At 42.3% G+C, this 72,089-nt stretch overlaps 1 protein-coding gene across 1 annotated transcript; it reads right to left on the minus strand.

Annotated features, from left to right (window-relative positions):
- Positions 1 to 15,462: 15,462 nt before the first annotated feature.
- Positions 15,463 to 17,914, minus strand: LOC147423535 (L-gulonolactone oxidase 3-like). Its single transcript, XM_086501727.1, has 2 exons — positions 16,916 to 17,914; positions 15,463 to 16,652 (listed from the first exon to the last, which is right to left on the minus strand). Exons 1-2 carry the CDS (start codon positions 17,832 to 17,834, stop codon positions 15,739 to 15,741), a joined length of 1,833 nt encoding a protein of 610 aa, XP_086357853.1. The 5' UTR covers positions 17,835 to 17,914; the 3' UTR covers positions 15,463 to 15,738.
- Positions 17,915 to 72,089: the final 54,175 nt, after the last annotated feature.

A 72,089-nucleotide genomic window follows, 5' to 3' on the forward strand; every position in this document is an offset into this window, starting at 1 on the left:
TGCATTCCTCGACACTCTTTGGATGCCAAAAAGGTGTGATGACCTAGAGCGGTGAGACTTGACATAGGTAGATTTTTGGATTAGAGAGTGATAGATCTTCTAAGGTAGTCGATTGCGTAGTTCTACAGGTTCACTTCTTGATAATGACAATCTCAAAGAGTCTCCATGCCCCATCTCGAGTCTCTTCCCTGAGTATTGACATATGTTAGTACCATATAGCTATGCTGCAAACATCCATCGCAGCGACCTGCTAACATTGGCACCGTTGTCGGGGATTACGATCCTTAGGTGGTGAGTGACCTAGTCATACGAAAAAGCCTCCTTTTCAAAAAAATTGACACCCATTCCATTTACACTTAGACAATAAAGTAGCTAGACGAGGGTTTAGTACTTGGTAGAGACTAGAGTCGAGGACTGACCAGTTCTACTCTTTAGGAGTAAGGAGAGCTATGAGTGAGATACAAAAGGCATTTCATTCTTTGTTTTTCTCTATGCTTGGTAAGGGCTTCATATCCATACATTACTTTGTTTTTTTGCACTGTTTTATTTATTTTTGTTCATAGATTCAATTCAATTCATAGGAGTAGGTTAAATAATAACTTCAACCATCAAATGGGGTTGAAAGAATCAGGGTAAAACTGTACGAAACCATATTTTGGTACAAAAGACCATAACTTTGAAAATTTGCAAATTTGATGGTCAAAGCATCAAACCTGATTCAAACCCAAAAATACCTTGCAAAAAGGGATAATCATGCTTAGAGGAAACAATCTGAACAATTTCTTCCCAATTTTGATGAGGAACATGGATCGCGATCCATGTACCTTTGTGACCAAATGACTAGAAATTGTCACCCATTGTTCAAGTTTGCTATGAATCTTGAGTTTGACCATAAATAAACTATTGAAGTACATCCAAAATCAAGAAATTGGACAAGTCTGTTAAAAAACTTGAAAATTTAGTAAAATTTGGGGAATTTGTTTTTTTAGTGTTCCAAATTCAAAAAGGGGGTAAGATTTGGCTCCTCTAGGGAATAGGGAACCAGCAGGTCTAAAGTTCATCTCAAAGTGCTTTCCAACATCGATTGCGATCCATGTACGTTATAGACATTTTGGGCTGATATTTGACTAGTACATCCCTGATAACTAGTGGAACAACTTTTCCAAAAGAGACCACAACAAAAGAGTGCAAAATGTTGATCAAAACACCAAAATTTTGCTACTCAGTCAAAAACCGCAAAGCGAACACAAAATTTTGCTTTTGGTTGGGCAAAAGTGGTTCAATTTCAAAAAGATTTGGGGAAGAGAGTCACGATAACCAAGACATAAGTTGACCAGATCACATGTCAAAATGAGGTCAAACATGGATCATGATCCATGTACCTCATCAAGATTTTGGGCTGAAATTTGACGAGTCTTACCATACACCAAGCGATATTTTCTGAGCAAACCAAAATCCAAGTGAATATTTATATGCATGGGACCATGTTGTCCTATGTGGTGCGGTTTGAGCCCCATCCTCAACATCAAGGATGAAGCAAAGGAGGGCGTGCCACCTAGGGACCATGTCTATAGTTTTCTTCTACTCTCTCTCTCTCTCTCTCTCTCTCTCTCTCTCTCTCTCTCTCTATAACATATGTAGAACGACCTTCAAAGCCTAATAGAGCAATGATCTATGTGTGCCGGTTCTTGTCTTCACGTCATCATTCAAGAGAAATGATTCATGAGGCGGCAATTATGTCTAAAAATAATAAAGCAATTCATCTCCACATCCTACAAAACCAACTCAAATTTGAAGAGATTTAATCTTACAATTGGGGGTATTTTGGAAATTCCAAAAAATTTGAAGGACATGTTGGGAATTTATGGCAGAATATTTGTTGGGAAGAGGGGTGGGGCAGGGAATTTTTGAAATTTGAGGGGCATTTTGGGAATAGAGGCGAAACAAAATGTGTAAGCGCGTGTATTTTGGTGGATGGAGACAAACAACAACAGTGCAGTAGCACTGATGGATTTTTTTTTTGGCAAGTGTTGCCCAAGGCCAGGTTGACATGGGCGTGCAGGAGGAGGAGGGGGGTGCTAGCACGAGTGCATTTTTTTTAGTTGATTGGACTATAGCTCGGAGTTGCCCAAGTGGTTTAGGCTAATGCTTTGTTTGGCACGTCATAGGCAAGAGGCCTGATCGCCTTTGAGTTCTTAGCATGTAATTTGTCACAAAATACCTCACAAACAAAGGCAATTATGTCTAAAAATAATGAAGCAATTCATCTCCACAACCTACAATTAACCAACTAGTTTTAGCATCTAGTATGATATACAATCAATCTTGTAATGAAAAGCTTTTTTTTTTGGAGAGATTTACTCTCACAACGAAGGGTATTTTGGGAATCTTTGAAGGGCATTTTAGAAATTTACGAAAAAATATTGAGGGTATTTTGGGAATTTTTAAAGGTGAATAGATGCCGACTTGTGGAAATGCCTCGTTCAGGGTGGGGGCACAAGGGCACACAATAAACATGGTGGGGAAACAACGGATTCTCTCTCTCTCTCTCTCTCTCTCTCTCTCTCTCTCTCTCTTACATATACATGGAACTATCTGGGCGCAGAGCTGGGAGAGGAGACGAAGATGGTGAGGCAGAGGGAATTCGTCTCCTTTCGAGCTCGTAGCAAGTGAACTTGGGGGGGGGGGGGGGGGGGGGGGGGGGGGAGATTGAGCTGCTTTTGAGCTCGCAACAAAGTCAAAGGCTTGTAGCAAGGGGAAGGATTAGGCTCCTTCTGAGCAACAAGGGAAGGCGCGCGCCGGGGGGGGGGGGGGGGGGGGGGGGGGGGGGGAGCGTGCCCAGCAAGGCAAGACAAGGAGAGAGGACTATGCAAAGCGGCTAGTGGAAATAGGGCAAGCTGCGTGTGTGTACATGGGAAAGCCATCAAGGTTGGCAAAGGGGATCTTGCAAGGAAAGATTCACATAAAAAAAATGTAGATAGAGCAGTGGAATAGCATGGATCATAACCAGAGAGCTAAAAAAGAAAAACCCTATCTACTTTTGAGCTCACTACAAAAAGACAAAGTTTAAAAAACAATAAAACAAGGTGAGGACTCACGGTGGCCTGTTGAAGGTAAGGGGAGAGAAAAGATTTATCGAAAGTAGGTCTTAATCAGTGTTGCATTTGTATTGTTTTAATATTAAATTGTATTGTCCATATACACACACAATTACAAACTAGCGGTTCGAGAACGGCTTATTGGTCGATTTGACTCCCACCATTGTCTTCAACGATGGATTATGCTATAAACACCCTACCTAATGTCTTGTTATATAAGGACTTCTTATTTAATGCCTTCATAACAAGGTGAAAATTCACTATGGCCTACACAAGACTATTGACAAGAAATTCCTAATAAAAAGCTTCTTTGAAAAAAATAGAAAGTGACACTATTATTTTTAAACATATAGTGTCACAATACAAGTATGTGTCCCTAATCTTCGCATCAGGACACATTAAGGAGAATCATGGAAGATGCTCCCAATTTTTTGAGGACAAAAGCCAGGGGGTTGATACGTGTCACAGAGAGGGAGAGAGAGAGAGAGAGTGCTCATGCTGGCCATGCTCGGGAAAAACAAACCGAGGACACGGATATTTTTAAGGCAAAAGCAAGGGCATGCCACGTGTAAGGGTGACGATTTTTTGGGGCACCTCCCTCCCTCTCTCTCTCTCTCTCTCTCTCTCTCTCTCTCTCTCTCTCTCTCTATTTGCCACCGCGGAGGCGCATGCTGGAGCACTCAGGTCGATGGGAGGAGGTTGAAGCACTGTTGCGATGAGCATGAAGCAGTGTCGCGATGAGCATGAGCAAGTTTGGGCGATACGCGCGGTGTTGAGGGTTGGTGATATTTTTTAGCCTGAGAAGTGAGGAGGATGGTCGTCAGTCTCCTTTTTTTTCTGCCATGCTTCGCTTTGGACTAACTCACTGTGGGCAGTGGAAGACAATTGAGATGCAGATGTGAGTGTCGGAGACCATCGGCAATGTGTGCCCTGCTTGATTCTGTCTGCATTCATTGAGTCGCTGGACGAGGCTCGTCAGCACTGCGAGAGAGAGAGAGAGAGAGAGAGAGAGAGAGAGAGAGAGAGAGAGAGAGAGAGAGAGAGAGAGAGAGAGCCTGCGATGCGCGAGAGCAACATTGAGCCACTACATTGGACAGGCTGGGAGCACGAGACATGCAGGCAGTGACGCGGATAGGGACACGGGAACAGGGGCAAAAGCTTGCCTCTTAATTTGGGAAGGCTGGCAGAACGAATCTCCATGACTAATTAATTAATGAAAAGTGAGTGTAGACCCAATATGTCTGTACCCAGTATTATGTCTTTTTGAAGAAATGTGTAACATTGAACTATTTACATTACAATATATTCCAAAGGCATAATTTTTTTTTTGACACAACTCAATGCTCCTCTTTAGAACAGAGGTACACAAATGTCAACACCCTCTAACAAGACCCTATAAAATAAAATAAAAAATTTATCATTAGTATCATGTGACATATTGACAAGCTTTCTTCAATGGTTCAGATTTACACCCCAAAATCCACCCTTCACTAAGGACTCCTTATGTAGTCCAACAAGGTGAGGAGTCACAATGGTTTGCTAAAGGTAAGGGGAAGGGGGAAGATTTATCGAAAGTAGGTCTCAATCAGTTGTGCAATTGTATTGTTTTGATATAGAATTGTATTGTCTATATACACACATAATCAGGCCCCTATCACACTGGGCCGTGTGTCCATCATGAGTTGGATGACCATGATCAACATGCCCTTGCATGAGAAGAGTTTCGATTACAATAGCTAGCACAAATGCTGTCACACTGACCGCGTGCGAGAAATTAGAAAAGTTGCTACGCGTCCAATCAAGCGGCAGGATTAGTGTTGGGGTTGAAGTTGGACATGCATGGGAGGGCGATACAGTTTTGGAAAAAGTGTGTCGCTAAGCTAGACGGCCAACTAAGTTGGGGAAACATGGACAGCATCCCAGTGTGATAGGTGACTCCGTCGGCACATCCATTGATTGGTTGGGAAGAGAATAAACGTTGTCTGCATGTCCCAATGTGACACTGGTGTTAGAAACTAGCGGTTTCAAACTGGCCTATCGATCGGTATGGCCCCCACCACTACCTTCGACAACGGATTATGGATATAAGAAGTGCACTTTCCCATTGTCCTCAGCTCTGCCACACAAATGCACACACATCTACATAGAGGTGTCAACAAATAGTGAGTTAAAGTTTGTGTAAATGTTGATTAAAATTCTCGGCTAGTTTGGAGGGTCACCTTAATGGAAAACGACTAAATTTGAAAAATTTAGCGTAAAAACTAGTAAAAACCCATAAATGTTTACTAAAAGTTGGGAGATTTCCAATGCTCTCCTTTTTCCATTGGTTGCTAAAAATTGGTACACATCGCACGACAAAAATCTCACCCTACCTTTCCAGTAAGGCCACACATTGTTAAGAGTTGGGTGGAGACACTTCCCGCCACCTACTCATCACAGGTTTTCTAGAACCAAACTGAGAGAGAGAGAGAGAGAGAGAGAGAGAGAGAGAGAGAGAGAGAGAGAGTTGCCTCTCAAAAAAAAAAAAGTTATATTCCTTGTCCCCAACAATCTTTGCACTTGAGGATGGTGATGGCACGAGTGGATGTGGATGTGGTGGCAGACAGTCTTGCTGAGAAGGAGCAAGGTCTTTTTGTGTGCAAGCTACATCACATGAATTTCCATAGATTCATCAAAGATGTGTTTCACATTTTGAGAGAGAGAGAGAGAGAGAGAGAGAGGAGGTCTTTCGGATGCAAACAGAGGGTTTGGAGTCTAGTGTGAGACCGCGGGGGATTGGACCATGCAACTCTCCACCCAACCGTGCTATTTGTAGACTCCTAGCCTCTAAAGATAGCGCCCCTTGACCGCATGTCCGTCCTGGCCCTTGGCCTCACATTATTCCCCCCTTGGAGAAGCGTTTTCGTCCTCGAAAACACAAGTGGTAGTATCTTCGTAAGAACACTGATGTTTTCCTTATTGGCATCCTCTACACGGGCCAATTGTCCATATGACCGATACCTGGTGCAGTGAGGAGGTTCAATGAAACCAAGAGCAACATCTTGATTTTCAACATTGTTGTCCTTTTGCAACCACCCGTATCTAAATGGTAACTCATGATAACTCATGTGAGTATCTTGAAAAGCTCATAGCTACTGAAAGATAGAATAGGGAGTGTCCTCATGTCAGACTTCTGAACATTTTGGAACACACAGAACCACATGTTCACCCCTAACAAAGGTTACATGCCAACATACTCTGTCAGCACACCTACTAAGTCCTTGACTTATGAAACTATCGGTATCCAACCCCACCACAACAGGTGTTCAAAGTTGAAAACCGAACCTAAGCAAATTCTAGAATAAGGAGAGAATCACCTATTCAGAATGCATTGTGCTAACGTATGCTCTTAGCAGATCCTTTAGCACGGTTTACTAACGTATGCGCTTAGCATATCCTTTAGTACTAAATAGAATACTTGTAAGCTGCCCATCCAACGTGGGATGAATAACAGCAGTAAGAGTGAGGTACTTTCCCCAACCACTTACAGACAGTCTTACATGACTGACAACAAACTATGACTCAACCATTGAGTATCCAGCCATATACTCGATATGGAATGGAGACAACCAACTAGGTTGAAGGTAGATTGGAGGTTCCAGCAACCAATCACTAACATCCATACTCAACCATCACCTTGTATGGCAGGGTGTAAACTCATACTAAATCTGCAAGAGAGATTGCACTAGCAGTGCAAAAGGGTGCATAAAGAATGAAGTCCATGGATTTGCATGCTGCTCCAAATAAATTTGTGTTAAACACTAGGGCCCATAACACCTAGTGTGCATGCATTTAACACAAACATATCCAAACCGCAATTCCATGACGAGACTTTCCACGATATTTACATGAAAATCTTGCAACAAAGTTGGACCATAATAGAATGTGACAACCCGATCACACCTAGGAACCAACCATGAGACCTTCTCATGAACGTAGCATACTTTGCAGCAAAAGTTGGACCATAATAGAATGTGACAACCCGGTCACACCTAGGAACCAACCATGAGACATTCTCATGAACGTAGCATACTTTGCTATATGTAGAAACGACCCTCCGTTAAGGTGGTTTCACAGCACTTGTAATCACAACAAGTCTGTACTTAGTACCCGACAATTTTTGGCCACTGAAATTGTTCCTGATACTGTGTGCGTCAATTGGTCTAATGAACGGATGCGACCAGCACCTAGGGACTTCGTCGCGACACATCATTTCGAATTGGGCGCTAGTGTCAGCCCCAGAGACTCATATTCTCCACATGTGGAATATGTCTCAAGTAAGGATGCTAGGAAAAGTGACATCCATCAAGTACGAGCTGTACTTGTGTGTGGAGGTAACTACAAACACTCTGCGACGCGAGTGAGAGGGACCCTCATTATCATGCTCCACACTGGCTAAACCAAACTCCTTGAGTTCCTAGACCATGTTGTATCCCATGTGACAACATGTGCCAAATCGAACCCTACAAGTAGGTTCGTAATAGCATAAGGCAAAAAGGTAGATTGGACACTGGCCCAAAATACTTTGTGCCGACATGCCCTTGGCATGGCTCTATAACATTCAAGCGTACTTATACGTCTTGAAAAAAAAAAAAACAAGCAAAACATACAAAAAATGGAATAACACCAAATTAATAGATGCGTACCTGGAGGTTTGAACGTAATGTTCACGTACCAGTATTCAAATGGAGAGGAGCACATCTCCTACCTGAAAAACAAAAAGCATTGCACTGGGAACCGTGGGTGTTGCCTTCGCAATCCAACCCCTGTGGTTAAAATCGACGTAGTCAAACCCCTTGGTAAGACCCTTTGTAGAAACTGCTCAACTAGCAGGTAACGGCAACCAACATAGTTAACTGTGTACATAATGATTGGAATCAACTTGAAAAGTTGAGTTTGTCCGCTACCGCGTAGTAGATTGCGGAATTCTTTCCTGGAAAGTCTAACTGAGAGAGATCAAACTGTGATCCTCAATGCAGATCAACTGTGATCCTCAATGCATATCAACTATGATCCTCAAAGCTTATGGGGTGATGTAGCAGTCACCCGCCTGGTTGTACCCCAAAACAATATGTCCATAGACACTCCGTGGTGCTATAGAGAGAACATGGAATCCACACAAGTGGACTACCTAGCTCTGGTGGACAGCCATTCTGTCATAATTGATTGCTGCATCTATACTTCCTTGTAGAGATCAGCGGATGTGAGTTGAAGATTATCAAAAACTGAACTTGAGTGTCGCACTAAAAACATGTAGTGCAAAAATGACACCCTAAACATCCGTAATGACAAGAGTCTTGCTTGCCCATTAACATTGATGTGTACTTCCTTGGGTAGATCTGTTTGATTGTGAAAACAATCACCTAAAGAATGCCAATAGCCGGGTCGTACCCTTGGCCTAACAATGGCTCTTAGCCTGTGTGACTCATAGCCCGTATGCAAATTAGTGTTCAGTGGACGGACCGATGAAGACTAATGTAAGTAGCATCTTAGCCACGTGCTAGCTGAGAGTTAGAGCACCTTGGCTCAGGCTAAGTTACGAGCAAAACATGTATGAAAAGCTTCTTAGAAGATTTTCATTATTCCCTTAAAGAGAGAGAAAGAGAGAACGAGAGAAGAAGAGCAGGCTATGCTGAGGAACTTTCCTTAAACGACTATGACTTGTATAGTTGATTGCCATGCTCTTGTGCATCTTATGCCTAACGTGCAGCTTATCCTATAAACATGCAACAGGTTTATGCTACGTCGCTCTTATCGAGGGAGGTAACAGAAAAAACACAAACAAGTCACAGACTGATCCACCTACCATGTATGTGGTTGTGACTACACCAGTGTGACTTAATGAGAGCACTTTGCCTTTGAATTAAGTCCAAGTTTTAGGTTCTTTTAAGTGTTGTTGTGTTTGACAGCAACCCAAAAACAATCCAGAACGTATTTTTCCCTTGACAAAAGGTCTGGTGTTATAGCGGAAGCGTGTTTCCTGAGGTGGTAGAATTGATTCCACTTAGCTAGCATGCCATGCATACATAATCTTAAGCCCTTGGCAAAAGTGATGGCCTCAAACGTGAGAGCCCAAACCATAAGTGCCTTGCACAATCTAAACTGGTAGGAATTCTGGGAGGTGATATTCCCTATTTTACCAGTTTTTTCAAACTTGTGTGCCACGGCCCTTGATGACAAGTCATTGGGCAATTCCTTGGCACAAGGGAGAAGCCTTGCTTCATGTAAAATCATCAAAGCACTTTGCTTGGCACAAAAGCAGTAGTTTCCAATCAAAGGTGTAAACATGGAAGAATAAAAAGAACAGAAAATTGGCTAACGTGGTCGTTGCTGTAACCAGTTGGCCCGAGATTCTGTGGAAGAAACAAAAACTCGCGTAAAAATGGCTCACAGCCATATCTGCTACACGGGTGGGAGCTGTCGTATGTACATATATGTCCCTTGTATCATATACGCCCTTCTGTCACGTAATGAAATAACCTGCAAGCATATTGCCAAATCCTTCCCAAGTTTGTATGCTCATAGCATATGCCGAACGTGGGGAGTTTCAATGCAAGATGCATAAATAGAAGCCTTGCTTCACGTAAGTTCATCAAATGGATGAGACAAGAATGTAACCTAAGTGCTCATAGCTAACAGATGCTCTTGGTGACACACATATGTCCGAGCAGGAAAAGATCGACCTTGTCAAAATTTCATAGGGAAACGGCCTTGCCAAATTTTACTACTGATTGAGAGTCATAAAATTGCCCGATAGTGAGAGAGATATCATCTCCAACTGAACTATCAAATGTCAGCGATTGTGCAATACTACTTGATCAAAGCAACCTTTGCTTGACAAGTTGGCATTGTGAAAATTCATATGGTGGTCAACATTGCATTCAACTCCTAGTTGTGGATGTCAATGTTTTTTCCACGCTGCTTTATATAGCCATATTGCTGGTCAACATTGCATTCAACTCCTAGTTGTGGATGTCAATGTTTTTTCCACGCTGCTTTATGTAGCCAGATTGCCTGCTCCCTAGCAAGCTGCAATGGCTTGGACATGTTATGCATCCAATGCATGGAGCCATGCTCCCATAAATCTTCTTTCATCCGCCTCGAGAGAGCACAACGAGGAGAGATAAAAATTAACAACCAACGTAAGACACAAGTTGGTTTATTAGAGTGTCGTTATAGGGAGCCTTGCTCCTGAATGTATGTTATGGTAGACAGATGCTTGAAATTGTAATTACTAGCCGGCCTTGCCGAATACCGTAATCGGATAGTTCATAGGCCCTACCCGGCTTGCCATGGTTGCCAAACAACCTTGCCTGTAACCATTGACTGAGAGTCGTCGGATGCCTTGCAAAATCGATCGGCGTCCCCTAGTGATGCCTTGCATTCGATTTCCAATCCATGTCTTAGCGACGAGAATCCTTGCTTCTGTAGAATCATGGCTTACACTTTTCATCCCTTATCACACATCTGTGTCTGCGTCCATGCATGTCTTGGAGTCCCGTTTCAATCCCGCCCTGGATAGAGTTCGAGAGATTCCAAGAGATGTTTTGTGACAGACATGGGGATTTTGTACACCTTCAACTTGTAAATTGTTGCTCATGACAGGTGCATAAATTCTCCACATGAGCCAATGGATGCGACCATGAATGTCCATCCGGCTGTGGGGCTCGTCCCACAAACTGCCGATTCCCCTGGCCCGTGGGGCAACACCCCTAGGTGGGGTGTGTGGCCCAACTTAGGGCACTAAAAAAGATTTTTTAATAAAAAAATTAATGAAAGAAATACCTACACAGGAGGCCGCTGCCTGCGAGATGGGGAAGAAGAATCCTGAGAGCGTTATGGGCCGCCTTTGGGGTTGCAACAGAAATGAAAGCTCCTCAGAAAGCCTGCGTGCTACCAATGAACCGGGCATTACCCAATTTGGTGGTGCTCGAAATTCTAAACCTTCCCGGCTTAGAGTGGCTACCCGCGGCCTCCGAGCTTTGGCCTGTCCTTCCTCCCCGACTTGGGACTGCAGCACACAGTTTTGCCTTGCTTGTGTGTTGCATGCGACATACAAACTCGCTTCGAGAGCAAGATCGAGAGAACCCTAGGCTGAGTGTCCATGAACGGAGAGAGAGATAGAGAGAGAGAGAACATGCCAAGCCCTGCAAAGCATTCCCCCCCTCCTCCATAGCCCGCTCCTCCCTGAGCTCTGATACCAATGTGAGACCACGGGGGATTGGACCATAATACTCTCCACCCAACCGTGCTATTTATAGACTCCTAGCCTCTAAAGATAGCACCCCTTGACCGCATGTCCGTCCTGGCCCTTGGCCTGACATCTAGAGTCTTTGTTGTTATTGCATGCACGATGAGAGAGAGAGAGAGAGAGAGAGAGAGAGAGAGAGAGAGAGAGAGAGAGAGAGAGAGAGAGAGAGAGAGAGAGAGAGAGAGAGAGAGAGAGAGAGAGAGAGAGGGGGGGGGGGGGGGGGGGGGGGGGGGGGGGGGGGGGGGAATTAGAAAAAGTGGGAAAAAAAATCTTGATGGATTTTATTAAGATTCTCATTTTCAAGCATGCAGTAGTCAACGCAACACAAACTTCTTCCTTGCAGTCGATCTTCAATTTTGTCTTTTGAAATCTTGGTAGATTCCTCATAAAAGCTAAGTAAAACTCAACGAGGATACTGATACTCGTCAACAAATAACAACAAATAGGTGACGGTGTCAATTTGGAGCACCCTAAAATATTCACGATAGTCAGCTATAAGGTTTCCCCATGAGCAAAGAATTCAAAAATACTCAAATATGGTGCAAAAGTAGAGGGGGAGAGGGGTCGAGCATTTATGCACAAGAAGGCCTTCAGACATCATATATGTCAGCAATGTTAGACTAATGTTCGAGAAAAATTATTTTCACGAACTTACAAAATTCCTTCGGACAATGGAAAGGCTATGAGGCTTTTTTTAGCTACCAACAAAAACACAAGAAAGAACAAGCTCAAGAGCCGATGTCAGGCTTGCTAGCACCTACCTCTACTTAGCATATCCACTCTTAAATTTAATCACCAATTAATTTAGTCTCTCAAGTGAAGAAATAAGTGACTTATAAAAATGAGTGACACAGGAACTCTTGGCTATGTGTGTTTTGATAAAGTGCCTCTCATTAACAACTGATATACTTTGAAATTCAATTCCCAAAATAACCATTGTTAAAAAGTTTACAAAAGAGGTGAAAAAGACCAAAAATACTTGATAGCTGCAAAACGCCAGAACAAACTTGAGAAACCACTTTTGGCTGACAAAAACTAGTTCAAATCCAAAACCTTTGATGCTAGAGCATCCAGTAAACATGCTGATCCTAATGGTATCAATAAAAGGCAAGTTGGCTTCCCAACATGGATCGCGATCCATGTACCTTTCTTGAAATTCAGAACAAAAATTGGACCAATGAGGAGCTTGAACCATTTTGAACATAAATTCCCAAAGCAAGGAAGTGAAAGGAAATCCAGAAGGAAGTCAAAAAGGGAAAAATTAGTTCAGATCAAAAATCACAAAAAAGGACTAGGATTTGGCTTTTGTCCACCCTAAATAGACCCAAACTTTACAAAAAGCATAGATTTGAGATCTTTAGACCAAGGGCTAGGTGTGGTATCAAAAGCACCCATTATTTAACTAAGGTACATGGATTGCGATCCATGTTTCTCTGAGACATGAACTTCACCACCACAGCCAAAGATAGTCTCCAGGACCATGGCGGTCTTTTCAAATTAATTGAAATTGGACTTAAGTTGAGGATGTTACAACAAGAAAAATTGTGAAATTGATAAAAAGTGTCAGATAAAATCTTGTAGACTGTAAGCTTGGACTAACCAAAGTGGCTGTAAACTCATAGCCATCAAGCATTTTTTAAACAGTGCAGGATCTAGAGGGTGCGGCTCAATAAGTAAGTCAAATCAAAGAGAACACAAGGCAGCCAATGAGGTAAAAGGGTTAGGGTTTTGTAAGATCATTTCTTCATGTATTTGTGATCAGGAAGATTGTATCAGAATAAGAATCCAAGCCTAAGAGACCAAATGAGCAACATTTTGACTAAAGAGAGTGTAAATCAAATTCCACTGCATCCGCTAGAAGCCATTTTAGAGGAAATTCTGTCTGATACATCATCGGAAAGATCATACACCATAATGGCCGAGGGATTTAAGGTGAGCTTTAAGGAAGAAACTTCCACGGGGGTAGGTCCTTCTTGGATGTCAAGCTATTGTATCTAAAATTTCAATTCAAGAACGAGCTGAAAGATAAAATCTATAAGGATAGAATGGACCCCTATTGTGTTAAATTGGAGCCTACAAACCAAGCAAGTTCAAGGACCTTGTAGATGTGGACTGTAATGGAAATAGATACTTTGACCGGGAAGGAATGATGTATCTAGTTGTGCATAACCCCTTTATTGTGGACAAATGGGGGTTGGCTGGCACCATAGATGAGGAATTAGTGGATAAGCCACCCAAGTTGGACAAGCAAGACGATGTGCTCAAATGCGTTAACAAGATGGAACGAATCAATATAGACAACACTTACGTGGGGCTGTATAAATTTAATAATGGAGAATAAACACTCTGTTATAGATGTGATGAACCCCGCATTGAGGAGTTGATCAAACACAAGAAACTGTATGTTTTTACATACGCAGAGGGGAGAAATATCCAAGTGGTCATGATGGATAAGCATGGCTATAAATGCTCTCCTATAGACCATAAGGAGTTAGAGCAGTATACATACTTTGGTGGACCACTCCATCAATATTATGTAACCCCCGAGCAAGTTAGACCCGCGACAACTCAAACGAGATCAAAAACTGGATACGTAAGTCCAGTAAGATCGAGAGTGGAAGATTCATTTGAGCATCAACGATTCTCAAATGTAGGACCATTGGGATCATTGGGGTCTAGAGTTTCTTTGAACACACACAATAGCACTGAAGTACCTGATTTGACTTACGCAACTAGAACCCCTCCGACTGTTACACAAGATCAAACAGAACGACCGGATAAAAGAGTAGCAAAGAGGACACCGATTGTAGTGCCAAGGAGAGAATACGAAGCTAGAGAGACCATATCAAGAGTACCTGGAATGGTTAGAATTGTTGTCGAGGCTAGATGCATGCGACCATCTCAAGTAGCAAAGTGTGTACCCAAAAAGTATAATGGGTTGAGGGATCCATATCACAAGAAGTTTTGGAAAAATTCTCACAATAATTCTCACATTGTGACTTACATGAACATCATGCGCTTTTGTGAGGGAGGCACCGCATTAGATTGGAGGCAGGGGACCGTCAGGCTGCTGGTCCCCTACCCCCAATCGTACCTAGCTAGGTATTTGGTGCCTCGAGCAGAAGCTCTTGATGTTATGCATTGTATGAAAAACACTAAAAAAGACTTTTCCTACATAAGAAAATTTATAAATCTTCTTGTGAGAGCAAACCACGTCAAACATGGGAACCTACACGCTTACACACAACTAATCTGCAACACATGCCAAATCCTTGTTGGACTGTGGTTCTACGCTAAATGAGGGAGGGGTGTGGACAGAGGATTGAGGTCACCGAAATATGGTGTTCCTTGATCAATGGTGTTCATATCCAATCAGAACATGAAGCCAATTTTCTAGTTCATTTCCCTCCTAAGATTTATTTTTTTGGCAGGGTGTAACAAGAGTTTGTTGCAGCCTGCCTACCATGCAAAGATAGAGCGCCATATGGTGAGACATTAAAAAGAACGAGATGTAGTTATGCTTTAGGGCGTTTACACACAGTTATATTTCGTTTCCATGCCTGACCAGACCATGCATGGTGACTCTTACCATGGTGAGACATTAAAAAGAGAAAATTTCTCCCACCATTTATCTCAAAAACACTTTGACATGGTCTCATCATTTTCCTTTTGCATCACAAGAAGGTGTCATAAAGATATTTACTGCAATATTCCAAATTTTTTCTCTCATTGTTATGAATTACTTCTCATGCAAGGTAGCATTACTGTTAGACAGGTGAGGAGCTCTTATTGACTTTTCAAGCATTTCACAAGTGCTCAATACATCTAAAGATATCAACACCTAAATACCTAAACTATTTCGGGACTTTTTAAAAAAGCAATCCTTGCAATAACACAGTGTGCCATTATTGCTTTGAAAAGCATGTGCAAATGAAAGCACTCCACACAATTCCCATTGAAGCTTCCACGACTACAAGAAGTTTTGGACAAATTCTCACAATAATTCCCACATTCCAACTTTGCTCAACATCATGAGCTTTTGTGAGGGAGGCACTGCGTACCTAGCTAGGTATGCGGTGCCTCTCGGGCAGAAGATCATGATGTTATGCATTTTATGAAAAACACTAAAAAAGGCTCTATTTTCTTACACGGGAAAATTTCTAAATCTTCTTATAAAGGATCTATGGATGTGATCCTGAGATATGAGATTGCAAATCATAAATAGTCATTTGAAGCAAGTACCCAATCTTCTAAAAGAAAATGGTTCTAAAAACACATGAAATTGCAAAGAAACCCATTTTTGTTGTAGCCAGGCTTAACATTATGCCACTAGAATGTGGGTTGATTGGTTCACTTTTCATATCTGCACACCCTAGCTTCTTGAAACAAATGCCCTGCCCTACAAAAATAGCCCTTATTAGGGTGGCAATGTGTATCTTCTCTGCACACACATAAGCCTTCAAGGGCACAATGATCATGTAAGGTTTGGCCACTTGAAGATTCATGTTGAAGTATGGAATCTGTCCACTCATTGGAAAAAAGGTTCATAGGATCCAACCTTTTCTTAGCTTCTAAAAACTTTCCCAGTGCAAGGGTGCGAGAGTGCATTCCATCGAATGTGAGAGGTCGATTCTTTCCCCAGTGAGGCTTTCCACCAAACTTAGAAACCAAGAGCTGCTCAATCTCTTCAAATAAGTCTTGATAAACCCTTGGATTGTGGGCCTTTTTGGCTCTGTAGGAGAAAAACTCAAACACAACAGAATCATAGGGTTCACCTAAGTATGCCTTGGACTTTGTTTGAAACCGAATCCAAAAGCCTCCATAGGAACCTAGAGCACACATGGCTTTTGGATCAACATCTCTAAGCTTTTTTATCTCAAGAATCACATCTTTGGTCTTATGGGTGGGAATGGAGATTGCAATGTCGAAGAAGAAGAAGCTATGATTGATAAGGGGATTCCAATTGCAAGTGAACAATGCTTTGCTTGAAGAAGAATCCAAGATATGCTCTATGCTATTTTCACTATCTTGAGAATGCTCATCAACATGCTCAAAATCGATTCCCCTTGCTGTAACCAAAGGAGAGGGTTTTCTGTCACAACCCCCTGAGGTTTGCATCTTGTGGTTGAATCCTATCACAGGGTATCCTGTGAATGTGGTCCCATCGTTAACTAAGCCATCCCCAAAGCTATGTCGGAAGTTCATAAACATGCTTTCTTTTTCACAAAGTGCATCAACATCTTGCATTTCTTCAAAGGATTCCTCTGCAACATGAAATAAGTATCAAAACCTTGAGAAGCCATAGAAGATAGGCATGACAAGAGTCAAAGTTTACTTCATGGTTCTAGGGTTTGTTATGTTATAACCCATATGGATCATTTTAAATTCACGAGAGAGAGAGAGAGAGAGAGAGAGAGAGAGAGAGAGAGAGAGAGAGAGAGAGAGAGAGAGAGAGAGAGAGAGAGAGAGAGAGAGAGAGAGAGAGAGAGAGAGAGAGAGAGAGAGAGAGATGAGACTAGGGACTTACGATCTTTTCTTAAGCTTTCAATGACTTGCACGTCCATTTTATCCACCAGGGCAAGCTTGTATGCTCCATTCCCTGGGGTCTCAACGCTCACCCTATCATCGAATTTGAGAAGAACTTTGTGTGTGCCAGGGTACCAGCTAAGGCCTCCAAACTCATGATCTTGTGCAAACTTCAAGATATCATCTTCCAAGTGCTCATCCTCTTTGATTTGGAGGGTGACTGACCTCTTAAACATTGGCTCGAGTTGGAAGGTGACCGTGGAAATGGCCCCTAGAAGGCCCAAGGAGAGGCGAGCGGCGTTCAAGTCATCGTGGCCGTCGATCAAGTCGAGGATCTGAGCGTAGCTATATTCGGGGGAGGAGGGGACGATGAGCCGGATTCCGACGACGTAGTCGTGGGGGGCGCTGCCGTGGAGCCACATGCCGCTGCCGTGGGCACCAGTGCTAATCATGCCGGCCACAGAAACGCCCTCCCAGTAGGGAGTGTGAGGGAGACTCAGCCCCTCAGCCGCAATGGCGTCCAGGAGGTCCCGCAGCATGACGCCGGCCTGCGCTGTCACAGTGCGGGAGGAGAGGTTCACATGGAGAATCGAGTTGTAAAGCTCGGTGCTAACCAGCAGGCCCTCGTCCCCACCCGGGCACACCAGCTTGGGCAGCGAGTGCGATCCTTTGCTGACAACTTTTATTTTGGATCCCGTTTTGGAGGCCCAGGCCACGGCGTCAAAGAGCTCCGCCTCCGACGTGGGATAGACCGCTCTGGCGGCCTTGCAGGGCTTCCTGTCCAGCCAGATGCGCTGGTAGTTCTCCACTGTGCAACCTGAGGTATTGCACTCTATGGGCGGGGGAACCGGCAGGTACGTGGCAGCCGCCACGGCGACCAGGGACAGCGAATATAGCAGAAGCAGGTATGGCTGCAGCATGCTGGCGTAGAGAGAGAGAGAGAGAGAGAGAGAGAGAGAGAGAATGGTGTTCTTAAGAGAGAGGAAGAGAGACTGAGAGCATCCGAGCCTTCACCTTGTTCGCTGCTACGTAACGATGCTCTTTTGTTCTTTTCTCTCCTGTTTTTATCTGCAAAATTGGTCAGCGCTCGAATCGTAGCCACGTCCGTCGTCTGTTAGATCAGCCTTCTTGACTTCCTCTTTTAGAGTCCCACGCGCCACCTCCCAATATTAGCCAATGTTACATGTAGTAGCATGAGGGTGCCCTCACTGAGGCCTTTGACTCCTCTCTTAGAGAGCAGTCGCTCTAGTGACTCTAGTGGCTACAAGGCACAAACTAGTCTTGGAGCCAGTTCACATGAGGCTCTAGTTGCGCACATGTTCGCAAGTGGTTGCGAACAACTCTTCTTTCCATGGTGACTTTTAGGGAATAAGTTGCGCACAAATTGGGCACTTGTTGCGAGCACGCTCCTACCCTGGGAGGTGGAGCATCTTTGCAACTGCAGAAGACGGTAAGCTTGCAACGTGAAAGATGACGACATTTTTGTCGCTTGGGTATTTTCTCATTTCCACGTCATCCATTGAGCTTGGCGTTTACTGCCCATTGGGTTTTTTCTGTCGTCAAATTTATTTGCGCTCACCAATTGGTTGTTGCCTACTTCTTCCACATGAACTAACATAGCTTTGATTGCCAATTGCCAACATGTTGGCAACCCATCCCACATGTAAACTGGCTCTTGCTTGGTTGGCTAGGTCATAGCATTAATACTAGGATTCCATGCTAAAATTGCTCGACAATTTTTTATGATAAGAATATGTGAAGATAAAAATAAAGATAAAATAAAATGCATCTCGTGAAATAGCTTCAAAAGAAATAAAATGCCTTGGTTCCATATGACGTGCTTCGATATCCTCATCCAACACCTCACATCACTCACCACTTGCCTTATATGCACTTTAATCTCCTTATGTCGTCTTCTTGTGCCTTATATGCACTTTAATCTCCTTATGTCGTCTTCTTGTGCTTGGTGGCCTCATCCTCTTTCGCGTATAATTGAAGGCCTATCACCCTCTCTTCCTACATGTGGTGCCCCATTGGGACTCAACGGCTATCCTTAGCTATACCACACTATGAAACTTTGAAAACGTTCATTCTAGTCCTTTACCGTGTTTCATGGAGAAAGAGTCCAAAATGGGCATGCCAAAGGAAGAGAGAGGAGGGCGGGAGGACTTCTTTTGCACTTATAATATTATTGCGAGTATTCCTATTGTTTTTATCGTCTATATTACCAAACTCCGCCTGGCACTAAAATATTCAATTGTGGATACTAAGGAGCGCTTCTTCATAGTAGCCTTAAGTAGCAGCAACACTCTCGCACTGCAAACAACACATTGAAATGCTGGCTCCACTTGCACCCATAGCTCCTCATAACAACAATGGAAGAAAATATATGAAGGTGGATGTGACAAAGAGAGAGATTATAACTGCTGTTATTGTCCCTAGCATTATCATGCAATGATTTGGAGCCAAAATATGCAAATTTGAGTACTTCTTTCTGTTTATTTTTAAAATACAAAGCATTTCTTATTTTTCATGAATAATTGTACCAAAAATGATAGATATAGTATCATCAAATCAATCATACCCACTTGAATAACTTATCATGTTTGACAAAATTAGAGAGAGAGAGAGAGAGAGAGAGAGAGAGAGAGAGAGAGAGAGATTTATCGTCCACTGAGGTCAGCTATGACCTATGGGACCATCACAAAAGCATTACATTGGCTTGTTGCTTCTAAATGAAGCCATCAGATACATATTAGTTAAAGACTGAGGCTACAATCATCAAGCTAAAAAGAAGGAAGAAAGAAACAACATCTAAGGAGGGTTGGGTAGAGCCTTTTTAGGGGCTTGAAACTCTTGGATGATGGCTTTATCACCTTGGTATATTGCCCATTTACCTTGCTTGCGAGCTTCGTGCATCTTCTTGAGCTAGTTCTTTTTATCTTCAGTTGACATGTTGTCAGTTCCTCGCTAATCCAAACCTTTGTCCCTTTGAGGAGTCGAGACTGCCGTAGTAACTGCGTCTTATCCTCTTTGTCCTTGAAAGTGAGAAGACAATGCTTGGGTGGCACTTGCCTATGTGTGTCCTTGATCCAAGAAACCGTTTCAGGTTTGATGTTAATTGGTTGAAGGACGTCATTGAGCTTGGTGATTGCTTTCTCGAGAGTGCCCTCGGTGGTGCACTATGGCGAGGGAAGCCCACCAATGCGAACCTTGAGAGCGTTTTCTTCTTGGAGTCTTTGTTTGTGGAACTCCATTGTCACGTGGGTCTGTACTTTAGCAAAGGCGGTCGATTGGGCTTGAGTGACCTTCGCTTTGACTTCTTTTACTTTATCGATGGCGAGATGCACCATGGCGTCGAAGCGTGCCTTGAGCTTGCTAAGGTGGGCTTTAAGGTCTCGATTCTCCTCCATAACCCGATCAAGGGCTGCTTGAAGCTATCCAATGTGCATGAGCTTTCTAGTGATAGGAGATGGGCTATGGGATGCAGCCTTTGGGGCATGGCAAGTGCAGAGAAACAAGAGAGGAAGCGAGAGAGAAAGTTGATACAACGGGGAAAACAAAAGACACGCTATATGCTTGATTGATAATTTTGTAAACCACAACTTACAATATATAGCCAAAATTTGTCATGCACAAATTGACTTGCAACTAAACCAAACTCCACTAAACCGGTGGTCTATAGCTACATATATTATGAACCTTGTTCCCACAGGCTAAGACACCACTGGGCTTGCATACCCAACAACTAGGGGCTGCTACGACTGCCACAAAGCTTGGTCAGATCCTTGCGGTGAGCTTTGGGGTATTCATCTTCAAAGTATATGTCGGAGTGTGACAAGGCTCTTGGCGAAGTGGCCTCAATAAATTTTGCCTTTGCCCTTGAAACTTAGGGGTTTTGCAGAGCACGTGACGGGCAGAGTGGCAGCCAGACCTCGACAGTGGGGCAACAAGGCACGGCTAGCAGAAGCTGGGTCGACGAGAAAAAGCTGGGTCGGTCGTTTGTGTGGTGACGAGTAGGGGTTGGGATAACAGGGCATGACCATTGACTGCAGCCCTCGATCATCCTAACACCCCCACGAAGCTGCCCTTCGCTCGGGGGGAGACTCACAGACGCAGAGAGATCAGAGGCTAGGGTTGGGGCTCTCTCTCTCTCTCTCACACACACACACAGATGAATGGGCGACACAATAAAAACTTTTCATAGAATATAATAAACAAAATGTTAATGAATCATCTTTCAAAAGATAACATTAGGAAAAATGTGGACTCTCTTAGGGCCATATAGGATTAAGGTTAATTAAGCTCCAGCCAATAGGAAGAGAGCAATGTATATAAGTTTAGAACCTAAGAAAGTAGAGAGAATAATAGGATTGTCCACTCATTTATTGCTTTGTATCGTAGAGGGAGGTGGATGGGTAAAAGGGGGAGGGGGGAAAAGGGGGGAGGGGGGGAAGTGGTGGGTCCACAGATACGTTTTTGCAAAAATCCTAAAATTTTAAAATTTTCAAAAAAAATTTAAATTTAAAATATTCCATCCAAAACTCCCCCCAAACCTACCCTATGATCAAAAGTCATTTTCTCACTCTAGAACCTCTTTCCCAAGACTCCCTTCCTCCATAGCCCCTTTCCATAACACAAAGCTCCCACTCTCTCTTTAAACTCTTACACCTTCCTCCTTCCTCAAGCTCTCCATTACAACTTTAAGCTCCCACTCTCTCTCTAAACTTTGTCTCCCTCCTCCTTCCTCAAGCTCTCCATTGCAACTTTAAACTTCCACTCTCTCTCTAAACTCTGTCTCCCTCCTCCTTCCTCAAGTTCTCCATTGCAACTTTAAGCTCCCACTCTCTCTCTAAACTCTATCTCCCTCCTCCTTCCCCAATCTCTCCATTGTAATTTCAAGCTCCCACTTAAGCATCCATGGCAAACAATGGTCAAAATAGACGCCCCAAACCCATCATTCAAAGTATGGTTCTCCACAACTCGAAGAATGAGGAGCAGCAATGGGAACCTCAGGTTTTTCAAGAAGGTGCGTGGGTCTACATGCAACCTTCCGCAATCGGTCCCCATCGTGTTCGTGAAAGAACAAACGTTGATCTCCATTGGAAGGGAAGACTAATAGGCTTCAAGCAAGTAAGAGACAAGGGTACGGTGGCAATCGTTCAACATGTCTTCATGTTTGGACACATGCGTCGAGGTATCACCAACCCAAGGGATTTTCCTTGTAATTGTATGTCCCTTGCACTTCAATGGTTTTGGTGGTAACAAAAAATTGGACTTTTTACATCTCACGGACTGTTTTTTCTATGTAGATGTTTTTTCTTCTAGCCTTGTGGAGGAGCAACTGCTCTCGTGCCTTTCAGGCACATTTACGGCCATGCATGCAAGTCTTAGGGATATGCTCTTCTCCAACACAACTTCATCAAACCTTGCACGGCAAAGGGTGTTCTTCTACACCCACAAGTACATTGTACCTATAGATGAGCAAGGCTACGGAGAGCTACAACCTTGCGTAGCATGGAGTGGCCAAAGCCAGATGCATTCACTGTAATGTCTTTGAAAGCCAAGATTGTAGTTGATATGAGAGCATCATTAAAATTTGGAAAAGCTTCGTGTTCTGTTGGGCTTGGATGGTGTTGTCCTGCTCATGTCTTCGCTAGCATATTCGGATCTTTGCCTTTCCATCACACAAACACTATGTATGTTTGCAAAGATCTACATTACAATACATTGGAAGCCATACTTGGTGAGAAGTGGGGGTATCTTGAAGGACTTCACAACGGAGATCTCTTTCGGTGTCAGGTTGGAAGCTTCGGCATTGCTATTCGTTTCATCAAGGTACACTCCACCCTTTACGTGCGGTACTTCTATGAAAGATGGATGTGCAAGCTTGGTGAATGGATTCCATTGCAATCCACCGATGCTACAATTGAGGTATTTGATATTGCAATCAAATTGTCGAGTGGTGCTGTTGAGACCGTCCAAGTGAACAAGCATTGGACATTGGCCAATGTGCGAGAGCACTTAGTGGTAATGGGTTTAGAGCATGGAGAAGCTACAAAATTTTGCATTGGACGACGTAAGGTAAATGATCTTTCTCTTTTAATTATGTTATCTTTATGTTCTTTGGATTATTCTTCACTCTAAGGTGGGTATGCTATTTCTTTTTTTTTTTTGGCTAGATTGGTAGCCGCATGGAGAGCACGATTCAAATTGAAAAGGCGTGGATGACGGAAGAGAATCTGATTTTATCATTAGAGTAGTTATGTTTTGTACTTAAATTTCTTATAATATCACAATTGTAAGTTCAAACAGATGGTTGTATCAAATTTTGGCAATGCACATTATCTTAAAGTTGTGGTGATGTGTTTTTAGAGTTGAATGATTGTAATTTAATTTGAAAGTTTTTTATAACTTCTTGTTATTTGTGTTACTTTATGAAAATTGTTTAATATTTTAATTATTGTTATTATTATTTTTTTTTTTGGGGGGGGGGGGGGGGGCTATATAAAGCCTCCTAAATCCTACCATTTTCACAATTCACCTACATAGCTTGTTCACACTCTCATTTGAGCTCTAGCATTCTTTGCATTCCTACCTTAGCAGCTAGCATCATGGCATCCTCCTCCACCCCTCTCGAAGCCACGGCGTTCACTACAAGAAGCTCTTCATATTAGCGACGCTCACACAGCAACGCTCAAAAAAAAAATTCCCGACGTCGCTATGAGCGTCGCAAATTTCTTTGTAAATTTGCGACGCGCATAGCAAAGCTTATAGCGACGCTCATAGCGACGCCGGCTGGGGTAAAAAAATAACCGAGCGCGCCCAAAAACTCAGATCTCAGATCTGAGTTTTTCGGCGCCCTCGAGCAAGGAGCAGGTAACGCTCTCCCTCACTCTCTCTCTCTCTCTCTCTCTCTCTCTTTTTCTTCTCCACACACACACACACACACACACACACACACACACGAGGAGAGGAAGGAGAGCCAGGTATGCTCCTTCCCTCTCCTCATTCTCATGTTCCCTTCCCCTCTTTCTCTCTCCCTCTCTCTCTCTCTCACACACACACATACACACACACATAGTGTTTTTGAGAGAGAGAGAGAGAGAGAGAGAGAGAGAGAGAGAGAGAGAGAGAGAGTACAAACAAAAACAAAAACGCACACACACATACATAAACAAAGAATGCACACACACATTGAGAGAGAAAAAGAGAGAGAGAGAGCATGCATAAACAAAAAACGCACGCATTGAGAGAGGAAAAGAGAGAGAGAACATGCATAAACAAAAAACGCACACATTGAGAGAGGAAAAGAGAGAGAAAACATGCATACGATCCAAAAAAATGCACACACATTGAGAGAGAAACTAATTTAACGTCGTAGGAAACTAATTAAAATTAAAAGACCTAAAGATCTAGCCGACGAGGAGTTGAACTCAAGACCTATTATTCAAGAGGGAAATGGCATAATCAATCTATCATACTTGGCATGGGTGATAGAAAGGTTATACCATTTATCTCTTTTTATTGGCACACACATCCACACACGCGCACACACACAAGAAGAAGAGAGTTATAACGTCGTAGGAAACTATCTTAAAAGACGTTAAAGATTAGGTTATATGTAGACTTACATTAAATTAGATTTAGGTTTATTTTTTAACTAGATTTACGTTTATTTAAGCTAGATTTAGATTTACGTTATATTAGATTAGATTTAGGTCTCCATAGACTGCGATGCCTGCATGAAGCGGGTGAAGAAAGCCCTCAATGGAATATAGGGTATTGCTGCCTTCACTCATGGTGGGCTCCGTCGATCCAAAAGTACTGGTGAAATGTCTTCAGAAGATAGGGAAGAAGGTGGATCTTCAGGGCGGCAAGAGTCACTACATCCCCGACACAATGACCATCTAGACAACCTCTAGTCATTAGACTTACGTTAAATTAGATTTAGCTTTATTTTTAGTTAGATTTACGTTTATTTAGATTTACGCTTATTTACGTTAGATCGAGTCCACGCAAGAATTACTTACGGTTTAGGGTTTAGAGTTAGACGAACAGTGAAAAGATCTACTGTGAAAAGATGTTAAGATGAAGTGAAGTGCTACAGCTAGAGAAGAGGCAAAGGGGTTTTGTCCACTACATGCAGTATCATGTAGACGTGGGTGTGTAGATTTCTTGTACCCACAAATATAGGTATTGACCAATAAAGACGAGATTATAACCCGGTGGTTCTGATCTCCGTGCACCTCTAGACCGAGGTTTGCGGGGATTGGACATGACTAGAGAATGTGAGGTAAAGAGAGAGAGAGAGAGAGAGAGAGAGAGAGAGAGAGAGAGATAAGACGAAGAATGCCAATAGACTATTAAATTTGTTGTCCAGGTTATAAGTTTTTTATCCTCATTATGAGTAGCGACGAGGATGTGGGACCGTCCAACCGAAACACCTATCTCTCAACGAGGGTCTTATGTCCTTGTAATCAATGCAAGCATGCTGTGCGACGGACAAGACGTGTTTCTTTGCAGCACGTTCGCGAATTTGGCGAGTTTGATCCATCTATTATAGATCGAGTTGTTGCCAATTATAACTCGTCAGACTCTGACGCTGGCCAACAAGCAGCAATCTTGCAACCCAATAGACGTGTTCGCAAGCGCTTTGGTCAAGCAGCATATGTGAGGCCACAAGATGTAGCCTCTGACAGCTCGGGGGATGATCATGCAGAGCACATTCCCAACGAGGCAATGTTTGAGCCCGAGATTGATGAAATGATCGAGACGATCATGGATTCAGAAAGGCTTATCTATGATGATATGAAAAGTGAAGCCGATACGCCATTGTATAATGGAGCACGTATGTCTAGATTGAAAGCACTCCTGGTTCTTCTCAACATGCATGCAAAGTTTGGATGGAGTGACACTAGCGTCACAGCGCTTTTCAGGTCATCTATTACAATTAGTTTACTTTAATAGAACTCTAAATGTATAATGATCTGATAGATTTTTACACGACTGTATCATATTTTTATGTTGTGTAGATTGCTGAAAGAGCACATACTACCAGCTGACAATGTGATGCCAGATTCCCGATATGAAGCAAGAAAGATTTTGCGAAACTTGGGGATGGATTACAATTCTATCCACGCTTGTCCTAATGACTGCATTCTTTTCAGAGGGGAATACATAGACATGGAGAAGTGTCCGAAATGTGATTCCGAAAGATATCGAGTAGATCTCCACGGGACAAAAATTCCACAAAAGGTTTTGCGACATTTCCCTCTGCTTCCTCGCATCAAGCATTTCTTCGAATGTAAGTCCATGGCCGCCCTAGCATCATGGCATGAGGAGAATAAATCTTCGGATGGTGTGCTACGAATTCCTGCAGATTGCGTAGCGTGGAAACATATAGATGGAACATGGTCGGATTTTGCCAGGGAAGCTCGAAATTTGCGCTTAGGCCTGGCTATGGATGGCGTAAATCCATTTGGTCAAAGATCAACATCTTACAGTGTATGGCCCGTTGTCATCGTCAACTACAACATTCCCCCGTGGTTGACTACGAAGAAGGGGCACCTATGGCTAAGCTTGATTGTGCCAGGGCGATATAAAGTGGGGAATATGGATGTGTATCTTCGTCCACTATTGGAAGAGCTACAACAATTGTGGATTGGCATAGAGGTGGTGGATATGAGCCGACACACAGGACGACGGAATGCTTTGATCAGAGGCATTCTAATGTGGACCATGCATGACTATCCCGGGCTAACAGAATGCTCAGGTGATCTATTGACACTCCTCACTCAGACACTGTAAATCTTGTTTTTTCCCATAGTTGATCTATTATCATGTGTATACATGCAGGGCTTCAAACAAGCGGATACAGAGCATGTGTCACATGTGGACCTAGACTGAATGCACGTAGGGCACCCTCACTGAAGAAGCAAATCTACGAAGGTCATCAAGCGTATCTTCCAGAGAATCATGTGTTACGCGACGGCTTTTTGGGAAGAGAGCCACCAAGGATGTCTGCACAAGCATGGTTAGAGCAGAAGGAGATGTGCGATGACGGATTGCCTCCAGGGATGAAGAGACTATCTCTATGGTACGAGTTACCATACTGGCCCCGACTCATGATCAATCACTTGCTCGATCCAATGCACATATTCAAGAATGTGGGTAATCTACTATGGGACCATTTGACCGGCAAGAAAGATACTTTGGGAGCCAGAGTTGACCTTAGAAATGTGGATCGTATGGAGCAATATTGGCCGCAAACAGCGTCTGATGGATCGATAAAACTCCCTAAAGCACCATGGATTTTCACAGGAGCCCAAGAACGCAAAGTAAAAGAGACCATTCGATCTTTGCGGACCCCCACTGGCGTAATGCACTCGCTCCGAACGTGTTTTACTAAAGAAGGAAAGCTTACCGGTTTGAAGTCACACGATTGGCATAAAATGTGTCAGGTACGTTCATAGTGGACTTTAATATCATTGCATAAAATGTGGACTTTAATATCATTGCTGCACATACTTTACAGTTTATTTTACCGGTTGCCATTGAGGGATGTTTGTCTCTCGACATCCGTAACACAATCTACAAACTTGCAAAGCTGGTGCAATGGATCTCACAAAAGGAGATCAACGTAGACTCCATACCATTCGCCAAACTAAATGCTGCGGAGCTTGTGTGCATGTTTGAGAAACATTTTCCTACTACAATGCTAACCATTCAGGTGCATCTTCTTGTTCACATAGTTGATGAGGTGGAAATAGCTGGCACAGTTCATTCCAGATGGATGTTCTTCTTAGAGCGTTTCATGAAAACGCTTAAGGGATATGTGCGTCAAAAGGCACGTCCGGAGGGTAGCATGGCAGAAGGTTGGTTGGTATCAGAGTCCCTAGTGTACATTGGAGAGTGGCTAGACGGATTTGATAAATCCCGGGACACGCTATGGCGAACCATAGATGATGAGCGCATATCTGGGATTGTCATGTGCAATCTCGGTGTTGAGAAGAAGATGACGGAAGATCTAGAGGCTAAAATCAACCGATTTTGCATGCTTCACAATCCAGTGATGCAAAAGTGGATTTCACAATATGAGGATGCAAAGCAAGAGCGACAAAGGGCACGAATCGAGTGGAGACGGGAAGACGACCACCGATGCACTATCCAGCGGTTCTGGAGAGCCTACCAACCTTCATGAGCTTAAGATGGTTGCACAACCAATTGAAAAGCGCGCAACAATGCGGTGACGAAGTGAGTGAAGAAGAGTGGGAGTACTCTCGGGGTTGCGCGACCAAGGTAAGTTTGCAATGTACGACTAGCAAGTGACTTTATTTATAAACGTTTGAACAGCCACTCATAATCTTTGTTCGTTGTAGTATAAGTCATACACAGCAGCATGGTGTAAAGGTCGACATTTTAGGGTGGAACGAATCGACAAAAAGCGTTTTACTCAAGATTGTGGAATCATGGAAAAATTTGAACAGTTTAGTCGACGACGTTCCTCTGATGCAGATCCTGTGGTGGCGGAACTCACTTACTTCGGATTGCTGCAAGAGATTTTGAGGATCGATTACAGAGGATTTTTTGTCGACTTGTTCGACGTGCAATGGTTCAAGATAATCATGGAGGGTCGCAACGCTACTGTGCGTAGAGGAGAGTCTGGTTTTCTTGAGGTGGATTCTACTAAGAAATGGACTGACCTAAGAGACACTTTCGTACTACCCGAGCATTGTGAACAAGTAAGTATGTAAATAGTTAACATCTCCCTTTTACAAGTTATGTGCTTGAAAGCTCTCATGTAAGTTATGTGGCTCTGGCAGGTAATATTTCATCCTACAAAGTCTACATCAAACTGGTGGTACGTCATAGAGGTAGCCCCTCGTAGTGCAAGGACGTATGAAGGCTACCATGTACCAATCACAACGACATCAATGGAGGAGATCAGAGAAGATGCTCAATCAGAAGCCGCTGCGGTGGTGCCAGACGAGCATCAAGATGCTACTACTCTATATGGGGTGCATGCAGAGGAGCTACAAAATGAAACAGAGGATATGTGTTTAAACGGAGAGCTCTATATAGATATAGGAAGTTATGCTGAGTTATGCGAAGATGAGAGAGAGATCTCTTAAAGACACAAATATTGTATTTGAACAATTTTGCTCCGTGTTGTAAAAGCTCTGGCTCTCTAAGTACCTTCCATGGTGTATAACGCTCTTTTCTACTCGCGTTCACATCTTTTGATTGAAAATTCTGAGTTTTCGACTTGCCTCTTCTATCACTCGATTCATTGCGTCATTGTATTTATATGCGTCATTACGTCATTGTATTTAATGGTCTTTGCGTCATTGTCTACTCTATTCATTCAATATTAAGTTTAAATATTCGTGTGTTTAATGCAGGTATGGATGATGAGGAGTTTCTTTCTTCTTTGTCACCGCAGCAGAGACAGTGGTACGTGGAGCGTCATCGCTCTGGCGCATCATCGCGCGTTCCTACTCCATCCGCATCTCCCTCTCTTTCGAGCATTCGGCGCGCTCCGAAGCTTCGGCGTCGACGAGACGAGCTTCACACTCGTCTAGACACCGGCGCTCTAGTGGTGGCGGTGGCGGTTGTTGTGGGGATTCCGCCACCGATGCCTCCACACCGCCTCGTGTTCGACGAGGCTCTTTACCCTCCCCTTCTTTGCCCGCCCCCACACCAGCCACAGCATCGCCATCTACTCCAGGTTTTGCACGGCTGACTGTTCCTAGAAGCTACACACCTCTACCTACTCCGCCAGGAGCCACCCCACTCGACACTCCTCGCTTCGGGGCCCAGACGCCGGTGGAGACACTTGACGTCCGTACCCCCATCGACACGCCGCTAGAGACCCCTGCCGGGACACCCAGGTTCACGCGTCACCGGCCAGAGGGCTTGCCTTACTCCGTCGACATCAGCGGCGGCATCATCATGGATGATCACGGCAAGAAGGTGATCTTGCGCATGCGTGGTCTTTGCTCTCAGCTGTTTAGACACTACATACTAAACAAATGGAGTGAAGTACCAAGTGATTTAAAAAACAGAGTCATCAGCATACTTCATGATGAGTTTCCTGTTCCAACACGGGATCAGCGCTTCAATGAAGACCTGATGAAGATTCGAATGCGCGAATACTGCAAACACAAGCGTTCCGAAGTGCAAAAAGCAATCAAGAATGGGTGGAACAGGCCAGATTGGCTGGCCAAAGAAGATTGGAAGAATGCAAAGAAAGCAGCGCGCGAGAATCCCGACAAGTGGAAGCAACAAAAGGATGCAGCCAGAGCGCGAGTAGAGGCAGGGAGCTCGCACCACTTGGGGAGCGGTGGATGGGCATCATTTGAGGCCGATTTTGTAAGTGTTTTCACATTGCTCTTTATGCATGTTCGATAGTTTAGGGTTTATGAGTTTTTTAGTTCTAACATAATGAAATCTTTGTATGTTTTGACAGTGGTCGATGACAAGACGTGATCCCACACCGTACGAGCGCGAGTACGCAGGCATGAAGGGCTTAAACGCCCTGATGGACATTCTCAGTTCTCGCGGCGGCATGGTTAGTATTAGCGTTTACTCTTTTTTATTTTTTGTATTGTTTTATAAATGTCGTTATATGTTTATACTTACTGAAAGTTGTCTTATTGTATTTTTTTGCAGAATCCGACAGATACGCCGCTTGGACGCGATGAGACGTCTGACTAGACGACGTCAGTTTAGCCGTAGCTAGATAGCATTAGTTTAGGGTTTCTCATAGCTTATGTATCATGAGACGGATTTTATACATCTTTTTGAACCATGTATATTATTACATTTGTCACCGCAGTTCCTTTTGCCAATCAATTCTTTATGCCTATGATGTTGTACAATTGTCATTATTACATTTGCCAATCAATTCATTTTGCTTATGATGTGTACAATTGTCAATTTTGCAAACAATGCGTCTTGTGGGTGACTATTTTGGGTCTATTATCTACCTTTGCACTTTTTTTAAAAAGTGAATCAAGTACAATATGGTTGATGGGTGGCAGGGCATTCAATGCCCTGCCACCAAAAAAAAAATCTCTCGGGCGTCGCTATAAGCGTCGCTATTTATGGCTCTGTAGCGTCGCTATGAGCGTCGCTATGAGCGTCGCTATAGTGTTCTGTGTAAACGTCGCTATATGCGTCGCTATATAGCGATGCATATAGCGATGCCTATAGCGACGCTCTCGTAGCGACGCTCGTAGCGACGGTTTTAGCGACGCCGGGGGTTATAAAAACCCAGTGTATTTCCGTCGCTAACAGCGTCACAAGAGCACACAACCTCTTGTAGTGGTTACAACGCTTCCAAGCATTTTTACAAATAACTGAGTGGAAAGATCGTGACGATCTCCACAATTTCTTCACCCAATTCCCTAATGTGAACGCAACTATTCACCTAAACATCCAATCTTTTCAGCCTATCTTGGAATTTTTTGAAATCTACATCGACAAGTATGCTCTACCAATTGTTGGGGACAAGGAGAATTGTGGATTCCATGCGATTTGCTTCGCTACATACATAAAGGCGATCAGCCTTTCACCCAGCGGCTTCATCGATTTTGTGTAATTGCGGGTGAGGCAGGTCAGTACATTGAAGATTCACGTTTAATAAAGAAGAAGGTCGGCACCCAATTTCTAAGTCGCTTGGCGACTTTTGTGTTTCTTCTTGCGTAGGAGCCTAAAAGATCTGAGGTGAGTTTGCCTCATTTGCGCCTTGGGGGTGTCGTCAAGGACACAAAGGAGCCCATTACAGCGCCCTAGGATGCAAGCAAAGAGGGAAATATTCTTGCCCTAACCTACCCAGGAGGTGTCATGAATGCCGCCAAATCCATGGGTGATGAGGGTGCAGAAGCATCCTTTAAGCCCGCTGCAGACACGCCGGAGGAGACATTAACTCCGGAGGTTTTTTTTTAACACCTCTCCCCAATTGTCATAAATGGGGAGGAATATTTGTTTTTACACGATCTTGAAAAAACTTTTGACATCCGCATGGATGAGTGCCTATCCATCCTCTGTGCCACTGTAGAGTCCTCTGCCATTGACCCCTCCTCCGATCCACTGGATCGAAGCCTCCTACCCTTGGAGAGAGTGTGGTAGATATAGTGGAGTTGGCAATGGTGGCGGTGACAGATGAACCGCACTCATCTGTGTCGGAGATGAGTTTGTAGCTACACGTGCATTGCTTGAAGCCCAACACACTCCTATGCCTGTTCATATAGATGAACTTGAGAGTGTTGCTATGGCTCCCAATTCATCTATTTCTCTTGAAAGCAAAGGCATAAACGATGAGGACGAGGAAAAACAAGAGGTATTAATTAATTTTTGTTTTGTGATTACGTTAATTTTCATTGGTGCATTCTGAAATCTTATTTACCTATTGATTTCTTTGTAGAATGTTGTGGAGCTGGATGAGCATGCAGGTCGGGGAGGAGATGGTAGGCGCCAAGATTTTGGATGGTAGTCATCCCTTGCGCATTACCTTGGCAAGCTCCCCCAGGATGGCTTTGCGATAATCCACAAGGAGTACACTCCTTGTGGTCAATTTTTGGTGTCAATGATGAAAGCAATGAGCCGCATCCTATGCCTGTCAACCATATCTCAAGCCTCCCAAGTTATTTATCTTGTAAATAAATCTCTGGCCAGTGCTGCATTTGCGACACACATTCGTGGTCGTGTGCTTTATAACGTGGCCTTAAGCCAAGCTGTAGGTCTAAGCAATGTGGAACAAATTGCTTGGGATGTGCTGCACAAACAGCTTCCCTGCGCCCAAGAGCGCTGAGAAAACATTGCTCGCCATATCTTAGATTGCTCAAGCACTCAATAGCTGCATATATCTTGTAATTAACTCTTTCAAAATTGTAATGGGATATATCACATCTTTGTACTTTGCTATTTCAAATTTCGAATGGGACTTGATTTTAATTGTGAAATTCTGTATTGAGTTTATGGTACGATAGACAGTAGGTGATTGGTTCTATATTGTGATATGATTGTGCAATTCTTTGAACCAAAATCAAGAGTTTTTTTTTTCATATAAATAACACCAAAAAAGCATAATATCATTGCATTTTTGTAAACCTAGCCTAGAGAAGGTTAAAAAAAGCTGTCTGGGGGCCTGCTGCCGCAGCAAAGGCGCGCGAGAAGGCAAAAGTAATTGTTACTTTTGCCTTCTTGCGTGCCTCTGCGGCGGCGGCAGGCCCCCAGACAGCTTTTTTTACCTTCTCTAGGCTAGGTTTACAAAAATGCAATGATATTATGCTTTTTTGGTTTTTCAATCAACCACACTCGGTTGACAGCTCTTGTAATCAACTTCTATCGACATCTCTCTCTCTCTCTCTGTCTCTCTCTCTCTACACCTAGTTCTACTCATATCACTTATAAACACAAACGTTCAGTACGATGGAAAAGAAATCACTAAAGCCACAACTCGCTATATTTGAAAAAGATATCTTTACATTGCCAAAATTGCATAAAAGTCAAATTCAGTCTCTCTTTCCTCTGATTCGACGTGCAAGAGCTATATCCTTGGATATTATTGTCACCCGTTTTGCATGAATAGCACACAAGTTTGTGTCTTCAAAAAGAGAAATCAGTTGATATTATCCCACTTCCTGCAGAGCTTCTACGGCGATACCTTGAACTCGAAATGCCATTCGATAACTTTGCATGATCTCTTTCACCAAACGTGCGAATGGTGCCTTGTGGATGAGAAGGTCTGAAGTCTTTTGATAGTGACGAATCTCTTGCAAGGCCTTTGGAATGCATCACTTCACAGGAGGAGCCCGTTGTTGAGGGATGGTAGGATCTGGGAAATGGGCCTTGCGAGGGCGAACCTTGAAAAACTTTTTCTTTCTACGAGAGGGCTTGCAATGAGGAGCTTGCACATCTTCAAGCCCACCATGTGCTCCGATTGGCTCTTCAAATCCTCTTTGCGCTCTAACTGGCTCGTCTTCTACATCCTCAAAATCCTCTTCATTTAGTAACCCATGATCACATCTAGGCTGATCTGACGGCAGAGCTCCGAAGCCACGTGGCAATGTCTTCCCAGTCGGGACTCGATGATTGCTTGGGATCTCCTGTCCGCTCCATGGTGGGCTTGGTGCTTCGCAGTCCGTCTCGGTTTCAGTGTCTGAATTCACTACCCGTTTCTTCTTGCGTGAAGGTTGTCCATCTTGTTGCTCTTCACCTGACCATTCCCTCTCCATCTCTTCTAGGAGCTCTTGTTCATGTATCCAAGGTGGTTTTTGAGCACCTTGGACGGATGAGTGAGGGTGAGCAAAAAAAGGTCAATCTTTTCTTTCTATTTTCTTTGTGCGTGCCATTGTGTAAGAAGGGGCAATATTGAAATGAGACTCCCTCTTCTCTAAAAGCCCCCTATTTTTTTTAATAAAAAGGTCTCTTTCACACTTGACCAGGCCACTTAAAAAAACTCTTAATATCATCAAAATATAAAAAACAAAAAATGGATAAATGGAGAAGTATTATATGCAACTCAACAAAGACATCTACAAACATAAACATTACATTGCATAGCATCATTTGTTTTACATGCTGGGTAACCAACGTTTGCCCACTCTATGGCGATTTTCACGCCACCTAGCATGATGTCGAAGGGGTCCGGTGGAGTTTCTCCATTTCTCTTTAGCATTAAGTCGAGATTGTCTCCTAACCTCCTTGGCAAGAATTGACTTTCACGCTCGCTCTATGGCATGACATCTCCCCAAAGAACAACGAAAAAACCAATCAAACATCTCCTTCATGTAGTTGGATCACGTAGTTCCACCACCGTGACGTGTATTTTTAAAGTAAACACCTTTGGCTCGATAATGTGATTTCTCCATTCCTTGAGTGCTCCACATGTCTAATGAACCATATTCTGACATAAAGAATGCTCCATGTGCATACAAAATATTCTGCATCAAGAAAAAATGCTTAGATCAAATGAATGTTTATGTATAGCATCAAAATTTGAACTGAACAAAGTAACTTACCATGTAGTGTGTGATATTGCTCTCTCCCCACGCTTGCACAAATGCTTTAGTGAAATTAGAAATGTGATCTTTGAACAAATTTTGTTGCTCGCTCGTGGTTTGGGGTTTCCACATGATTTGAAGCACTAACTCGAAGTGGCGCCACACTTGCCTACGTAGATTTACAAGCACGGGATTTGAATCTTGATCGGTCGTACACTTGCAAAGCGCTTTCCATAGCTCCCATGGAGCATCCTCCTCACCCCTCTCCTTTCGCATCTCTGGTTTCTTGAAAAACCTACGTGCTTTCACACCATTCATAGATAATTTTTGTGGCACTTCATGCATATTTTTCACCTCACCGATGATAGAAACATTGCCACCATGACATCCAATTGAATTTAGAATTGCTTCAACTATTCCAATGGCTTTCACGGATCTGGAAAGTGGTTTCATTGTGAAAGCGTACTCTATGTGAAGCTTTAACAAGCGATCAAATATACGCATGAAGGCATGCAAAGTGCAAAAGTGTACATTTGTAAGTGGAAAATTGATAATGGGATGCCATGTTCTATCTTTTGTCGACCGATTGGGGACCTCCATGATAGGACACTTCAACACCGAGCACACCCAATCCCTTGCATCATCATCCATTGACCCTTTGCCTGACTTCCCTTGACACTTTTCTTTGAAGACGTGGAGCCACGAGGCTACAAGCTGTGAATTAGGAATAGATACAGTTGGCAATTGGCAAGGCTAAGATCTCAAAATCAGGGATACATTTTCTTGGAAATTGGCAAGGCAAAGGCTCTTATATTTGTCTCTAAGCATGGCCCAAGCCGCTAAGATAGACAACACCTTGTTTTTAACTTAAGTTTCAAATTCGAACAGTAGAAGTTAATATAACTTCTAGATGTTTTTGTCAGAGTGGTTCGACATCGGCAATGGCAAATGACAAAGGGCCAAGATGACAAAGTTTTTCCTTGGATCAAGTGCTCACAATCTTTTGGTAGAGTCGCAACAAAGTGTTATTCCAATGACAAGGCAAGTCAGCATAAGGACTTCATAACATACGTAGTTAATTTCTTTATGTCTCATTGAGAATTTGGCACGCAACAAAAATGTGTGCACTCGATGCACTCAAAGTGCAAGCACGACTTGAGACATTCATCATAAGCATCACATCTTGATATATACATTGTTAGCAAAGACCAAAGGTTGGTTTGAAGACCACAATCAAGCATGGCTTGCCTATGAATTTTTTTTTAATCAAAAGCACGGCTTTTCTACAAGTACCTCGACAGAGCACGCTCCTCAACGGTTAAAATTTTTCTATAACAGGGGCAAGGCCAACTCGCAATGTTTTAGACTCTCTCGGAGATCGACATGTCTTGTTGCTCGACTTGATGGTGGGTGCCAAGCTGCTTAGCACGGCTAACTCTTTATCACCACCACTAATCAAAGTGACAGACGGAGAACACTTGCTTCGAGGCACCATTGGATAATTTAAGGTATGCTTTGTGAGTGCAATTTATGATTCTCAATATGATATACTATTTCACAGAGTCGATTAATTGTAATTGTTCGACAAGGTCGGATTAAGTTTTCCATGATATTTGTATCACAGTAGGAGCATACGTTGGCTATGAGCACAATAGCATGTATGTGCAACAAGGTTTTTCGGTTAATGCATATTGCATAGCGGCTTCCAAAGTTTGGAATATGCTATCAGCATACGAACTTGGGGAACTTTGCAATGTGTCTATCGATTATTTTACTGGGTGTCAGCCTGACACAAACCAAGAGGGCATACATGGTATATAAAACATCTCTCACTCTTGCAGAAGATTTGGCTACGAGCCAGATTCCAACACAGATAACAAAATAAGGCTGAAAACTACTCTCAAAAAGAGATTTTTCCTCGAACGTTCACGACAACTGGACACAACAAGGTGACAAGGGTAGACAATTTCAAGTTTTCCTTGTTTTTGTATGCTTAAACCTTTAATTTGGAAAGGATTATCTGCTACGCAAAGCAAAGTGATTTGACATATTTAATGAGAAGCAAGGCTTCTAACTTGTGTCAAGGTATTTCCCATTGACTTGGGATTAGAAGCACTGACACACAGGTTTGGAGATTTGGCATTATAGGGATATAAGTTCACTTTTTATGTAGGATAATGTTGAATTGTGATGTATCCATGCTAGTCCAGATTATGCATGGCACTTATAACATTGGCTCACTCTACTGAGACCGGCATTCTAGCCAAGGGCTTGTCGCTTTATTTCTTTGCTTTGCATGCATGGCATACTAGTACGGTGGAATCAATTCCACCTCATCATTGTTTACTCTTCTTCTATAACACTAGCTGCTCTGTCAAAGATGCAACAAGCTACTAAATTCCTGGAATAACTTAAATTAAAGAACTTTCTTCATCAGCAAAGCGCCATAAGTACGTCCATTTGATACAGTGACGACCACATACAAGGTAGGTGGGCCAAGCTATGACTGATGTTGTTTGGCTGCATTTCTATGAGAGAGCGTAATAAAAATCACTTGTTGTATGCTTATAGGATAAGCTACAATCCATGCATAGAATGCACAATTTCATATGCAAAAGGGGCTACAAGCCGCACTCAAGATGAGAAAAATATCATGCAAAGGCAAGTCCTCACTGGTTGGTAATTCATTCAATTGCAGTAAGGTAAGTCAAGGCACAGCCTGTGACTTGTCATGCACATTTCTTCTCACCTACCTTTGCTTCACAAAGGCAGCAAGGGTGCTTGACATGATATAGATTAAGGGATTTTCCTCAACCCTCTTTACTAATTTTCTGAAGGGATAGTGAAATTAGGTATGATTTTACCAAAACCTTTCTAAGTCGGTATGGTAATAGGAAGGGCTAAGAACCATCTATTTTAGAAGGGCTATGAGCCATCTACTTTCAATTGGCTAAGAGCCATCTATTTGTAATCCATCAATGATTGCTATTAAGATCAAATAATTCTATCCAATTGAGCACCATCGATTCTAATGGACAAGCAAGAGTCTTGCCATTAGTGATTTTTTGGGTGTTCTTTAGCACTACATACTTTTAATGTGAAGATCAAGTTGATTTTTTGAAAGTATTAAACTTGTAAAGGCTTATCTTTACCAAGGTGTATAAATGAAGCAAACATTTTAGATAGCATCAATGTCCATAAAAACCCCAAGATTTTGGACTTTCAAGTCTACCAAACTTCAATGGATCTCTTGCTTTGTCTATAGCACTAAGAGTGTCTATAGGAGCACAATTTTGGGGTAAGACCCAGCTCGCGGTTACTAAATAACTCATTAAGTGTTGATGGTCAATTCTTGGAACTTCACACTTGTACTTTCAAGGAAAGATCTTCTCATCTACCAAGGAGTAATCATCGTATCATTTGGAATCTGCCAAGGGTTTCAGATTGCCAAGATGAGGGAAATAATCATCAAGTAACTGCCTATGTCTATTCACTAATTTTCTTTAATATTTAGTTGACAAGTTGTGTCAGTATTGAGCCCCTTGAAGCAAGGCTTTGGTACTCCACGGTATGTTTCTAACTTAATCTCAATGTGTAATTTGGTTGTTTTCTCCTATTTTTATATGCTTTCATTAAGTGTTCCCAAAATGGGATGTATATGCTGCTTCCATTTTGCTTGATAGGCACATGACAAGGTCATGTTGAAGAAAAACACTTTGGGAAAGTATTGCACCAGACAATTTCTAAGCTAGCCCTAGAGTGATGGACGTATATATAGGAGAAAAAACCTCCTAGTGAGGGGAAAAATGCCCCGGAGGTACTAAGTGTGTTCACACACATCACTACCACACGTATATGGTAACAAATCCCCCCTAGGAGTGATGCGATGAACGAGAGTTGGCACATAAAGTAAAGGGAAGTTCCATGCCCTAAGGACATGATCAATCCACAAAGGGGAGTAAGCCCAAAGCTTTGCGGAAAGCGTCCAACTTCTCACAAGACAATGCCTTTGTGAAAAGATCGGCAAGGTTATACTAAGTTGGCACATAAGCCAAGCTGGTCTCTCATGCTGAGAGCCTCTCCGTGACATAGTGATAATGCACCTCGATGTGCTTTGTGCGAGCATGAAAAATTGGGTTCCTTGCAACTACCAATGTACTCTAACTATCAGTGTAGATAGTGTTGGCAGTGTCAGCCTCGTTTTGCATACATAAATGAGGTAAAGAGTGACATCTACAGGATCACCAACATCATGAAGACTCACTTTCAAACATGTTTCCATGGGAGTGGCAATAGGTTTTCAATCCTCAAGTCCAAACTTACATAGAAATATCTCTATGTAACTTTTCTGACGCAAGGCAATACCACCATCACAATGCTTAAACTTTATACCCAAGTAATGATGCAATAGCCCCAAATATTTCATCTTGAAAATAGCATTAAATCAGCCTAAAATTCAGCAATATGTCTCTTATTTGGTCCAATGATCATCAAATCATCCACATAAAGAAGCATAATGAGAAGTACATCACCCTCACACTTTACATACAATGTGCTTTCTGTTGGACTGTCATGAAACCTCGTTTGACTAAATGAGTGTGAGCCTTCTCATACCAAGCAGGAGGAGATTGCTTCAACCCATACAAAGCTTTTTTACATTTGCACACCTTATTCTTTTTCCCTTTCTCGACAAAACCACGAGGTTGTGTTACATAAACTCCTCAAATATGACACCACTCAAGAAAGCAGTAACAATGTCCGATTGATATACATCCCAACCAAAATGAGCTGCCAATGCACATAGAAAATGCACAGCATTCACACGACAAGTGGGAGCAAAAGTCTCTTCATAATCTATGCCTTTTTTCCTCGCATAACCCTTTGCAACAAGCTGAGCCTTATAGTGATCAATCTCACCATCTGGCTTTGGTTTCAACTGGTAAACCCACTTCGTACCAATGGCCTTTTTTCCAGGAGGCAAATCACATAAAGTCCATGTACGTGTCATTTTCTATAAATGCATCATATTCTGATTGCATGGCAGCCATCCAAATTTTTGAATTTTGTGCTTCATCCAAAGATAGAGGTTCCTCAACATCATGTAAGCTAGACACAACTAATACGCATTGACTCAGACAATTTTCGTATGAAAACGGTCTTTCATGAGGTGGTTGCCTCCACATTTATAGCATGGTCCTAGCGTTGTTGTGGAGCTCCTTGAACTCCCCTCTATTGGTAAGCAGGTCTCGGTTCATTAAAGCCCCCATTGGCTATGAACAACAATGTTCACTCATCCAAACTATATCTAATTTTTCCTACAGCATGTGCCGCTGTTGGTGGCCCAACATTGCCGATCATGCTCCATGGTTCTGGTGCTATCAGCTCTTCTGGAGGGTAGTATGCAGGACAAGCCATAGTTCCACTTGGCTCTTTTTAATATTCAGGTATAGGCACTAAGGCTTGTTCCTCAGGTTCTTCCACAATGGGCATATACCTAATACCTATCGATCTTGATCCTAGGAGTGGTGGTTGTTGCCCCAAAACTGGTTGTGGTCCCTCAACCCCCACTGGACCTGGCGAATTCCCTACCGTATATCGAGGCATTGGTGGTATTTGAGGTGGTGCTACTTGTGCCTGGGGAACATACTGTCGTTCTCACACATAACCCTTATTGTAGTATCACTCTTCAGTCACGTGATTCATCCATTTCTATTCGACTGTGCACCATTTAGTTGCTTAGCCTACGGCTTAGCAAATGGGCTAATCCTCTTCAGGACCTCCTATACGCCCGCTCATTTCGTTGTGCTAATTTCATAGACTTAGTTCCACTTTGTTGAGATGATGAATCATCATTTCCATCTCTTTGATCTCCTTCCTTGTAGATCACACAATTATCTACTAGGAATAAAGCCTCTTTGGTTAACTTATTTAGAGTGTGGCTTTTCTTCATATGCAAATCCTTTTGAAGGTCTGCATTTCTCAATCCCTGGATAAATATCAACATGAGTCTAGATTGAGTAGGTAATTCTTCAATTGAATAGAATTTTATGTATCGTTTCAATTGCAGGGCTGCCTTCCTGATAGATTCTCCCTCTATCTGCTTGAACTTATGGATTTAAGAGACAATATTGTGGGCTATCCCTCTCTGAGAGAATTCCTCCACAAATTTGTCATGGATAGTCTCGAACTCCCATCTTTCAATAGAATCAAACCAGGTGGCAGCATCTTCCTCCAAGGTGAGTCCAAATCCAGCAAATTGTGTATCGAAGTCCTTGACCTCTTCTGCTTGCATCACTCTCAAGAACGTTGTCATGTGGTCTCTAGGGTCTCTTTCTCTCGAATATTTCTTGTTAGCCCATTTCTGAACTTGAGAAGGTCTAACTTGCCTGTGATCTACCAGCTGAGTTGTTGAATCCCCTTGTCCCTCTCCCCTTACAGGTTCTTCTTCATATCTCAATTCTTCGTCAAATGGTTCTCCCACTCTGTGTCCTCTATAGACCTTTCACAGGTGGCTCCGCTACAAATCTTCTTTCTGTCTTGATTCTCTCCATATAGGGGAACCCTGTTGTGGGTCGGGACCGTTGTTGGTCCCTCGCTCTCTTTGGGATAAGAGTAAGAATAAGTAGGCATTGGTGAGACTATAGGGGTCACATATCATCTGTTTGTAATAGGGACCTCTGCTCTATAGAACTCCTATTCCTTAGTTACTATGGGTTGCAACTAAGATTGCAACGTCTCAAGATTTGGGTTGAAATATGAAGGAAAAATTGGAGTTTCAACCACTCCAGTTTGTCTAGTTGGAAATCTGGCCGTATCCTCTATTTCCTCAAAGGGATTTGTAGGCTTGATAGGGGTAGGGTTTAGTCCTTGAGTTGTCACTGAATCTTTTGGAATTGCTCTAGTAACTATCAATCTAGATACCTCCGCTTTCTTTATTGGCACATACTCCATTCCATACTACGTATATTATGAGACTCCCTTCTCCTGATTCATACGAGAACAAGTGTAAAATCTTTTCTGTGCCTAACTCAAAGTCTTAAGGTGCTAGACACCACAAATACATTTTGACTCTCCCATTCAGGTACTCTTAGATTCTTACCATCCCTTGGTTAGTCATCACTTTAGTCATCTTTTTGTCAAACACCAGTGTGGCATTAGGTAGGTCTATCCTTGGAGGTATTTTGGTGATTTCACAAACCATCTTCCCTTTTACAACATTGTCCCCATATGTGTTATAGTTCTCCGTGTCCTTGGCAATTAGGTAATGTATTCCCTCATCATCTCGGAATCTATCCCCATCATCATACACTAGAAGGGCTTCCACTCCTTCAGTTGGTTTTTCTTCAATACATATGCTTTTATGTCCCCTTTCATCAGCATATACCAGAGCCCCATGGGCATTTGGTCCTTCTAAGTAAAGGGTTGTAAATCTCATCGTCTAAGTGGGGTTCTTAGAGGTTCTACCTCCTACTACTTGGGTTGGTCGGTTAATAGTGGTGTTTTGGTCAGCCATGAGATAAATAGATTGCTTTGAAGAGGTGTCCATCCCACTTCCATCTTCTATAATTGGTGCTAGTGGATCTATTCTTGCTTGGGTTAGGCTCTCCTCTGTAGACACTAAGCTGATCTGATCTCCTTGTGATCTCTGGTCTCTTTGGAGATTTCTTCCCGATCTTAGATACATCAATTCCTTAACACACAACTATCAATCCAAATTTTTTACCTCAAAATTTTGTTTCATCGTTCCTTATTTTGTCTATTCTTTCAGCTCTCCAATTGCTTGACTAATTGTACTTCTGATTGGTCTTGATTTGCTAGACCTTGTTGATGGCTATCTGTACAAAACTTTTGACTCTACAAATCTTTGTCAAACAGTGATTCTCACTTTAGTAATATTTAGTGTAGATTAATAAGACCATGCGTGTACCTTCCATCCAAAGTTTGTTTTGGGGAGGGTTGGTGTATGTTCTTCACACTTGTTTGACTGGTAGAATGGGTTGTTAGAGTTAAGTGGAACACTTTGGCAGGTTGTTGGTGGATATGCCGCGACGGACGTCAGCACAGCAAGAACTCACCTAACAAGATTTGTCAGCTAAGGATGAAGCTCGACCCGCAGGCACGTGGAAGCAAGCATAGGGTGTCAACTTACACTCAACCAACTATTGACTACTTCCTACAGAGGTCTCTACCCAATGTCTAAGTTACAGCCTTCAAGAGTACACAAGAGGAGATTTCCTACAACACTTTCAAGAGCCAAATACCCATCAAACATTCTCGAAACTCTACTGAACTTGAGGGAAATCCTATTAACACCAATAGGTCGCTCTCCCTAAGATCCATGACCCAAAATCCCAACCCTAAACACCCGGTGCAGAATTGCGTAGGATGTCTGGTCGAAATTTACAGGTCGACGTTTTCTGAAACTAACATGCGTAATGCGTAGCTCTACTCATTGCGAACGCGTGGATATGCTAAAATGCAAAAACAGACATCATATGCTCACCGAATCACCAGAAATAGCTTGCAGGTCATCCTCGCAAGGGAGCCGTACACGCGCAATGTAGGTGTTGACGCGTAGCTCTCTCCGGGGGCAACACGCTGCACTTCTCCGCACTCGATTCCGACCACCAGTGTGCGCGTCGCGTCAAGATAAACTGTCAATCTCTCTCATACACAGAGTACGCTCAACTCACACAGACTAACTTATGAAAATGACAAAGGGTTTTTTGCATTAAGGTCAAAAGTGGTATAAATACCTTACAATCTCAAACCCTAATGTTCCAATTTAACCATTTACTAAGTCTAAATGTCAAAATGGGATACAATTTGGAAGCTTCTACAAGCCCCACTATTTACAAAGGTGAAATGACGGTCTCTTCTTAATTAAGGAATGATTACAAAGGAAATTAGTATCCCGCCGGGCAATCATCCTCCGTTGAGTGTGTCCAGCAGCTAACACTCCCCCTCTCCTAGATCATGTCGTCCCCGACATGACAGTAGAACTGCTTCTTCAGTGGAGGCTTTCGCGCATCTTCAAAACAGACTCATATCGTGCATGCTGGGCCAATAATGTAGGGCCAAATATATCTGTATCGATGGTGAAGAAACCGGTGTAGAAGGCTTCTTCAAAGGCCTGGAGATGGTACGAGGGCAAAAACATTATTCGCTGGTAGAAGGCATGTATCACCTCATGGGAAGGTTGAGCAGACAGTTCATATGCACATCTATATGTATCTTGGAAGAAGAATATGCTGTCTATTGCCTGTCCAGCTTTAAAGATCTCAAAAACTGCTCGAAGAGTTTTACATATCTTCCTGAGCATAATGCAAGAGAGGTCAGGTATTCTCACTCATTCTCTCACCTGAGGTCAGGCGAGCCAGTGAACAATTTAATGGTGCCCGTTAGGGTTTTCACCATGTATTGCTCACTCATTCTCTCACCTGCCTTCAAGCCTAGTAGCTTTGGGTAGTTGAGCCACATGGGGTGGCTTTTCTTCAGCAGTTCTTGTTCTTTCCAGGTCCGCATCCTTGGTAGAGGGCAAAAGCTAAGGTTTTCTCTGATTATTTTACGAGCCTCTACCAGATGTACTAAATACTGTGGGTATTTAGTTAGCCATGCCTTCCTCCATTTTGGCTGAGAGTTTACAATAAGCTTAACACCTTCTGGTTTGGTGATATATTCTTCGTATAGTGGCACTATCGGCTCCTCTTTAATCCTCTTGTTTAATGTAGCAGCTTCATACTTGAGAAGAGGATATGGGAGAGAGGGTTGTAGCCATTCATGTCGAACGAAATTTGCATCTAATTTCTGAATGGTCATAGACTTCAATATCCTCTACTCCCACTGCATTGCTTCTTTGGCGGTGTCTTTTATGGATGCTTCTATTGCCTTTTGTAGATTGTCTTCTTCTTCTTGTGTCAGATCCTAGGGCTCTTGGGATGGTCCCACAAGGATGTCCTCTTGCATTGTTGTGTCCACTGGATCTTACACATTGTCTATATCAATTCCTTCCATAGCTGCTTGCCATGTGCTCAATTGTGGCTCTTCAGTCTGCTGTTGGCTTTTTAGCTCATCAATCTGCTTTTGATATGCTTTCTTTTCCTGTTCAGCTTGATCCCCCATAATCACTAAAAGGTCGTTCAATTCAGCATTGGCTTTCTCAGCCTCTTCTAGCTTCTTCTTGGTGTCTTCCTTTTTAGTTTTCATCTTCTTGAGATCCTCGTCCATCTTCTTTTTCAAGGCTGCTAGCTCATCTTTCATGGCCTTGTTCTCATCCTCCAAAATGGCTTTGCATCACTAGGGAGCCCTCGGCCAGCATCAATATTTGTCTCTTCTCTAGTATCAAATCCTTTTGGAGTTCCTTCATCTGTTCTTCATACATATCCTTCTCTGAAGCAGTGCTAGTTGAGGCCGCGGCTCTGACTCTGCCCGGAGATGCCCTTAGCCTCTGGATTGTCTGATCTTTCACTTTTATTTGATCTTTCAGCTCTATAACTTTGTCCTAGCTGGCCTCATGTCGTAGCTCAGCTTTTTCCTTAGCATTCCTCAAAGTCTCTACTTCCTTGGACTCATCGGCAAGCTGGAGTGTCAAGTTGTCCCTTTCTTTCTCCGCATCCGTCAGTGATTTGCTAATTTTCTTATACTCCTCATCTAATATTTGAAGCTTTTGGTCTGCTGCCTGACTCTGACTTTCTAGCTCTTGGCATCTTTTTAGTGCCGCGTCCAGATCAGCTTGAAACTTGGCTTGCTTCTGTGTGTTCTCTTGGTCCTGCTTTTGTAGCGAGTCCACCTCGGCTTTGATTGAACTTCATTTACTTTGAGATTATCACACTCAATCTCAGTGGCCATAGACCTTGCTCTGAGCCTAGTGAGTCTTTGCATCACGTCATCCCAATCATTGGCTTGTGGCTGTAAATCCATTGTATCTGTGGCAATTTCCTTCAACTCCACCAATCGAGGGCTCAGCATATATTCTTTGGGCCTAGTGTTAGACAACTGAAAAGTTGCATGAGCTACCTCTTCTCGAGAGTATCTAGCAGCTAGTAGATCAAGGAATATTCTATAGTTTTTTGCTTCTCGATCTGGCTTCTCATCTTGTGGTTCAATTTCTGCCTTCTGCTCTTTCTCTTTGTCCTCCTCTTCCTTGGAGTCTTGTTGCCCATTAGATTTGTTCAGCTCCTCAGTTTCTCGGGGTTGAGGAGGACTAGGAGGAGGTGGTGATGGTGTAGGACTTGACTCTCGGCTTGATGGCGGGGTTGATGGTTTCTGTTTGAAATCTTGGTCAGCTTTTGTTTTCCTCTCTCTTTATTCCCCTTTCTACTCCTCTAGCAGCTGCCGCCTCACATCATCAACCTCTTCGTCGGTAAAAGGTATGTTTGGGATATTCTCAGCTGTAGCATCTAAGATCTCAAAATTCTTTATATAATCTTCAAAGCGATCCCTTTTAGTCCTTCGAGAAGATCTAGACATAGCCTCAAGTGAGGGCTTCCATAATTTGCTCAGATCCCCTTTTAGCATCCTCTCAGCTTTGAAACTCTCCATTAGTCTTTCCAACCTTGCTGCTTTCTGTGACTTTGTTTCCTTTACTGGCACCTGTAGAGTTGCTTTCTTCCCCTTCTTGGGCTGTGGAGGCTCTTCTAGCACTGTCTCTAAAGGGCGCTTCAACCTTGTGGCTACCCTTGGAGCTGTATGTTGTTCCTCTTCCTTGTCCTCTGTCAGCTTTAACCAGTCAGTCTGTGATGGAGGAAGAGGCCACTGGCCCCTTTCATGTAAAGCTTCATATATCACCTTTGTAAGCATCTCCCCTGGTGCACTGTATGTAGGATTCGGGGTTCCCATTCTCACAATGTTGTACTGTAGGTACACCGCATAATCAATCTCTTTTGGCCTGCTTGTCTTCATTGCCCATGTAAATGTCATTCCAATTGCTGTCGGTGGTGCAGTGTACTTTTGAGGTCTGTTTGTGCACATATGAAAATATTGGTTGTAAAGTTGGCACATGGTTGCCACCATTGGATCAACAACATCCTCAAAGGTGTAGTTCTTTTTTATTTCTTTGTATGCCTTTACCTCTTCTCGCCTCTTGTTGACACTGTCGCCTTTGTTAGAGAGATTTAATGCACTTGCGACCACTTCTGGTCTGATTACAATTACTTTGGTCTTTCCTTGCAGATCTGTCACTTTGGCTATGCCGTTTTCTTTGATTGTGGTGATGAATTCCCAGACTCTCTAGATGTCAATTCCTACTGGCAACGCTTCAAAATAATTGTGTAAGTCAAGCATTTCCAAGAGAGGCAGTATATCTGGCTTTCTCGTGAACTCATTGAGTTCCTGAGGTATCATTGGCAGCTCTATGGCATTGCCTTCTGGGTCCTTGAACAGGCCTTGGCATATCCTGAGGTCGTTTGCTTCCAGTAGGTTGCTTTGTAACCAAGTGGTAATGGGCTTTATGGTTCCTGCTGGTATTACAAATGGCTCCACTTCATCTACGTAATCTTTGTTGGCCATTCTTTTCTTCTTTGCTGGTGACTTAGCGGCTGCCATGGATCCTGTTGCACTCAGTAGTCCAAAGTTAGCATTCTTTACAGATTTGCTGGTAAACTGAGTTCTGACTACCCAAATGACTTGAAAATTGAAATAAGAACTCAAAAGGGACTAGGAAAGGCATGCATGTGCCCAGAATAGGTTTTTGGCTGAAAAATAAGCATGTAGACATCCTACGTGTAGTATGTCTACTTCCTCTGATTTTGATCAAACTTGACATGCTTGTGGCCCTTGACCTGTGCAACGTGGCTATGTACTTGGAATTTGGTTTGGACATCAAAAAGTGCAATTTTGAGCAGATTTAGGCTTTTGGCTCACAAAATGGGTAGGATGTCGTCCTATATGGATGGACAAATGATATCCAATTGGATTGAAATTTGATATATAGGCTTCTTATACCATGTAAAAGACCCCCATTATGTCAACTCCTGCACAGAAGGTCAATATGACCCTGGAGACATCCTACGCGTAGTATGTCTCTTATCTCAGAATGACTTGATTTTGGTTTTGTGGGTAGCCCTTAGCATGTAGAACATGGCCCTGCTCTTAGATTTTGATTTGGATAAGCATTGGTGTTGTTAGGAGCATGTTTAGTGTTTTTAGGCTCAGAAAAGTGCATCTTTGAGGTTTTGCGGGCCAAATGTAATGGGTCTGGCTTGAAATTTGATATATGAGCTTGTGAAGATGTTATAAAGATATGTGGAACTCAAAAACACCAGTTGGAGGTCAAATAGGGCATTTAGACATCCTACACGTAGGATGTCTATTTCACTATGTTTTCATATATGACTCCACAGTTAGCTTGGCAATGTGATAATGAGTATATTGTGCAAGTTTCATGTGATTTGGACTAGTTTTGGTAGGTCTATGACCCTTTATTGCCTCTATGCTCTGACTTTCCGTTTTTTTAATGCATGTGAGGTCAACTCTTGTCCAAATGTGATGAAACTTGATGGCTAGCATGTATAAGTTATGTGGAAGCTGTGTATGAGCTGATATTGAGTTTGGCTTGCAAAAGAGGCCCTGAGACATTCTACGCGTAGGATGTCTTCTGAGGAATTCTTTTGGAAGAAGTGCTACTAGTATATGCCCTTAGCCCCCCTGAGTCCCCTTTAAGCCTTATTTCAATAAAAAAGTCAAAAAGATAGATAGAAACTTACTGTTTGGCTTTCAGAGCCTCTAAGTCGTTTTTTGACTCTTGGAGTGCTTTTCAACGATGAAACTTCTTGATGTTAGTCTCCATAGCTTCATGGTTCCTTGGGGAACCTTGCCATATGGTTTTTGTTGGCTTTGGCTTCACCGGAGCTCCGTTTGGTGATTTGTCACTCTGGAAGCACCCGTGGTTGCGTTTGCATGCTGTCAATGACTTGTGGTGGTCTACCACCATAGGACTTGGTTGTTGATGGTCTAGGCAAGCCGCTCGTGAAGTTTGGTGGCAAACGGACATCCGGTTTGGCCGTGAAAGCCAGTTGACGCTTTGTGTGTCCGATGTTGTTTGTGAAGCTTAGTCCTGCTTTGGGTCGCCTTATGGCCATGTGGGCTATATAGCTTTGTAGAGCATGTCGAGATGCTCCTACCCACGAGTTTTGGTAGTATTTGGGCGACTTTCCACCGATTTACCACTTGGTGGCCTCTTGCAGGGCTTATGGTGCCAGGGTTTTTCCCAATGGTTTTTTTGCTGCCTTTGTGCATTCAAGAGTGGTCTCCTATGCTAGGGTAAACCCCCTAAGAAGCCTTATTGCTATTGGGTTAGCCGTTAGGTGGCTACCTCTACCTGTAGGTCTCTACTGCCCATTCCCCGTGTGAACCCTACACTAGTTTTCGCGATAAAACATCAAACATATGCGAAAAGCTCAAGTTGTTGAGTTTACCTCTCATATTTGGAGCCTGTCGAGTGGTCGTGCGCGTCGTAGAAGCAGCTGGAAGTCCGGTTCGTTCTAGCTGGCTAGAGCTCTCTCTCAAGAAGGAAATAGTAGAAAATGAGCTCTAAGTGAAGTGAAAAAATCTTATAATGGGGGTCCCCGGACCACTTTCTATGAAATTTGACATGTGCTCCTAACTTCTTGAGAGATGTGGTTTAGGCTCAAAAAGTTCCTGATTTGGACTCCGTTTGCCCAGTTTCCGAGAAATTTGACGTTCCAGTCAAAATCTGGCCAAAACACGCCTCCCGCTACATTCACATAATTACACCCCCATTGTACCATAGGTTATCCTATAGTCACTGATTATCCCCATATTTTTGTTTTTCATTACGATCGTATTTCACCTGCTTTTTGTATTTTTGAAGTTTTTCTGTCGATAATTAGTAAAATTAAAAAGAAAATAGCAAAATAAACCTAGAAAATCCCCAAAAATCACAATAACTCAAAAACATCACCGCAAAACACTATGTACACTCACATGCAATTTTTATGGCCGGATATCTCCGTTTTACCAATATTTTATCAGAAAAATGGCTATTTTTACATATGTATACACACTTAGAGGCCTAATTTGGCATTTGGCCCCATATACTTGTAGATTCGTGCTATATAAGGGCATATGTACTTAGGTTAGTCCAGAAAAAATTCGTAATCAAACGAAAACCCTTCAAAATAGTTGAAAAACATGCCCTTTTTTGCTCTTTTCACCTTCATTGGGTCCGCATTGAGAATGCCTCCCCCCCTCCTAGTCGGAGTCCTCCCGGACGACAAGGTATCGCCTCGGGGTATGTGCAGTGCATGGGTTAAAAATTGTGCTAATATGCGGCCTTGTAATGTGGCCCTATTTGATGCATACGCAGTCAATGCATGGAATAATTAATGTTGTGCGAGAGGAGGGAATAAGCAAGATGCTTATGGGCATTCGATGTCGAGGTTTCCTATTTGTTCTTGGTTGGGTTGGAAGTTTTTCTTTGCAAGTAAAAGTTGTAACTCTACAGCTCTTTGTTTGATCGTCTTCTTTGCAAAAGTTGCTTGGGTTGCCGCTACTGTCGATATGGCCGTGGTTGTCTCCGTGGAGAGAATTGTCATGGCTGATGTGGTTGTAATCTTTTTCTCTTTTGCCCATTTGTAGCTTTGTTTTAGATGCGTTTGTAGGTTTATTGCCTCTTTTTTGGTGTTGGTGGGTTTTCTGTTGATCGGCATCCACACAGATTGATTTGTCGATTTCATGTGTAGTGAGTGTCTGTCTGTCGGTGTTGCTTGTACTGAAGGGAGTTCCTGTTGCTTTGGTTGGGGATCCAAATGCGTGTCACATTTAAGTGGTTACTGAGCATTCTCTTCGGGATCCATATCTTTTTTATTCCCTTGGTTGTTGGTTTAACTGTGTTCTTCTGTTGACTTCTGCTGTTGTATTGTGGTTTGTATGCCAGGTCGCCTCTATCCTTCCGTACCCATACTTGTTTTTCACGTGTTGCTAACCTTGATCTATTCACTGTGGTCTGTGTTGTCTTATTTTTGTAGTGAACATGGTTGGCTGTTCCCTGGTTGTTCTCCATTGGCACCCATCCTTTTTGTTCTTTATCCAGTGATGGTGGTGCTGTTATCTGGTTCTTCCGGGTTGTCTGAACAAAGGCTACCACCTGTTGTTCTTGTGCATGCTGAATTTCGACTGTATCAGAATTTCAATCTATCTGCACATTATACTCTTTCTACCAAGGTTATCCCAACAACATGGGGTGTAGTGTGCTTGCATCCTCAAACACATAAAACTTGTGGGGGTAAACATATTGATGTATTTGTACATGCAATATTGTCCAGCCCAATGTTCCTAGGGAATGTGATGTACTACTTTCCAGGGCTAGTTGAGTAGGATGTAGTTTCTCTTCGAGCTGGAGCTGATTATATAATTTGCAAGAGATCAAATTTGCTTGAGCTCCGAAATCAATCAATGCCATCGATTCAACTTGATTGCTACCCACTTTGACTGCAATTATTGGTTCCACTATGTCTTCACCAAAATTCGTTAATTGAATAGCATTTATTCGCAACGGTGATCCACTTTGTTGTTGTTGTCATAGAAGCCTTGTTTTTGCAATGCGTTCTTTTGCTTCTGCTTGTGCTTCTTCTCGTATCCTCTGTTTCTCCTTCATCCGTTGTTTTTCTTGATGGATTTGTTGAAGCATATCCTGTGTTAGTGGTAAATGATACTTTCTTAACTGACACCCACTAATCCAATTTGGCATTTCTTCTCCTACCAATGTAGCAAGTTTGACAGCTCCACTTTGTGATAAATCACTAATCACAAAGGGTCCCATCCCTCGCTTTTTAAGTTTCTTGGCATGTTGCTTCAAAGTGTAAACAAGTACATAATCATCTGTTTTGAAGTCTTTCGTACGCACATTCTTGTCAAAAAACTCTTTTTGTCTTCTCTTTTTAGCATAGATCGAAGCTACAGCTCGCAGTCGAAGTTCATCTAGATTTTCAAGATCATCTATTCTTGAAGAGAGATCATGGCATGTCCATTCTAAGCGTTTCACTACTCGTAGAGTTGGAACTAAAAACTCTATGGGTAATATAGCATTTAGACTAAATACCATGTTGTACAGTGTGGTTCCAATTGATGTTTTGTAAGCTACCATGTATGCCCATAGTGTTGAGTGTAATTGTTGATCCCAGTCTGTCCTTGATTCTGATACAATTTTAGTCAAAACAGTGCATAGGGTTTTATTTGTGGCCTTAGCTTGTCCATTTGCCTGTGGATGATATGGAGTAGATTTCTTATGTATGACCATGAATTCCTCTAGCAGATATTCAATGACTTCATTAAGAAAATGTATTCCTCAATCACTGACAATTTCTATTGGTAATCCGTATCGTACAAAGACATTCTCATACAAAAATTGTGAAGTGGTTCTTGCATCTGCTTTTTGTGTTGCTTTGGCTTCCGTCCATTTTGTGAGATAGTCCATAGCCACAATGATATATTGGGTATGGGTGCGATATGCAGGGGGTGAAATAGGCTCCACAAAATAAATTTCCCATTTTGCAAATGCCCGTGCTCCCATCATTGGCCGTAGTGGCATCTCATCTCTCTTTATCGGCACCTTAGTGCGCTGACATGCGTCACAATGCTTTACAAACTCCTCGGCATCCATGTGCAATATAGACCACCATATTCCTGCGGTTAAGAAAATTTTTGCCGTCTTATTGCCTGAAAAATGACCTCCACTTATTCCTCCATGTGCGTGTTCTAGAATCAGCAGGTATTTACTTTCACTTGCACAGATTCTAAGTTGATTGTCCTTTCCTCTCTTGTAGAGTTGATTTCCAATTCAATTAAAGTCTCGAGCCTCCAACTCTATAGCCCTTTTTCGCGCTTTTGTTATGTTTTCTTGTTGTTAAGAAATCAATGATATATTGACTCCATGTAGGTGCAATGGTTACCTGAAACAATGTCGTGTGATCCACCGGTCGTTTGGCGCTACATATAGTACAATTGTTTACATAAGCATGTGTGTCAGCATACATAATTGGTCAATAAACTCCTAAGTGTTTCAACCTTTGGTGTGTCTTTATTGTTGAACAATGAAATGCACAGTCTTGGATGTGTGCTTCTTCAAGATAACACTTGAATTCCTCTAGATTTATACATAATCGTAGAATTTGGTCCAAGCCTAGATGGTACAGTCGTCCTGCAAAATCAATTGAAATTTTTTTGTTTGTCAAAATGTTTGTTGTTTGGATCTGTCTTCCTTGTTATCAAATCTACCTCCAAAGGAAAGAATGCTAACAATTTCCTGAGACCATTTGGGTATGATTTCAATATTGAAAAGATAAGCATCAGGTATGTCATTACTACCACTGTGAAGTCAAACTCTAGCAATATAATAAACCAGCGTACAATTCTCCCAGTATTGCATGGTTTATTTACTAGATACAAAAGAGCTTGATCATCTGTGAAGAACACAAATTTGTTTGCAAGCAAGTAATGCCAAAATTTCATTACAGCATAAATCATTCCTAATCCCTCTCTTTCAGTGGTGGTGTAGTTCTTTTCTGCACTATCTAGCTGTCGGCTCGCATAACAAACTTGGAAATACATTGTTCTGTCTTCAAGCTGAGCCAGAATACTCCCAATTGCATATGTAGAGGCATCAATGTGAACATGGAATATCTTTTCCCAATCTGGTGCTTTAAGTACAGGTGTTGATACAAGGTTTTCCTTAAGCTTTGAGGAATGAAGTTTCACACTCCTCAGTCCAGTCGAAACTGACTAATAAGCGATATACTGGTTGTGCAATGACCGCATACATATATATGAATCTTCAATAATATCCGCAGTCTCCCATGAAGGATTGTACTTGTTTGGCATTAGTAGGCTTGGGCAAGTCTACTATGACTCTAATTTTGTCTAGGTCAGTGGTTATGCCATTTCTTGAGACAATATGTCCTAAGATGCGGCCTTGCCTTACCATAAAAATGCACTTTTTCGGGTTGAGACAGATTCGATATGTTCTGCACTTCTCAAATACCTTTTGTAAATGGTCAATATGTTCTTCTTGCATAAGAGAGTGGACACAGAGATCATCCATATATATTTCTAAGAATATTCTCAGGTATTCTTTGAACACATGAGTCATTAACCTTTGGAAGGTAGGTGGGGCATTGGTTAGGCCAAAAGGCATAACTTTATACGCAGATATTCCCCACTCTGTGGCAAATGCTGTTTTGTGTTGATCCTCTATTGCAATTGCCAATTGGTTATACCTAGAAAACCCATCTAAAAAGGAATAGGCCCGTTTTCCTACCACCCTCTCAAGCACATGTTCTGTGATCGGCAAGGGATAATTATCACTTATTGTGGTTGCGTTCACTTTTTTGAGGTTCACACACACACGCAGCTTTCCGTTCTTTTTGGGGACAACCACAATGGGTGACACCCAATCTGTATGGTCGATTTCATAGATGAATTCAACATCCATCAGCTTGTTAATCTCTTCTTTGATTCGTTTAGTGAAGGTGTCATTATATGTGTAAGGACGCTGTTTGCTAGGTTTGGCATCTGATTTCAAAGGAATTGTATGTTGGTATATCGATGGATCAACTCCTTTGAGGCCTTTGTAGGACCATGAAAACACATCTTTATACTTCTTGAGAAGTTGTGTTAGCCTTTCTTCTTCTTCAGGCTCTAAATCAGTTGCTATATAGACAGACTGAGGCTCTTCGCCTGACGCAACGAGGTCTATCCGTTTTTCATTTTCCGGCCCATCGTAAGATTCTTGGTTTATTCTTTCCCTTACTGGTGGTGTCATTATGATTTTTCTATTTTGGATGGTGAATTTTCAATAGTGTGATGGTACATTCATGTTTCCTTTTTCTGAATCCTCCTTACCGTCACTTTCTCCCTCAGTAGTCCATACCTCTCGTAACGACCGTTTTAGTTCTTGGTAATTCTTTTTACGCTCCATTTTGGTCCATTCTGGATCTTTTGTCATTTCCTGTTTTGATTCTTGAGATTTTCTTGATTTTCTTTCTGTTTTAGTCTTCTGTGCTTGTTCTATTCCCTCATGTGTCCCTTCCCTTCGAACTCTTGAGAATATTCATGATATTTGGTCTTTTACACAATCCTCTGCCTTGACAAGCATTAGATAGTGAGTTTTATCTTTTATCCTGGGTATCAGGTTATCTCTAATTTTGTTTTTTGTTCTTTTTTTCCTATAGCATTCCTGACGTCTAGGGTGTTGATTTGAAAAATCATAAAATTTGATATCTGCAGTTGTTTCCCTACTCTCGCTCGAGCTGTCTGAACACTCGGAGAGGGGGCTTGTTTTGATGATCCCATAAGGAGAAATGGTGATGAAAGAGCAAGTGGTTCTAGAAGGATCAACAAGCAACAATGAAGTGGGTTGAAGATGTGCTTAGCTAAAAAGATACAATGACTTATGGTGAAAGGTGATGATTTGCTAATTATGAAACAAATTCTTAGTATTTGGGCTTGTAAGAATGAAAGTCTTAGATCCAAAGTTTTTACCTTTCATAAATTTTTAGGAAAATTTGACGAAGTACAACTGTATCACATCACTATTGTAAAGAAAACTCAACCATAGGTAGATACTCTTCCCAGTATGATTGCTTCTTGCTAATGTATGCTCGTAGCATATCCTCTAGCACTTAATTGACTTTTTCAGTATGACCATCCGTTTCAGGATGATCTATTGTAGTGAGGTTGAGTTGTGTACCCAATCGTTTAAACACAACCCTCCAAAAACTATTGTTAAACTTGGGATCATGATCACTCACAATGTTACTTGGTAGTCCATACAACTTGTACATATGGTCCACAAATAACTTAGCTAATTTTGGAGTCTTAATGGTTGCCTTGGTTGGAATAAAGTTGCATAGTTTAGTCAGCCGATCTACGACCACCCATACTGAGTCACGGCCTTGTCCTGTCTTTAGGCGCTCTGCTTTATTAACTTGACATTTCTAGCAATGCAAGACATAGTCTTGGACATAGCCATGTAAACCTGGCCAATAAAACTGTCATCTTACGAGAGCATAAATCTTATTAATGTGTGGGTTCCCTACACTTAAACTATCGTGACATTCATAAAGAATTTGGTGCTGAATGTGCACATTCATCTCGATATACAAACTCTCCCCTTGTGGACTAGGTACCCATTATCAATGGAAAAATTCTTCAATATCTATAGTTCATCACTCGACAAAGGAGAACTGGGTGTGGAGGTTAACGACACACTACCGACATTGGAGTGAGAAGGATCCCTCATTTTCACATGGCTCCACATTTTGGAATATGCATCATCATGCTCATATTTGCCCTTAAGAGAGTCCAAAAACTCAATTTGAATTTCCATGAGCAGAAGAAAGTTGATCTTAAGCATATGACTAAGAGCATCAGCTACCACATTGTACCGTCCTTTATGATACCGGAGCTTTTCATCATACTCCTGAAGAATCTCAGTCTACCTTGCTTTTCAACCCTTCAAATCACTCTGTTGTGTAAACCATTATATGCCTTCATGGTCAAACACAATCTCAAACTGAGCTCCATACAAATAATGCCTCCATCTCTTCAAGTCAGACACTATTGCATCGAGTTTGCGTTCATAAGCAGAGTAGTTCTGTTGTGATGAATTGAGCTTCTTGCGAAATTGGACTTCCCTCTATAGAAGGACTGCTCCAATAGAACAGTTACTAGCATTCGTTTCTAGAACAAATGGCTTCAAAGGATCCACAATAGCTAGAATAGGAGCTATACACCCACTGAAAGGTTTTTCCCTTGGCTTTTAGTTGGTCCATCATTAGCCTCCAATCATCGGCACAACAATGTGAGCATAGTTTTTAATGAACCTTCAATAAAGCCTGCAAATCCTAAGAAAATCCTGTAACTCTTCTAGATTTTTGGGAGAAGGCCACCTCCAAATGGCATCCACTTTGGATTGATCCATGTGTAGCCCATTACCTGAGATGACATGCCCTAGATAGTGAATTTTTGCCTTGAGAAAATCACACTTTGACTCTTTGGCATATAACTTGTTGGCTCATAGAAATTCAAACACCTGCCCTAGATGTTGCAAATGGTCTTCTTCAAAGACACTCTACACTAGATTGTCATTGAGAAAGGTGATAACAAACTTGCTGAAGTACGGTCTGAAGACACTATCCATGAGCATCATGAAAGTCGCGGATGCAACTGGTTTTCTAACTGGTTTACTGCACATGAGCGACACAAATGGTGTCGGTGGTAATCTTGGTGGTAAATCATTGGAAAACCATGAAATTCAATTAACAAAATTTTTAATTGACTAAAAACATTTTTTTTTGTTGAGGAGAGAGAGTAGCAACCATTGCTAGGAGAGAAGAGAGAGAAGCATGCGACATTGAGAAATTGTCAACAAAATGAACATTTGAAAGAAAATGACATACATCGAAGCACAAGTAAACTTGTTCTATTGCATTATTAAAAGTGAGCTTCATAGGCTCTACAATATATATGCGTAGTGAGGAAGGCACATCCTTCTCTCCTAACAACAACACATGTACGCCATGTGATTCAAACATCAGACTATTGTGCTTGCAACTATGCTTAAGTGATGGTCCTAGGTTATGCAACCATTCTTGACCAAGTACCACATCTGCCTGCTCCATATTCATAACTTGGAAATCAAAGGATGTGGAATATGCTTGAATTTCCAATGGTACAGCTCTCACTTGAGTTTCCCACACCTCGACATCATGCCTATTCATCATCGCTACCTTGTAATGGTCGTTGTTTGCTTTTTATCAAGCTCTATATAAAGACTTCATGAGGTTGTTACATAACACTTTGCCTTTGAAGGTGATAAAGTCTCTCTCCCTCTCTCTCTCTACGCCCACTTAATGCTAGAGAGAGAGAGAGAGAGAGAGAGAGAGAGAGAGAGAGAGAGAGAGAGAGAGAGAGCTCAAATTTTTTATTGAAGTGTCGTTCCCTTGTTTGCTCTTGCTATTAACATCCATTATTTAAAGGTAAGTGCACTCTCACTCTCTCACTATATATATATATATATATATATATATAATATAGGTGGGTGCTAAGTGCTTATTCTAGATGGTTAGAGAGAGAGAGAGAGAGAGAGAGAGAGAGAGAGAGAGAGAGAGAGAGAGAGAGAGAGAGAGAGATTTTATTATTGTCTTCAAAGGTCAAATATGACCTATGGGACCAAAGTTACATGTGATGTAGTATGTGTTTTGCGGATGAGTTACTCTTGATGCTGTGGTGATGAGAGTCGCAATGGAGATCCCACATTGTGGTTGGGAGTGGAAAGTGTGTAGGTCTAAGTCATGGATGAAAATGTGAGAGAAGCAAGTTCCGATGTGACCAAAAGCTAAGACTCTAGTAGTGTGTGGTACTCAAAATCTTAAACTTGCAATGAGCATAATGTGCACAATCAATTTGACTCTTCTCCATTGTGCCAACGCCCTTTCTCTCATCGAAGGGAATGGGAGCAAAGCCAAATGGCTGCGATAGTGTGTATTGCCGACAAGTGGATAGGCTCAAGCATGTAAGTGTGAGTACGGTTTCCTCTTTCAATGAAGAGCATGGTCTTGTAGTTGGGGGGGTTGTGTAATGTATGATGCATGACCCACCGCATTTCTCCAAAGCCGTAATACATTGGCATTGAAAAGCTTCAGTCACTTGGGAGTCAATTGAAGGATCATGTAGCAAGTGTAAGGCATCCCATCTCCCAAACCACTTCTTTATGTCTTGCATCCATCCTGTGCTCAAAATCTTGCTTTTATGTGTCTTTTGAACTTTTTTGCTTGCTTCCCATGCAATTGTAGGAAGTTGATGTGAGGGGTTTTGATGCATCTTTATCATGTACTCCACAACCCTTTCCATGTCCATAACCCCAATTGGAAGAGATCTCGACTCAAGAAGTAGGAGCATATATGGTGTTTGTCTCTTAACTTGGAGAAAGTTGTAAGAAAACGCTTTTGGACATTCTCAAACTCTTCCCAAGTAGACTTTGAGATGCTCCCGACCCACACTTCAAGTCCATAAAGAAGAACTGGTGTCACCAATGCATCAAAAAGGTACTTCTTGGGAACCCAACACTTGATGTTTCCCACATTACACATGTTCTCAAATGCATAATATGCTCTCTTTCCCGCTTCCAAATGATGCATAGCATACTCATGCCACTTGTGATTGGATGGAGCCTCAAGGCCAAGACTTAAAGCTCTCAACAACTTCAAGTGTCTCATTGCTGTACACAATGCATGGCTTCTTCTTATGGTTGGTTTTCACAAGCATAACATTTGTTTTGGATTCATTCACAATCTGCCCACTATGTGAGAAAAAGTTCTCAAGGACAACCATAAGCTTTTGTGCAACTTCTAAAGTGTGTGCTAGAAGCACTACATCATCACAACAAAAGCATGATTACTGCATTGCAAATAGTGAACTCTTCAATGCCTTCTTCTTGCATAAAGTCAAGTACCATTTGTTCCAATGGATCGATGCATAGACCAAAGAGAGTTGGTGACAATGGGAATCCTTATTTAACCCCAATAGTGCTTACAATTTTTTTTGAAATTCCTCTTCCCATGTGCAATTGACACATCACCTTCTCATAGATTCGAGAAACCACAAGCATAAACTCACTTGGCACTTGGAGTTCTTCCATGCTTCTCCACAAATTGTTACATGGAGTCATATCAAAGGCTTTCTTAAAGTCCACAAAACAACAATACAATCGCTTTCCTTTCAACCGAATTTCCTCCATGAGAACACAAAGAGTGACAAGATGATCAATGGTGCTATGGCATCAACAACAACCCGCTTGTCCTTTTGCATGCTTGTCATTCTCTTTATCCCAATCACTCAATTTCATCTCCATTATGCACCCAAATAACTTTTTCATAAGAGACCCAATCATTATAGTCCGGTAGTTGTTTACATTTTTTACACCTTCTCCTTTAAGCAAAGGATTGAGCCAATTAGTTCTCCAGTCATAAGGCATACCATGTTGAAGTGCAAGGTTAAACATATCACACATCCACTCATGGGTAAAAGCTCCCGTCCATTTGATCATCTCCGGTTTGATACCTTGAAGACCTCCCGCTTTGCGATGGACAACTTTTCAAGCCCACCACATACATCCTCAATAGTAAAAAAAGAGTGCATACATGGGAGTGAACCATAAAATGGCATTTTTTCAGCATTTGGTTGCTCATATAATTGCCTACAATGTGTGTACATATCCACAAGGCTCAAATTACTAAAATTCTCAACTCGCTTGCCCCTCAAGTTTCTCCAAAATCTTCCACATGCACGTACCTTTTCTTGGCCTTGAAAAAGTTGTTTCTTTACTTCCCATCTTCTTCTCTTCTTTTGAATCAATGCCTTGTATGTATGCAAATGAATTTGATAGTTTTCTTTGCCCATAGTTGGATCAAGATTTATCAAGGACTTTTGAGCATCTTGACATTCTTTATCAAACCACCTTTTGCGTGGATTATCTCTGTTGATACCATGGAGATGCTTTATGACAAATCATTCTTCAACACAAGAACAAATAACTTTTTTGAAAGCTTCCCATTTAGTTTCCAATGGTGCATCATATTGAAGCTTTTTCATCCATAACTTTTGCTCAACCATTTCAATGTACATTGGTGCCCATTTGAAATCCATACATCGTGATAATGTCTCTTCCCTTTGGCTGAGTTAACCATGCTTAGTTGCTTCTCCACATGCAAGGTCAATACATAAGGTCCGATGATTTGATTTCGGGGTCCATTGGCCAAACATAAAACTCTTTATGTGATACATGATGGCTTCAGAGAGTAGCATATAGTCAATCACACTATCCCCATTATGTTTTCTACATGTAAATCCATTGGTTCCACTCCACAAAGATACACCCTTGGCAATGAGAATACCCGTGCTATTACACATGTGTAAAAGTAACCTTCCATAGTGATCCGGCTCTTTCTCATCCATTGAAGTACGATCATGCAAGTGAATTTCCTTTAACTCCCTTGAAATGTATGGCATATCAAATTGTTGAGTATCCTATTGCAATGTTTTTGTGCTAGCATTCATATCCCCAAATACAATAACATTACCTTCGCCTTTGAAATAAAAAATGTCCTCTTCTAAATAAAAAAATGGATGATCTCTATCCATGCAAGCATAAAAGGGGAATCATGATGAGGAATGTAGCAACCGGCTACAAAAATGGCTGCTCTTTTTTGTGTCATAATTTTCTGTCATACATAACATTTGTATTTGTCATCTTTCACAATTAATACAAAATCTTCCAATCTTTTCTTAACCATATATGCTACCCCTCCTTGCCCTCTTCGTTGCTTGAGATTCTTTGACTACATCAATGAATGTACATTGTAATCCTCCAAGTTGTAATCCTCCAAGTTGTTAATCCTTTGTGTATCATGCTTCCAAGTTTCGATAAGAAGTACAACATCGGATTTTCTTGTTAGTTCATCAATGCCAACCCCCACATTCCATGGGTATCCATTGCAATTTCAAAAGAATATTTTCAATTGTAACTTGGCCTCATAGGTCGCGCATCACTATTTGCTTGAGAGACTTGCCTCCTCCTTGGGCACATTTTCTTCGTGAGAGATCTCCTTGTTTTTCTTATTCTTTTCCTTATATGCCTTGCGATGTATATTTTGTTGCGGAAGAGTGCAATCTTTACATAAAAAACATATTGTATCCCTCAAATAGATCCAACTATTATCAAGGATAATCTTTTGTTTGGTCTCATCCGGCATGGTACATACAATTTTCCATTCTTCCGAGCATGCTCCATAGACCATAACTTAGGACTTCCCAAAGTGGGTTTTGAAGAAATATTTGATAAAAATGGAAAGAGAAGGAGGCGTCTCTAACTTCTCTTCGAAAATTCCATGAATAACAATGTTCTTGGAACATCGCTCTCATTCCTTCAACTCCTCCACAGCCACATTTTCAACATTCTTTGTTTCAGCAATAGCTTGCATGAGAGAGGAATTAGGAACCACATTGCTACCACATACATCAACCCAAGACTTGTTTGTGTATATATTTTTCATGTCGCATGCATCCCAGCTCATGGTGTAAAATTTCTCCTCTTTCATTACATGGTCATGCTCTACTTTGCTCATGTGCTCCTTCAAAGCATTCAAGTTCACAAGAGAGCGTTTACATTCCTTGACTTTCTCTTCAAGTTGCATCAATTTTGTTATTTGCATATCAAGTGTTCTCTTGAGATTTTCATTCTCAACCACAAGAACTCTTAGCGTGCCATTCTCCATTGCAAGTGCCCGTAAGTCTTCACCTTGTTTGTTTACGATCTCTTGCAACGATACCAAGTATGCCATGATCATGGTTTCCGATATCGTTGGTTGAGTGGTTGTGTTGCTATCTACACATTTAGGAGATGTTGGTTCATTTTCTACAATGGTTGTGGACCTTGTTGAGGAAGAAGAACCCTTGCGAGTGCCGAAAGACATTGTATATAAAATAAGAGATGAGAGTCAATTTTCTTGAACCTGTTGACTTCAAAAATGCTGCTTCAAAAATTTATTCCATAATTTTGAATCTTTTTGTCTTTACATTAGTGTATAGAGGGCGTTGTGCTCTTTGATTGAGGCTATAGATCACCCAAATCGGAGTTTGGATGAAGAAGCTATGATCAAAAGAGTACTAAGTCAAAAAACGGCTGCACGAGAGAGAGAGAGAGAGAGAGAGAGAGAGAGAGAGAGAGAGAGAGAGAGAGAGAGAGAGAGAGAGAGAGAGAGAGAGAGAGAGAGAGAGAGAGAAGTGGAGTAGAGATTGACGAGGAGAGAGAGAGATTGAGAGTTGAGAAGAGAGAGATAGCGTGAGAGATTGAGATCAAGGGGGAGAGATGGATGCCTGTATACATGCATGGAGGGCTTCAAGTTTGACACTTTGCAAATACAAATTTTTGGACGTTGTTAGGAGTTTTTTGGATCAAGGGATTACGCATATGTACATACACATGCATGGTGCATCGAATAAAAGGTTGCCCATTTTTCAAAGCCAGGTGGTTACATAGGGCCCACATGTGTACAGTTAGGACAACATGTACATAGTGCATCGATTTTCACTATCACCAGTGCCAGTGTGTTTTTCCTATAATAATGAGGAGTTGGCAGCGCGTAAAAATTCTCGAGGAAGCTATCCGTGGGCCGATGACATGAGGTAAGCAGGTGCGTCAGATGGCATCTAGTGGCGTAAGGAGGTCGAATGGTTCAATACTTGCACGTGGATAAGTACGGACACAACGTGGGTGTTTTCTTGTGATAATTATGCAGAAAGGTCATCATGAGGACCATCTTTTGGGGCCACTTCACGTGGTGACGGGATGCATTATTGAAAAAAGCTGAGTGCCAGGTGTGCGGATGATGCAAAAGGGTGACAACTATGCACTGCAAGGTCAGTTTTGGCCTGTTTGGGGTCCGTTTGAGGTCAACTAAAAGGCCAAGGGTGCCCAAGTAATAAAGCTAAGTGTGGGAACTAAAAAAACAGAGAGAAGACCAGGAAAAACGTGGAGAGAAGAGGATGAATAGCCGCAACTGTGTTTTTGCCCATTTTGGAGCTTGTTTTGGCCGTAAACTGCTCATCTGAGGTCGGATTTGAGCACTTTGACATTGTAGACTGGGGTTTTTGGCCGTTCCGAACGCAATGGCGCTGTCCATTTTGCCCATTTCCTCACTATTTTTCTGCTATTTTGGCTGTGTAAGTTTCTCCTATGAGCGAATGTTCTGCTCCAGTTTGTGATTGTATTTGGAATATTTTACCCATATTGTGTGAGCTATTTGCCCCATTGGTGTTGGCCCAAGATCTATTGAATCTAAAAATAAAAAATTCTTCTCTTTTGAGATGATTTTTTGGGTGTGTGTGTGTGTGTGTGTGTGTGGAGTAGGTAAACAGATAGTCTCTCTTCTCTCACTCCATCGGTGTGTTCCCTGTCTCGGCCAGGTGGGTTGTGTAAGCCGAGGGTGGTGCCCCATAGTGTGTGTGTATATCCTTCCAAGAGTGTGTGTCGGGTCATTATAGAGGCGTTCTGTGTGTTTCCATCCCGCTCACATTCTTTTGGCATCTCCACGGAGGATCTTCTTCGAGTACCTTCTACTTCTAGCTTCAAGCTTCGAAATTCGGGATTACAGGTTGCAGATTAAAGATTATAGATTACAGGGACAGGTATAGTTACAGGTGATTCACACAGGTACAGGTAGCTAGAGTACAATGATATACTAGTAGTGGTGTCACTTACAATTGTTGTGGGTATGCATCATTTGGCGCCTGTTTGAGCGCATTGTTTGTTGGTATTGTACGTTACTTGTGGAAACTGCCATTGTACGTCTTTGTGGAGCCATACTTGGTTTGATTTGGCAGTCCTAGCCATTTCTGAGACTTGGTTTGGAAGATAGTCATTTCTGAGACTTGACTATACACCATTTGCATTAGCCTTCGTGTGAGGGTCGATAGCGTGAGGTTTTATTGAGCTGGGGGATTCTCAAATGTGGAGATCCTTTCGGTGATACAGGTAGACGGAGCACCCTTGTTGTGACCTCCCATAGGCTATATACTAGTGATTCCTAATTGATGCTCAGGTTCTATTGTTGGCAGTTTATGCATACATATACAGTCTATATTTTGGGTTCTCACTGCTCTACTTCTGGGGAAACTCTGTCAAAATTTTTCCAAGTTATGATGGCTGGTCTTTTGGTCTTTTGAGCCATTTATGCTGTTATATTGTTGAAATTCTGGCAAAATCAGAGAATAAGACAGGTGTGCTTTCTTGGGAGCTGCATGGTTGACTTTAATGGATAATCAAAATGGCCCTCAATTCACTCCTTTTCATTTAACTCAAAGAATCCAGATAAACGTTCATGTATCTAGGAAGATTTTTTTCCAGCAGCGCATAGTCTGAATGTTCGGGCCAATAGGATTAAGAGAGATACTGGAATGTCCTTTGCCTGTTGTAATTCTGATGATTAACTATGAAAACTCATTTGATGTGCATGTGTTTGTCCTTATCTAAAGTTGAGATCCATTGAATTTTCTGGGGATCGAGTCAGACAAAAGTTTTGGATTCTTGCACGTGTGTTCGAAGGGGTTCTCAAAGCATTAAAACTTGGGTAGCCATAGCTTTATCTTATCCGGAGTTTCATGGAAGAAGTGATGAAGATGTGGAAGACTTTTTGGAAAAGATGGAGGTTGCTTGCATTAGCAACCAAATTCATGACCCGGCGCAGATGTTACGCCTTCTCCAAATTTGTTTGAAGAATGATGCACGAGTTTGGTCCAAAGCATTTGAAGAGGAGTTGCGTGTGGCTGATCCGCCTGTAAGATTGAGTTGGGACAATCTTAGGCATGGATTGGAAGTGGAGTTTGTGAAGATAGAAGATCCTGACAAAGAGTGGCAAGAAGTACAGGCTTTAGTGCAAAAGGAAGGTGAGCCAGTAGATGTGTACATACGAAAGTTTTCATTGGCATGGAAGCGAATGTGCAAGGCCTTAGCACCACAAGTACCCCCGCCTGACATGATGAAGAAGGACAGGTTCTTGGCTGGTCTTTGGGAGAATATACATTGGAGAGTGGAGGTAAAGAAGCCTAGGACATATGAAGATGCACTAGAGGTAGCAAGGAACAAAGAGTGGAAGCTGAGGAAAATGAGTCAGCTAGGAGTAGAGTCTTTTCCCATGAGGTCTGAATTTCAGCCTATGGACTCTTTACAAGGTCGCATGCCAGCAGTTCATCATGAAACAATGGTTTCTGTTACTCCTCAGGTTATGCCAACAGTGGTCACTTCAGCAGTGCAAGATGCTGGGCTAAGGCAAGACATGAGGCAAGTGGTAGATTCAATGAAGAATCTCAGCCTAAACATGCTACGTCAAGTGGGAAATAATCGAGGTCGAGGGAGGTTTGAAAATCAGCCAGGAGGTAAAGAAAGACCTAGGAATGGTGTTGGACAAAGCAATGGTAGGTTCTGGAGGCAGACGCCCACATGTTATAATTGTGGAGAGTTGGGACACATCAGCCCACAATGTGATAAGCCACCAAGGATGGGGGAGACATGTATCCATTGCCAAGACAAGTGCTAACTAGGTCAAATGATTATGGCATCGAAATTAAGGGAGATGAAGGAACCAATGGATTAACCCAGGACAAAAAGAGAAAGACAAAAGTGCTAAGTGTAGTCACCTTGGAGAAGGCATCAAAGCTAGAGGATACATTAGTGATGCCTATTGGGAAGAGGACCACAGAGAAAAATAAGGAAGAAGTGCCCCAGGTCCTAGTAAGAAGAAGGGAAAGAGCCATGAAGGCGAGGATGTCAAGGCCAAGAGGAAAAGAAGGGCTCGTCACAAGTTTCATGTTTCAGATTTTCCACTAGGGGATGGGCAATTAAGCTATGACTTGAAGGAGGATCTGACGAGCAGGAAAGCTGATGTTACTTTTGGGCAGCTTATAGAGATGGTGCCTAAGATAAAGAGACAGTGGAAGAGGATGGTTAACCTAATGGAGAAAGAGCCAGAGAGAGAGGTTCAGTGAAGGTGTTGGCAATGGATGAGCTACTAGACATTTGCCCAATAGTAGATGTGTGGCATAAAAGAAAAAATCTGGGACAAGGTTATGTGGATGGTAGAGCCCAAATATGTGTCATAACACACTCATGCGTTGAGAAGATGGGTCTTACAGTGAGTGGGGTGTCAGGCTTCCGGATCAGATTGGCTAACCATCAGAAAGTAAAATGTTTGGGTGTTGTAAAGAGCTTAGAAGTGGAGGCATATGATGCAAAGGCAGTGGTTGATTTTCATGTGATGCCAGCGGGGTTGGGAGCATATCCTATTATATTGGGTAGACCATGGTTATGTGCAGTGGGAGCTGTTCAAGATTGGTGACGTGGTACGATTAGCCTCTATGGAAAGACAGGTGTCAAGAAGCTTTATAATATGGACACAAGGAAACGATTGGAAGATCTTTATGAAGATGAGGATGAGTCTACTGATGAAGACTATTCCTCAGTGACTGATGACGACAGTGATAGAACTACCAGCAGTGATGAGGATGATGATGTTGCATTTCTTTTGATGGACAAAGAAACCCAGGATTTTGGTTTAGTCGCATTTGCAAATGAGGTTGAAGATGAAAGTGAAGGGCCTTATGAAGTGATTGAAGGGTTGATGCAGACCAAGGTTGAATTGTCAAAGAAGTAGGAATTGATGACACAAATGATCACTAGAGACCTCTCAGCTATGAAGAAGGAGATATATTTGCACATGCTGGCTAGTTTTCCTGATTTGTTCATTACTTCATATGAAGAGATCAGAGGGTTCAAGGGAGAAGAGATGCATATAGATCTCTCTCTCTCTCTCTCTCTCTCTCTCTCTCTCTCTCTCTCTCTCTCTCTCTCTCTCTCTCTCTCTCCCTCTTTCTCTTTCATCTTTTTTCCACTCCTCTTTATCTCCTTGTCTCTCTGCCCTCCTTTGCTCTTGCTCTCTCTCTCTCTCTCTCTCTCTCTCTCTCTCTCTCTCTCTCTCTCTCATGTGTCTAAACTGGCCACTAAGTACATGAGAGAGAGAGAGAGGATAAAGAGGGAGAGAAAGAGCATGAAAAAGAGTGAGATAAGAAATTTTACCTAAATAACGTTGTGAGCGGGATGGAAACACACAAAACGCCTCTATAATGACCCGACACACACTCTTGGAAGGATATACACACACACTATGGGGCACCACTCGGCTTACACAACCCACCTGGCCGAGACAGGGAACACATCGATGGAGTGAGAGGAGAGAGACTATCCGTTTACCTACTCCACACACACAGAGACACACACATACACACTCAAAAAGTCAGCTCAAAAGAGGAGAATTTTTTATGTTTAGATTCAATAGAGCTTGAGCCAACACCAATGGGGCAAATAGCTCACACAATATGGGTAAAATATGCCAAATACAATCACAAACTGGAGCAGAAGATTTGCTCATAGGAGAAACTTACACAGCCAAAAAAGTAGGAAAAAAGTGAGGAATTTGGCAAAATGGACAGCGCCATTGCGTTAGGGACGGCCCAAAACCCCAGTCTACAATGTCAAAGTGCTCAAATCCAACCTCAGATGAGCAGTTTACGGCCAAAACAGGCTCCAAAATGGGCAAAAACACAGTTGCGGCTATTCATCCTCTTCTCTCCACGTTTTTCCTGGTCTTCTCTCTGTTTTTTTAGTTCCCACACTTAGCTTTATTACTTGGGCACCCTTGGCCTTTTAGTTGACCTCAAACGGACCCCAAACAGGCCAAAAACTGACCTTGCAGTGCATAGTTGTCACCCTTTTGCATCATCCGCACACCTGGCACTCAGCTTTTTTCAATAATGCATCCCGCCACCACGTGAAGTGACCCCAAAAGATGGTCCTCATGATGACCTTTCTGCATAATTATCACAAGAAAACACCCACGTTGTGTCCGTACTTATCCACGTGCAAGTATTGAACCATTCGACCTCCTTACGCCACTAGATGCCATCTGACGCACCTGCTTACCTCATGTCATCGGCCCACGGATAGCTTCCTCGAGAATTTTTATGCGCTGCCAACTCCTCATTATTATAGGAAAAACACACTGGCACTGGTGATAGTGAAAATCGATGCACTATGTACATGTTGTCCTAATTGTACACATGTGGGCCCCACGTAACTACCTGGCTTTGGAAAATGGGCAATCCTTTATTCGATGCACCATGCATGTGTATGTACATATGTGCAATCCCTTGATCCAAAAAACTTCTGACATAATTTGCCCATCCTCTAGCCTACTAGATGATTCATGATCAGCAGCAGTAACAAAAAGAGATATGAGACTCGTCTCATCACAGGTCTCCTCATCCCTCACAGACATTACTTGCTCCACAGACAGCTCATCTTGCTCCACCATCATTAACCTGGCATGATATAATTTAAGACGCAATCCATTGACCCTTGACTTATGCAGAATCCCATCCAGGTTAGCCAGCTGCTGCTGATATGTACCATTTGGAAAACACTCCACCACCTTAAAAGGGCCTTCCCACTTAATCTGAAACTTCTTTTGGAAGGTGTTATCCAGCTTACTGTTGTAGCACAAAACCAATTCATGCGTCTTGATACCCTTACTTTTGACCTTTTCATTTATCTTTGCCAAAGCCCTATCCTGCATCTGCACATAATGTTCCAATGCACTCATACTATCCAGTTGAACCTCTTGTAATTGGAACAGCCTCTCTTTGAATGCATCACTAGGCGGCCCAAGCAACTTTTCTAGCATCTTGACAGCAGGAAACTCTACTTCCACAGGCAATAATGCTTCCTTTCCATATACCAAATGAAATGGAGTAAACCCTGTACCTGTCTTCACCGAAGTACGGTAAGCCCATAATGCACTAGGCAATTCCAAATCCCAATTCTTTCCTTGGTGCTCTGTCACTTTTGAAAGAATTTGTACCAACTCACCATTAAATCTTTCATTTAAGCCATTACACTGTGGATAATAAGGAGTGGTATGCTGGTGCCTAATCTTCATCTTTGCGTATAAAAAGTCTAGTAGTTTAGCTCTAAATCCTGACCCCTTATCTGAAAGTAGCTCCAATGGCACCCCAAACTTGCAACATATTTCATCATACACAAAGTTTGCCACATCCTTTACAATGATTTGTTTTACTGCTATAGCCTCTGCCCATCTAGAGAGATAGTCCACTGCAGTCAAAATATAGCTTTTGCCCCTGCTTGTGATAGGTAACGGGCCTATTGCATCAATCCCCCACTTTTCAAACACATCAAATGCCATAATGGTTTTTCGTAGCTCTGGCTTCAACACTCTCTTCCCAAATGATTGACACCTATTGCAAGACCTACACCAATGGTGAACATCCTTGTGCAAACTAGGCCATACATACCCCTCTTGCAAGATCTTATGCAAGGTGATCTTTAGAGCAAAATGTCCACCACATGCGCCTTCATGATTCTCTTCCAACACTCTATAAAGCTCCTCCCGCCAAGGTACACGTCTCAACAAGAGATCAGCCCCTTTCATGTATAAGACATCACCAATCAATTTGTACATGTATGCTCTACGCACAAAACCATACTTCTTAGACTTCTGAATCTCCTTTGGAATCATTCCTATTAGCAAAAACTCCTCTTCTTGAGCCAAACTTTCCCGGCCATGATAAAGAGGTAAAGTGGTCCTCAACACAAATAGCTCCCCAATCATGCTTTGAGCTGCTTCATGTGCCTCTCCATTTAGAGCACGTTCAATGTGTCTGATGCTCCATGCTTTGAACTTTTTTAACAGGCCTTTAATTCTAAAGCACATTTCCTTCAATGAGGTGTTCTTGCTCTTCCACACACCCAACACTTGCTTCACAACTAACAACGCATCACCTTTTATGCTCAACCTTCTAATCCCATGCTTCAAACAAATGTGTAATCCGGCTTCCAAAGTAGCATATTCAGCCTCATTGTTACTATGAGCATCCAATTTGAACCCTCTCTTGCATACTAGCTTCCCTCTGGATCATAAAGTGCTATACCCCCTGAAGACGCATCATGGCTCTTTTTGTATGAGCCATCAATGAACAACACATGTGCATTGCTGATCTGTGGCACTTCTTCAACTACCTTTCTCACCACCTCTTCCTTAACAAGGAGGGGATTCTCCTTGTAAGTCAACAAATCAGCTAGGGTAGCTCTTGTACTGTCTTCCACTAGAAAAGAGAACTCAACCTGTTGCAGTTCAATTACCCATTTCTTGACCACATTTGACATGTTAGTGCCATTAATTAACTGTGGTAAAAAGGCATAACTCGTCAAGAACACAAAAGGTCGTGGTAGCAAGTAATGACAAAATCGTCGACAAGCAAATATTACACTAGCCATCACTAGCTCTACTTCCGAGAATTTTCTCTCTGCTACCAGCTTCACTTGGCTTGCACATTACACTGGCCTCATATAATGGCTGCCCTTCCCCTTTTGCAATAGCATGGCTCCAATGGCATCATCCCCTACTGATGGATTTACATAAAACACTTGCTCCCAATCAGGAGCCTACATGGCTCACAGACCCCCTAACACCTCTTTCACCTCTTGAAACACGTCTTCACACTTGTCATCCCATTGCAATGGATCATGCTTTGTCACTTGTTGTAATGGATAAAGGAGCTGTGAAGACAATGGAATAAACCGTGCCATGTACTTCACTTTGTGTATAAAGGTTGCCAATTGCTTTGTACTCGTAGGTGATGGAAGAAGAATAATAGACTTAACCTTGTCTGGATCAGCCTCAATGCCATTTTCTGACACCATATGGCCCAATAACTTCACCCTTGGCTATGCTAGATGACATTTCTTGGGATTTAGTTGTCCTCCACATTCATCATATCGAGCCAATACCATCTGCAGCTTCTCATGGTGCTCAACCATACTGCTGTAAACACAGAAGTCGTCCATAAAAGCTTTAACACAACTATCAATGAATGGTTCCAACACCCAATTTGCTCTCTCTTGATAGAAGGATGGTCCATTTGACAACCCAAATGGCAATACTGTGTAGCAATAACAACCCCATGGCGTAATCAAAGTTGTCTTTGTTCGGTCTTTAAGAGCAATCTTCAATTGAGAATAACCTGAAAAACCATCACACACACTGTACTTCTCATAACCTGCCACTAAATCCAAGATCTGATCAATGAATGGAAGAGGATATGGGTTCTTCTTAGTGGCTGCATTTAAGGGTTTAAAATCTACACAAATCCTCCACTTCCCATCCTTCTTTGGACTGACTACTACTAGACTCACCCATTTTGTGGTCTCCACTAGGACTATGAACCCTGCCTTCAATAACTTGTCCACCTCTTCCCGCAAGGCTTCCGTTTGCTCTTGACCCATCCTCCTTAGCCTTTGTCGCACTAGCTTAGCACCTTCTTTCAGGAGAGAGAGAGAGAGAGAGAGAGAGAGAGAGAGAGAGAGAGAGAGAGAGAGAGAGAGAGAGAGAGAGAGAGAGAGAGAGAGAGAGAGAGAGTGAGTGAGTGAGTGAGTGAGAGAGAGAGAGAGAGAGAGAGAGAGAGAGAGAGAGAGAGAGAGAGAGAGAAGGGGGGGAGATAGAGAGAGGGAGAGGGAGACGGGGA

This window comes from Adiantum capillus-veneris, chromosome 26 (genome assembly GCF_014529385.1).
Source record: "Adiantum capillus-veneris isolate H3 chromosome 26, ASM1452938v2, whole genome shotgun sequence".
NCBI classification, from domain to species: domain Eukaryota; kingdom Viridiplantae; phylum Streptophyta; class Polypodiopsida; order Polypodiales; family Pteridaceae; genus Adiantum; species Adiantum capillus-veneris.

Excerpts from the sequence above, each read along its gene's own strand:
- LOC147423535 (XM_086501727.1), bottom strand. The coding sequence starts at position 17,834 with ATGCTGCAGCCATACCTGCTTCTGCTATATTCGCTGTCCCTGGTCGCC. Across the intron at positions 16,653-16,915 it reads TGAAAGCTTAAGAAAAGATC|AGGAATCCTTTGAAGAAATG; the intron begins GTAAGTCCCTAG and ends TTCATGTTGCAG.